Source organism: Chionomys nivalis, chromosome 17 (genome assembly GCF_950005125.1).
Source record: "Chionomys nivalis chromosome 17, mChiNiv1.1, whole genome shotgun sequence".
NCBI classification, from domain to species: Eukaryota; Metazoa; Chordata; class Mammalia; order Rodentia; family Cricetidae; genus Chionomys; species Chionomys nivalis.
Window position 1 is genome coordinate 4,655,590 of NC_080102.1, and position 72,089 is coordinate 4,727,678.

The window sequence follows — 72,089 nt, forward strand, 5'->3', positions numbered from 1 at the left end:
CCCACAGAACTGCTGGACAGCATTTCTTTTCTGTGAGCCAGCTGGACAGAGAACTGGTGAGGCCCACGGTAGCAAACCAGTACGGGAGGAATCACATCTTTTCAAAGGTGAGCCCCAGAGAGCTGGCTGTCAAGGGTTTCGTTTACTGGGCCATAGCTGGAGCCCAAGAAAGGTCCGTACTGGGGCTGGGGCAGTGGCTCAGCAGGCTGCTCTTCTGGAGGCCTTGCATCCACACGGCAGTTCACAACCATCTGTAACTCCAGTGCCAGTGAATCTGATGCCCTCTTCTGGCTTCTGCAGGCACAGGGCACACACATGGCATAGACATACATGCAGGCAAAACACCCATACACATAAAAGTAAATAATTTTTTTAAAAAAATAAAGGTTTGTTCAATAACTGTCTCTTCTGTAGTTCAAGCAGTCAAACGTGCAGGATAGACGGAGACCACAGGGGTCAGACATCCTGCCCCACTAGCAGTCCGGGGAGGAACGGCACCAGCCACTCCCGAGGTGCGTGCTGCTGGCCTCAGAGATAATGGAACTGTGTGGCACCAGGTTCTGGTGGATGACTGTCGCGGCTCTGAGGTGAGAACTGAGACCTGAGCTGTCTTGTTCCAACTCTTTCACCTGGAAACAAAACATCATAAGGTCCACAGAGGGTCAAGCAACCTCCTGAGCAGTCCGTTCCCACGGGCATCCAGAGGAACCTTAGATGCTGAGACATGCGTCTGTGAACATAGCCCACTTTCTTTGAGTCCTAGCTTAATTCTCTGCGACAATGGCTTAGAGTAGGAGAGGAGACCAGGTGTAGTTTGATAGTCTCTCATGTGGATCCTGAGCAGACACAGATAGATAATGAGAGCGAAAGACAGACAGACAGACAGACACTGGGGAGATGTCGGGGGTGTAGACACTAGAAGGCTCTCTCCAGAGGCAAGTAGAACTAACTACCCATGCCCTTCAAGAGAAGATATCTACTTGGCCTCTCCCCATTTTCCTGCTCTCAGGAAGAACAGACACCATCCAGATGGGTCACTGGGAGTCCACAAGCCCCGCCCACCACGAGTCAAACCACAGACCACACCCAGGCCTGGCTGGGAATGGGCATCTTTTATGTTAAGAAATATGAGCCTCCAGGATTCCACATGAGTCTGGGAGTGTCCTCACAGAGAGCCCTTTGTGCCTGGGAGAGGGGTGGCCTGTTTATTCTGGCAGGTGTCCAGGCATTGCCTACTTCCTACCACTACGTCCTGGGGCTCCCCACCTTTCCTCTCCTTTGCACCTCCCTTCCTCCCAGGGCACAGCCACCCTGCCGAGGGCAGGAACTCAGGAGGAAACCTAGCTCTGATGGAACCAGGAGAGAGTCCCAGGCTGGAGGCTCAGACGACTCGAAGGACCGCTGTCGTAAAGAGAACAGGGCTCAGGGGACAGCCAGGCTGAGGGAGCTCGGAGTAGAAGAGAGGCCGTGGCTGGGTCAGGTCAGAGCTGGAGTGGAGTGGAGCTGCTCTATGGCAGGCAACACCTTCCAGTTCGTTCTGCCTGGGAAGAGAGTGGGATAGAGAGAGATGCGGCTTGTTGCTGGGAGACACCATCACTAAAGGTCCACAATTATAATTGCAACTGTTCTTGTTTCTTTTAAAAATTAAATTAAAAAGCCCACAAGAATCCCAGGCTTGTCAGTCTTCCTCCCCCACGGTCGGCTCCTATTATGAATCCGCAGCATCTTCTGCCGAGAGTTAATTACACATTGTGTGAAAGATGCAGACCTTCCTTTAACAAATTTTCCTTCTGGGTGAGCTCTAACCTCTCTGCTCCTTCCACTGCTCCCCATCCCCCAATGCGGAAAGGATGGACTTGCCTGACCTCAGGCCCTCTGCCACTTGGAGCCTGCCTCTCCCTGCTGGATGCCTGGGGCTGCCTGCTGCTGAGCAGAGCTTTTCTCCCAGGCCAGACCTCACTTCCCACCCCTAGGAGGTTCCACCCCTGCCTTGGCTCACAACCAAGCACAGACAGTAACTGTCACCTGCATCGACTCAGCACTAGGCCCCTCCACAGCCTGATCCTCAGGTTCTCAAGGAGAGAAAGGGGTACCAGTCACCTCCTGAAGGCCCAGGGATGGAATGTGACCCCTTCTTCCAGGAGGTTCTAGGCAGAGCTTGTTCTTGTGCCTTGTTTTCATTCCCCACCCCCTGAATTGCTCCATATGTATACAGACATTGTCGTTCCCAGGATGGCTCAGTTTTTCTCCTAAGAAGCTATGAGCAACTCTGGAAACAGGAAGTAGTGTGGGCTAATGCCTTGAACCCCTGCCCTCAGTGGTATTGAATTTCACCTACTTAGGAGACAGCTAATTGCGTGACTGTTGGGACATCTCCTAGCTTGTTACAGCTGTTCTGGGGCTTGACAAGTCACAGCATCTCAGAGCTGGAAGGTCCTTCTAGGCCACCCCTTTCCTGAGTCAGGGTGCAGCTGAAAATGAAGAATCCCATGTCCCAGATATCACTTCCCTGGGCCCCTCAATAAAGGTGGACTAAAATCATGTTGTAGCTTAATCTAAGCACTTGGATGGCCAAGACAGTGAGGTCACAAATTTGATGACAACTTGGGCAGTTTAGCAATCTCTTGTTTGGAGAGAAAAAAGAAAAAAAGAGAAGAAAGCCAGGTACCAGGGAGGTGGCTCAGCATTTGTGTGGGAGGCCCTTCTATGCATTGCTTTTATTGGTTAATGAATAAAGAAACTGTCTTGGCCTGTGATAGGGCAAAAGAACAGAGCTAGGCGGGGAAAACTAAGCTGAATGCTGGGAGAAAAGAGGCAGGATCAGTGGACAGAACTTTTCCTGTCATTGCCACATGGCAATACACAGATTAATAGAAATGGGTTAGATTAATATGTAAGAGTTAGCCAATAAGAAGCTAGAGCTAATGGGCCAAGCCATGATTTAATTAATACAGTTCCTATGTGATTATTTCAGGGCTGAGCAGCCAGGAACTAACAAGTGGCTCTCTCCCTCCAACACAGTGTCATCAGCATCAAGTAAGGGTGCTTGCCATGCCAGCCTGGGACCTGAGTTCTATTCCTGAATCCACACAAAGGTAGAAGGAAAGAAGCAACCCCACAATCACACACACAATAACAATAATAATAATTATTATTATTGTTATTATTATTATAAAGAAGTTTTAATAATGTTAAAATTTAGCAAAGGGATGAATGTGCATGCCTATAATCTTAGTGTTCAGAGGCTGTGGAAAGAAAATTGCCATGAGTTTGGGGCCAGCCTAAGCTAACTAATGAGTCCCAAGCCAAACAGGAGTATGTATCATGATCCCATCTAAAGAAAGAAATGTCTGTGTCTATAACTGTCAGCCACCTGTGTACAGAATGCTCACCTTTTTATAGACCTCACCAAGAACTGACTTTATAAAAAGAGTAATTTCTCTGATTATTTGCTCTCTCTCTTCAAAGTCAGTGCAGGGTGTTGGAAGAATTCGAGGATGAACTGGAGCGGAGCTCAGTGGTAGAGCGAGTGACCAGCCAACATGTACAAGCCTTGGGCTTGATACCCAGCATGGAGGAGGGAGGTTGGGCACTGTGAATGAGACACAGGACTCTCACCCCAGCATCTGGAAAGGACTGGAGGGTCTAAATAGTGGTGGGGGCACACCGGAGGGCTGGCGAGTGTGTTGTCTATAGCTCTCCTTATTGAGCCAACTATTCTCTGTGTGGGTGTATGTTCCTTTGCATATACACAGAGGCCAGAGAAAGATGTCAGGTGTCCTGCACTATCCCTTTCTGTCATAGTCCCTTGTGAAGGGTCTCTCCCTGGATCTGCAGTGACAGGCTGGCAGTCAGAGATCCCCAACTCCTAGCTCTACTTCTGGAAAACCTGGAGTTACTGGTGCATGCAACCACACCCTGTTTTCCTTCCCTCCCTTCCTCCCTTCCTCCCTTCCTCCCTTCCTCCCTTCCTCCCTTCCTCCCTTCCTCCCTCCCTCCCTCCCTCCCTCCCTCCCTCCCTCCCTCTCTCTCTCTCTCTCTCTCTCTCTCTCTTTCTTTCTTTCTTTCTTTCTTTCTTTCCTGAGACAGAGTTCCTTTGTGTAGCCCTGAACTCACTTTGTAGATCAGGCTAGTCTCAAACTCACAGAGATCTGCCTGGCTCTGCTTCCAGAGTGCTAGGATTAAAGGTGTGCACCACCACTGCCTGACTGACACCCTGCTTTTTACATGGGTCATGGGGTACAAATTCCACTCCTCATGACTGCAAAGCAAGTCCTGTAACCCATTGAACCGTCACCTCTCCGGTCTCCTTTTTTTTTTAATTTTGGAGACAAAATCTTACTATGTAATGCATGCTGAGTGGCCTGAACATTACTCACTAATTAGGCCAGGTTCACTAAGTGATCAAGAACTTACAGTGATCCTCCTGACTCTGCCTCCCAAGCTCTAAGATTACAGGTGTGCACCATCACACTGATTATTGATGGTGTGGGGAGGTGGGAGCTCCAATTCAAATATACAAAACCTGTTGAAATGTTAAACCCTGCGCCTAGAGCGATGGCACTGACCTGTAATCCCAGCCCGTGGTTGGTGACAGTAAGAGGATCAGGAGTTCTAGGCTTGTCTCGGCTTGCAGTAAGTCTCAAAATAAATGAACACATAAGAGAGGGACAGAAGAGAGTTGTAAAGTCCTGAGCCCCGGGGCGGAGATTCTGATTTAACCAATATGCGGAGTTCTGCGGTATGCATTTTTTAAGAGGCATCCTGGGTAATTCTGAACAAGTGGCCACACTATTTCACATGGGTCCAAACTGCAGCTAAAACAGGAATCAGCTAGACCAACCACAGTTGCTTTCCTCCTCCTAGCCAGAGCTTTCCCGGAATGTATGTTCTAAGAAATTATTTATATTTCTATTTTTAAAATAGCACTAATTTCTTCTGCCTTCATTATAATTAATGTAGCAAGCTTAGAAGGTGCCATAATAAAACACTTGTGATGCTTCACCGAGGGAGGGAAAGATGGTTGGTAACATTATGCTGTTTCTTCCTTATGTGTTTTTATAATAAAGTTGACCACACAACTAAATAAGTGATTTGATAGCAATGTCTCCATTAAGTGGATATGCCTTACTTTTATAATCCTTCCCTTGTAGGACATCAAAGTTACTCCCAACAACTAAACAATATTGAGATGAAACATCTTTAGGCATAACATGTTATCAACTTTTTGTTAGGTTATTTGCTTTGTTTTTTGAGACATGGTCCCAAGTAGCCCAGGTTAGCCTAGAACTTGCTGAAGATGTCCTGACAGGCCTGCCTTTACATCCCAAGTGGTACAAGGCTATGCCTAGTTTTTACAGTGTTGGGGGTTGAAACCAATGTTTTATATACATTAGGCAAGTACTCCACTGACTGAGATATAGTTCTAGCCCTGTTTGCTCATCCTTTGAGACAGTTTCAAGTAGACCAAGCTAGCCTTGAACTCACTATATAACTGAGGTTAACACTGAACTCCTGATCCTCTTCCTCTGCCTCCTGAGTCCTGACATTACAGGTCACATGCCATCATGCCTGCTGTTTTATCAACTTACTTTGTAAAGTTAACTTTTTCTTTTTCTACAAGAATAAAAAAAATCAAATCTAGGGCATTGAAAATGCCAGGCAAGTATCCTACCATTGGATCATATCCTTGGTCATTATTAATGTTTCTTTTTTCTTTTTCCTTTTTTGCTTCATTTAGATGCAAATGTGTTGACCGAGGTTTCTGTCCTGTCCAGTCTTGCAGTCATTCAGTCCCAAAGAAACACACAGAGGTCTTCATTAATCATAAACTGGTTGGCCTAGTAGCTCTGGCTTCTTATTAACTCTTACATCCTACATTAATCCATAATTCTTGTCTGTGCTAGCCACATGGCTTGGTACCTTTAATCAGCAAGGCATTCTCATCTTGCTTCCTCTGTGTCTGGGTGACAACTGCAGACTGCCTTTCCTCTTCCCAGAATTCTCCTGTTCTTGTCATCCCATCTCTATTTCCTGCCTGGTCGCCCTGCCTTTACTTCCTGCCTGGCTACTGGCCAATCAACATTTTATTAAAGCAACACAACTGATAAATCTTTACAGGGCACAAGACCATTGTCCCAGAGTAGAAATGGATCACTGAATTCAAAGATGTGACTGTGGGCTGGGGACATAACTTAGCAGTTGAATACTTACCAAGTATGTGCAAGGTCCTAGGCTCACTTCCCCAGCGCTAAAGAAAAGGGGGGTAGGGGATGTTTTAGAGGCTCCTGGTAGACATACCACCAACTTCCTGCTCCATTTTGCAGGTTACCCCCATGTCAGCATGTAGTGTAATGAGTAACCTTGTCTGCCACACTCAGTCCACAACCTGTTTAAGGTCTGATAAAGGATTTCACTTTAGTCGGTAGCTGAGTGAATGTGTTGTCGACAAAGCACAATCTTGCCAAGGACCCCACAGCCTCTGCCTCAGAAGGACGACGAAGTCCAAGTGCTGACAGTGTGCACAGAAAATGGCCACCATGCCCCACCCCCATATCTGGCCTGAAGATTGCTCTCTTACAGAGACTTCTCCTACCAAGAATAGCCAACCCTGCCTCCTTGAGCCAGCTATGAACCACAAATCATCCCTCCTCCCTTATCTATTGCAACACCCCTGCCTTCTGGTCCTGCTGTAGGCAGTGACTCTGCCTCCCAGGCAGCTATATATCATAAACATGTTGAGGCCAGACCACATGATCTCTGTGTGTGTGTGTGTGTGTGTGTGTGTGTCTTTTCTTCCTTCCTTGCTGTCCCAGTCAGGTCTGTCCCTGGAACAGGAACATCACCAGGCTCCAGATCCCACTATTCACTACATGTGGCTATATCTCACAGGACAAAAAGACACACAAGACCATAAATTCAGTATTTTTTGCTTTGAACTCTTGCATTAAACACAATAGGATATCAGGCTCTTACAGCCCTCGTACATTAACGCCTTCTTTTAGTGGTTCTTGTATAACTTGTGCCTGTCAGGGCCACAGCCACCTTTGTCATTGGGTGTTAGTCTGGTGGGTCTAGTCTCTGGGTTAGTTAGCCTGGGAACATTGAGTGGAACAGGCTGTGCATTCTTAAATGGCTCACTTCTCAAATGCTGGTCTCCTAATGATGGCTTCACAAAGGTCATTCCATGTGGTCAGCCTTCTCCATCCTGAGCAGACTTAAAGCTGAAGGCAACCCTCCCTCGTGGTGAGTAGTAGAGCCCTTTCTTGGCATGCATGGGGCTCTGAGTTTGATCTCTGGAACCCCAAATTTAAAAAAGAACCAGTAAGTGGGAAGATCCAGCCTAAAAGTGGGTGGTACCAGTCCCTAGGTTTTGGTCTTGAACTGAATACCAAGAGAGACAGTCAAACTCGAGCAGGGACTATGGATACAATGTGACAATCTGCTTTCAGACTATGGATACTATGTAACAATCTGCCTCCATACCATGGACACTAAGTAGCAATTTGCCCCTATACTATGGATACTATGTAACAATCTGCCCACTATACCATGGATACTATGTAGCAATTTGCCCCTCCATACTATGTAACAAAATGCCTCCATACTATGGATACAATGTGATAACCTGTTATCAGACTATAGATACAATATGTCAACCTGCTTCCAGACTATGGATACAATGTAGCAAACTGCTTCCAGACTATTGATACAATGTAGCAAACTGCTTCCAGATCGATACAATGTGACCCAGCTGCTTCACACTCCCACTGTCATGCCTTTCCCACCAGGGTGGACTGCACTCTAGACTTGCAAGCCAAAATAAGGCTTTGCTCCCTTAAATCGCTCTTGTCATTTGGCGGTTTTTGTTGTTTGGGTTTTTGATACTTTGTTTTATTTTTTGAGACAGCATTTCTCTCCATAGCCATGACTGTCCTGGAACTCACTTTGTAAACCAGGCTGGCCTCAAACTCACAGAGATCTGCCTGCCTCTGCCTCCATAGTGTTGGAATTAAAGTTGTGTACCACCACCATCTAGCTTGTCAGGATATTTTTAACAGCAATGAGGCAAACAATGAATAAAGACACTGAAGACCATCTTGAATTCCTGTACCTCCTCTTCTGTAAACAGAGATTCCTCTGTCCTGCTTTGCTCCATAGCTACTACCAAATAATCACTCAGAAGCTTATATTAATTATTAATGCTCAACCAATAGCTCAGGCTTATCACTAGCTAATCTTACATTTAAATTAACACATTTCTATTACCCCATTTCCATTAATCTATGTTTTGCCATGTGTCTCATGGCTTTACCTGTGCTTTAACACATCTTGCTCCTCCAGAGACTGGCTGGCATCTCTCCCTCTCTGTCCTTCTTTCTCCCTGTATTCAGTTTGACTTTTTTGCCTCACTATATTCTGCACCACTATAAGTCAAAGCAGCTTGTATTATCAACCAATAAGAGCAATGTATATTCACAACATACAGAAGGGCTAGCCCATAGCACTCTTCCAAGTGCTGAGATGATAGGCATGTATATAGCACCAAACCTGGTTTATGTGGTGCTGGGGATCAAATCTAGAGATTCATGCACGTAGCAAACATTTTACCAACTGAGCTAAACCCAGCCACATGGGTAGTTTTTAAGCAATTCTTAACTAAGTTGTCCACTTGGTCTCACTGACCTTTTCTTTTTTTTTAAATATTTATTTATTATGTATACAATATTCTGTTTGTGTGTATGCCTAAAGGCAGAAGAGGGCGCCAGACCTCTTTACAGATGGTTGTGAGCCACCATGTGGTTGCTGGGAATTGAACTCAGGACCTTTGGAAGCGCAGGCAATGCTCTTAACCACTGAGCCACCTCTCCAGCCCCCCCTCACTGACCTTTTCTGGTCTCACTAGAGTTTTTTTTTGACAGTTTCTCTGTGTAACAGCCCCAGCTGCGGCACCTGCACCATGCAGAACCATGACCAGGCAAGGGTCTGGGGATTAAAGAACACAGAGACATGGGTCACTCTTGAAGCAATGATGCCAATTTTATTGTGTTCCAGGGCAGCTTATATAGTGCTCTCCTTGATTCGTGGCCATGCCCTCGCTCTCAGGATTTTCTACTGCAAGCCCACCAGAAACCACTCCCTTGTTATCGGGAACTCACGAGGGTTTTGTGCTCAGAGCAGCTGTAAGCATAGGAAAACAAGTTGTTTACTCCAGCAGGTAAGAGGTCATAGAAAGTTCAGGGTCTAAGAGTCTACAGCCCCTAACACCCAGCTGTGTAGACCAGGCTGGCTTCAAATTCACAGAGATCTGCTTGCCTCTGCCTCTCGAGTGCTGGGATTAAAGGTGTGTGCTGCCACCACCTGGTTCTCACTAGAGCTCTTACAAGGTAGATGACGGGATAATACATACTTGGGGGTTGGAAAGATGGCTCAGTGGTTAAAAGCACTGGCTGTTCTTCCAGAGAACCCAGGAATTGATTCCCAACACCCACGTGGCATTTAATAATCATCAGCAACTCCTGTCCCAGGGAATCTAATGCCCTCTTCTGGCCTCAGCAGGCACCAAGCACAAATGTGGTATATAGAGATAGGCCAGAAAAACACCCATAAATATGACAAATATTTCTTTAAATATATATGTGTGTGTATATATATACATACATACATACACCACACACATACATATATATATGGCCAGGCATTGGCTCCCTGCCCTGGTTTCGACCATGAAAAGGTGCCAAGGCTCTTCAATCTGACTGACCATTGGGGCTGCCAAGAAGTGGAGCTGGGCTATTTGGTCAGACAAGGAAGAGCTGGTGTCAAAAGTCAAGATAAGGCTGCCTTGGAAGTGGTCACAGCAAACAGGAAGCCCTGTCAGACACAAAGGCTGCTCCGGAGGCCAGATGTGGAGCTGAGGTGCAAGAAGTGAGCCGAGCTAGCAGCTCACTCACTTCCTCCAGGACCAGCAGGAATAACTGCTCAGATTAAGTTCTCGCTTCTTAGGGTCTCTGGGTAGAAGGAACAAGCAGGGCAAGCTTAGGCACACTAGCAGTCAAGGTGACGCTGCCAGAGGAGCAAATTGCTCTACACAGAGGAGACAGGTATGCCCTGGGCTGGGACCATGACAGAAGTGGGAGAAACCCTTCTGAAGAGAGCGTGGATTCGGGGCCTGGATAACGCGGAAGCTACGAGCTGTGGAGTCTGTGGTATAAGCAACAGCTGCAGTCCTCTTGCACCTGCCTTCTGCTCCAGAGCCAACACACGCTGCTCCAGCCCACAACACTTCCTGAAGGGCAACCACACAGACCTGGGGCCTCAACCACGGACCACTTTCAAGTCCCACATCCTTGGCCACTATTTCGTCCTCTAATGTCACAGGGTTCTGTGTCTTGCCCCCAGATCAGCAAATTAGGCCCTGTGGTTTCCCAAGAGCCGCCATTCTTAACTCTTCTGCAGAAAAATTAAAAAAAAAAAAAAAAAAAGCACAGGGCTTCCCAGAATGCTTCAGTGCTCTTCCCAGCTGGAGTGGATTGGCAGAAATGAGCTGAGTCTAGATGAGTGTCACGTGGGGCAAGGAGAAACCCACATGGTCCCTCTCAAAGGCTACCTACCGACAGGATCTTTCTGAAAGCCCAGCCATTAAGGCGAGACACAGACACCTCCCTCCCCGGCTGGCATCATTTGCTAAGTGGTGGCTCTGGGAAGAACAGCCAAATCCAGGAAAGAGGCCCAGGATGAACTCCGGCTGGAGGCCCAGTCTTACTCATCCTGGGGTCATAAACGGGTCAAAGAGGTGCCTGTGTGCGAAGGAGAAAAACCAAACCTGTAACATCTGCTGCCTTCGTGTCCTCCTGGCTCCTCCATAGCCTGCCTCCCAGAGCCAAAGAAGCTTCCAAAGGCCACGAAGTTCACTGACGGTAGATGTTTCTTATGTTGATTTTTTTTTTAACTGTTACATCCGTGGCTGGAGAACAGAGCTAGCCGCTGTAGCCTGATGAAGCCAGCTAGGGAGGTGTCCTACCACCAGTTCTTCAGTCCCCAGAACTCCAGCTTCGCTCTCCTTGGGCCTCCTGGAAACAGCGCCTCTCGGACTGGTTGCTGAGGCAGTTCGAAGCACCCAGACGCCTAGCCTTGTAGAAGGCTAGATTATTCTACAGTACGTGGGGCTTGGTAAGAAATTCAGTCTCCCCCACCTTACCCCCAACATGCAACGCCTGAGAACCAGACCTGCCTGCGTAGGCAAACGCTCAATCACCAAGCCGCACCCCCAGCTTCTGGAAGCCTGCTTAGGGATGAAGAATCATGCCCTCCAATGATATTTTTTTTAAAAAAAAAATTCTCAGAATTATTTTTTATGCCTTTCTTTATACCATTACCGCCCAGTTTCATAGGATGTCATCTGCTAACCATTTACTAGGGCTCTGTTAACTCTTAACTTTGACTACACCTCTTTAGCTAAACAAGGGTGCTTCCTCACTTCCCCATCCCAAGTTGACTACAGGGTCTGCCGCTGACTGAGAGTAAGGTTAGGGGCTTAATCAAAGCTGCCCCCATCAAAAGCCTGATTGGAGGCCAGGTCTCAGCCCCAAAGCCTGTCCCCGCCCAGGTCGGTACCCTAAGTCTGAGAGAGGTCTCTAGGGAGGTGCAAGTCCTGCTTCTAGAAACTTGGCCTGGGGCCTTTCCCAGTAAGGGCCTTGCCTTTCCTCTCCTCCCGCCCTTGGGGCGGTTCCAACCTTGCCACCCAGCGCGGGCTGCAGCACGTGGCTGGGGATGGCGGGCTTCCACGGCGCCCAACTACCCCGCAGGGTGGCGACGGCCCTCCCTTCTCTCTCGCCCTCGTGACTTCTGGTAAAGGCCCCCGCTCGTCACCACCCACCTCCGCCCTCCACCGCAGGCCGAGTGGTGCGGGCCGCGCCTCCCCGGGAGGCTGCGCTTTCTCCCGCCCCTGGCAGCAGGCTGCGCTTCGGAAACTGTTGACTCAGAGGGTGGCCTGGCGGCCAGCGTCTGATGTCAGCCTGGAGCCCGGCCGGCCGCGGCGGGGAGGCGAAGGAGAGGCCCGGCGGGCGCGGGAGGCGGTGCGGGTGAGCGGCCCGGCGGGCGCCGTGGGGGCGGCGCTGCAGCGAAGCTGCTCGGCTGCGGCTGCCCGGGCGCCCGTGACTCACGGTGTGTCACTGAGCATATGCCCGAGGCGGCCGGAGGCTCCCGGCTGCTGCTGACTCATCAGAAAGCTGTACACGGCCGGGGTGGCTTTGGGGCGCCCGGACAGGAAAACCCCCCAAGAAGAGGCTGGGGCGCGGGCGGGCACTGCAGCGGGAAGCCGCATGGCTGGCAGCTGCTCGAACCACCTGCAGCGAGGCCGCCTGCGAGCGACCGTAGGCTGGACCATCCCCCACCCCTGCCCACACTCCGTGGTTTCCTGTGCCCAGAGGCGGGCAGCGAGTTCCCTCCCAGATGCCGCAGAGCTGTTCCTAGGTGTCCACAACGACTAGAGTGTTACCCGAGGTCACTCGTGTTGCCCCCCCCCCCCCCGTCTTAAGACTTGGAGGTCTGTCTGGGAAGAGCAGGGCATGCATCAGTACCAGGGACTGGATTCTTTCCTTCCTGACCTTAATCTTACCCTAGCCCTCTCTAGGGAACTACACTGCGGCGGTGGACGCCACTCGCTGGCTCAAAGCCTGGCTCCAGATCTTTCCTGTCACTGAAGGCTGACCGCAAGGCCCTGTGCCACTCAGGAAATGCAGCCGGGGTCAGAGAATTCTCAGAAAGGGGTGTGGATCTGGGGGAGGTGTCTGCGTTGTGTTCACCCTGTCCTAACAGGGACAAATTCTCTAGCATTAAAGATGTGTGAGGCTCCTCGTGCAAGGCTTTCCACCCAGGTAGGACAATACTGCAAGATATGATAAGACCCCACAGGCTTGCAGTTACAGTGTAACGCGTGCACCTGAGGCAGGCATGGGAAGGGGTGGGGTGGTTACGAGGGTCGGGTGTTAGGGTGGGGACATTGGGTAGGAATGATTTGGACAGGTGGGAAAAGGCATTCCAGACGCCCGGGGAAGTCTCCAAACAGCAAGCAGTTCCACTTTGCTTGGGAAAGCCCAAAGTATTAGGTGCTCAGCACAGCTGTGGCACAGGAGCAGGCTCAGTGGCCCAGAGGGACCAGGAGGAGATGGTTCTGCTCACTGCTCCGGGCATGGACACATGGGTCCCTTCCAAGCATCCCACAGTCCTGCTCGGTCACATCTGCAGGAGCTTCGCTTGGCCTTGGGTGGCTTTTGATGATTTTGTGCCCGATGCAGAGCCTTTTTAGTCCAGATTTCACATTCTTTTCCTGTTCCGTCCTTCGGTCACTGTACTGGCCTACACCAACACTTTTCGGTTCACGGTGGGGTTTCCTAGAGTTGCTTTAGAAAACAGTGAAAGAGGAGCTGTAGGAGAGGCGCCCGCTCCCCCCTGCTCGGAAATGTGGTTTCACAGAACCGCTGATCGAGACGGTCACCAGCAAGACTGTCTGGATCAGCCCTCCACTCAGCCTTCAGATTCCTCATCTCTGACAGGCTGCTAAGGATGCTGCAGGCCAACGGGAGCAACTATGTCTTCCCAGGCATCCACCCACCCGGCAGCTGAGGTCAAAGGTTCTAGCAGGAAGCAGAGCAAGAACCAGATGCCCTTTCTTCCTGGTGATACCTACCATGGACCTCCGTGTGTGTGTGTGTGTGTGTGTGTGTGTGTGTGTGTGAGAGAGAGAGAGAGAGAGAGAGAGAGAGAGAGAGAGAGAGAGAGAGAGAGAAATGGAGGGAGGGAGGCAGTGGAGGCAGTAAATCCCCCAAGGCAATGGCAGCCCATGTCACAGCATACCCCCCCACACACATACCTGGCGGGATACCAAGGTGTAGTTATGGACAGGTGGGGGCTTTGGGTGATAACTGGGAATCTTGAGGTAAATTCCCCAGTGGTGTTCATTTTCCCCTTGATCCTGGTTTACTTGTAACTTTGAAAATTTATCCAGACTCCCAATCTGGGCAAGATTCCTCCCTGAATTTATTTACCACCATCACCACCCACTTCCTGATCCACGGGGTTTAAGAAAGGCCCTGAAGTCCCATCTAAGGCCTTATATAGCCAGGCTTCTGCAAGGAAAAGGACACTAGGTGACCAGATGTTTTCTCGAAAAAGTGATGTGGCCCGGAGCCTGAGGAGCACTGTAGGAATCATTTATTGACACATAACATTAAGGGACTCATGGGGGTCTGCCAGAGGATTTCTCATGAGCCCCAGATCTGGCACTGCCAAGCAGTATAGTTCGTCAGCTGAGGAAACAGACTGAGACACTGTACCCCACTGGGGCAGCACGTGGCGGAGCTGGGACTGGAATATGAAATACCAGCATTAAAAGGAACTCGACAACTCCTCCGTGACCTTTGCCTTTAAGGTCTTAGGACTTTGTTCTGCTGTGTGTGCACGTCCGGCTACAGATCCCTAATTATAGGCGTTTGGGTGTTAAACCCAAGAAAACTTGTGGTTGAAAAGCAGCTAACCCATAGCAAAGTGTTTCCTGAGGGTGGGGTAGGGAAGGTAGCGGGCAAGCAGATTTGTTAAGGTCCTTGGGGGAATGCAGAAGTGGCACCGAATGTCCAGTCAGAGGTGGGACTGACTTCCTTGGAAACTGATAGCAGACACTCTGGTAATTTTGTCATTGGGATTGCCTCCCGGGCCCCTCCCATGTAGCATTAAAAGCTTCTCAGTCTTTAGATCTGCAGGTCATGGTGGAAGAGCGGGTGGGGTGATCCAGGTTCTCATTTTGTAGATTAGGAAATTGAGGAGGGAGTGAGCCTCCGCCGTCACTAACTTGTGTGTGAACCTACTGCAATGCATGAAGTCTATCTACTCCAATGCAAGAATCCTTACTCGTCCGGTGACTGCGGGCTGGACCGGTGGTGGCCTGGTCCCCATCCCAGGCCAGGCTCTGGAGCGGGAAGAGGAACCGAAGGATTGGTCTTGGCGCGCGCACCCGGGGACGCACATTGCCGGAGCTGGGGCGCCCGTTTCCCTTTCCCCTCCCCGGGGACCGCGAACTGCCCCAGGTGCCCCAAAGCCCAGCCTCCCCCTCGCACCCCCGCCCGTTCCTGGCGCGCCCGAGTCTCGGCGGTCACGTCTCCCCATCCGGCTCCAAAGTGCGAGCCAGCTGCGGCCGGGCCAGCCAGCCCGTGGGAAGGCTGCGCCGGGGGCGGGCACGGGAGTGGTCCCCAGCCCTGCCGCGCCCGGGTCGGTAGGGGAGAGGTCCCCACTAGGCAGGCTACGCCCCAGCTCGGCGCTCTCAGGGCAGGAGGGCGGGGAGAGCCTCCAGGCCGCGCCCCGGAGCGCCGCGCAGGGCCCCTGTTGCCGGGGAGAAAAGCGCGCCCGGCCCCGCCCCGAGCCCGTGGGCGGCAGCGCCCTCTGCTGGTGACGCCTCGGAGCTACGCAGAGACCCCGCCCGGACCTAAGCGGAGAACTGCTGCGGAGGAAGTCCTTAATATTGCCATCCTCACAAGGAAAAAAAAAAAGAAGCTATCCGAATTGAAAAACGAGCCGTGTGCGTTGCAAGACATTCTGAAATGTGAAGAAAAAAAGTCTTAATGCCTTTTTCTAGAAAAATTTGCATATATATGCTTTTGTTTTTTATACAGGGTCTTGTTATTGAATTGAGGGACTGTGATTACAGTATTTGCCATCACAAACTCCTAGATAATTTCTTTAGAAAGAATGCAGACAGTTTGTTTTGGTGATATGGATACTCAAAACATTTAGTTTCTGTAGAAATGGGTCTGTCTTACCCAGCTAACTCCACCGTTTTTACCATTCTTATGTTTCCTACGGGGTTTCCGCGTCCCTGGTTGTGAGTACCCACAAAACTAACCGTGGAATAGCCCACTATGCAGGTTAATTAGAATTCGGAGGCCAAATGGATTTGGGACGGAGGACCGCTCACAGTGACGTCAGACGGCCTGTCCCCTAACGGGGTATGGGACGACACCCTGAAATCAAACACGCCCAGTTTCTGTAGCAGAATGAATGACTGTTCACATGGAGTGGACAAGTGGGTGCTGCAGCAGGCTGCATGTCTGGTCAGGGCAAATGAGTTTTCCAGAGTGTTTCTGCAGCCTGAAGCGGTGGTCGGGTGGATCAGCACTAGCCCCTGTGCCCACCGACAGGCTGCCGTGAGCAAGTCTGTTGGATTTGCCTCTTTTGTATTCTAGTTCTGCCTGCTGGTGAGATGCTACCGAAGGGCAGGGTTTGGTTCCTTTGGAAGTATGGCCAGATGCCTTCTATACCCCCCGTGGTGGTTTTCCTGTCATCTCAGCTCCACTGCTAGGACTAACCTTGTTCCTGGAGAGCCTACCTGGGGCTTCCAAAGGAGAGCAGCAGTGTGACTTTCCCTTTGACTGCTAGCTTGGGAGCAGGGACTTCCAGCTGAGTCCCAATTTGAGTTCTCCAAGTCCTGAATTTTCCATCAGCCATTTGCACATCCTGGGGAGGGTCCTGCCATGAATCTTCCAACCTCTGAGGAGCTGGGGGCAGGAAGTTGGTTCTAGACATCCTGCCAAGCCCAGATCTGACAGACTCAGGACCGGGGTACTACAGCCAGCCCCTGCCTCTCCATCGGCCATACTGGCTGCTGAAAGGGCCCTGGGCTGGGACACCGAACCCTACCCCAGAATATTTACTTGCAGGAGAGAAATGTACACGGCCCTCTCTTGGAGGTCAATCCCCCTTTCCCAACAACACACAGATTTAATCTTCCCCACTTGCACGGGTTTCTCATATTTAAAACCCATTGAACTCAGGTGGTAAAGACCCAAGTGCCGGATGTGGTTGTCACCATTTTTCTTTAGGAATTCTGACTCAACACAAATCTTGCTACAATGGCTTTTGAGTGCCTTTTCTTTTCCTTTCCGTTACATTAGCTCTGTAAAAACCAAGTTTGCAGACCAGCCTGGTCTCCAAGAGCTAGTTCCAGGACAAGCTCCAAAACCACAGAGAAACCCTGTCTCAAAACAAAAACAAAAACAAAACAAAACAAAAAAAAACAAGTTTGCGTGTCAAGTCTACATCATTCGAGCCTGTTCTGCCTTGTAAAGCTCACGACCCACCTTGGGACTCCGCTAATGCCTCCATGCCAGTCCCAAAGGCCCCTGCTGAATTTACTTCCTTTTTAAGATCACATTCATTTCTTTACGCATGTGTGTCTATGTGAATAGGCACACCCGGGCATGTGTGGAGGTCAGAGGGTAATTTACTAGTTAGTTCTCTCCTTCACCATGTGAGTCAAAGGGACCAAATTCAGATCGCCGAGAGTGGTGGCTAGTGCCTTTACCTGCTGAGCCATCTCACCCGTCAATTCTTTAGGGACAACAGTCCTAGCAGGCTCAGTGACTGGGCATCAAATACCACAGCCACTATTCAGTGCAGGTCTGGTGTGTGTGTGTGGTATGTGTAGTGTGTGTGTGGTGTGTGTGTAGTGTGAATGTAATGTGTGTGTATGCGTGTGGTGTTTAGTGTGTGGTATGTGGTTGTGTGGTGTATGTAGTGTGTATATAGTGTGTATGTAATGTGTGTGTGGTGTGTAGTGTGTGTGGTGTGTGGTTGTGTGATGTGTGTAGTGTGTGTGTGTGTGTATGTGTGTGGTGTGTGTGTGTGGATGTGGAGGCCTACATGCTGCAGCACTCCTGAGGAGATCAGAGGATATCTTGCGTCTTCTCCTTCCACCATAAAGTCCTGGTCATAAAACTCAGGTCATCAGACTTGGTGGCACTGATCCTGTCCTTCCTCTGGTGTCTCCAGTCCCTACTATGGATGGGGACCTCAGTCCGGGATAATCCAGTGCCTGTAACTGCTTGTGTCTCAGACACTCTCTGTGGCTGTGAGGAAACACTATGAAGGCGGCGTCAAGAGGAGAGTTTATTTGGGCCTCATGGTGTCTGGAGCAGGAAGCTGAGAGCTCACATCCTCAACAGCAAGCACAGAGCAGAGAGTGAACCGGAAGTGGTCTAAAGCTACAGACTCGCACAGCCCGCCCCCGTGCCAGACACACTTTGGCCAGCAAGGACAAACTGTGAACTCCCCAAACCGCGCCACCAACTGGGGATACCTGTTTCGAATGCCTCAGCCTGGGGGGCAGTGGAGGCATTTCTAACCTCCTCAGACTGCCTCAGCTTACACAGCCTTAGATAATTCTCGTTTCTTCACTCCTGCAGCCCTCACAGGGGTCCCACCACCCGCCTGTCCTACAGACTCCTGTGCCCATCTGCCGGTCCAGCCCCGGCGGCGCACGGAGTCCCCTTTCTTCTCTATGAACGCAATGTCTTCTATCACTCTGAGCATGTTCTCCCCTCACTGTCCAGTTCTTCTTGGGCTCCGAGAGTCTGGCTATCAGGAAGGGTCACTTAACACGACTCTCATCTGTGTCTCTGCACTCCTCTACCCACAGAAACGGCAAACTGACCCCCCCCCCCATCTCGGCCTCTGTTGTTCCATCTTTCTTCCCAGTGCGGAGGCTAGTGCAGAGAACAGCATCTACATGGCGTGTATGTTCCCTGCACAGGCAAGTTCTTCCAGGGCAAACAGCCGCAGTCGCGCGTCTTACCTCTCCGCCACACCGATGCCACACCTGCTTATAATCTGCTCTGGCTACGTGGGGGCACACTGTGCTCATGGGGCGGACCCCTATTGATGGAGATGTAGCCCTCTGTACCACATAAAGGTGGGGGTCACTCTGGGTGACCCCCCCAGAAATCCCATCCTTGGATTGCTGCACTTCATTCGCCTGTTTTATGGCTGGATCCTCAAAGCATCTTTGGCTCCATTACATCCTTGTTTGGTGCCAGCTGTTGGCATGAACTTGCCTAGGCACACAACAGGTGTGACACTAACAACAGATCAATAATCCTAAATCTAGCTTGGTGACCCAGTGGGTTTGCCTGGGATCACACAGGAGCACAGGTGAGTGCTTACTAATAAACCATATTCAGCATGCTTATTATATGAAGTAGGGCTTGTTATTTTATACAGATACGCAAGGAGGCAGTGGGAGTGGTCTCTGTGGGGGAGCGGTTCTTCAGGCTGTAAACATGGCAGGGATGGGATGGGAGGGCAGAGGCTACAATGACTACTTTCTGCCCACAGTCATTTTGCACTTGGACCAGGGAAGACTTTGCCATCCCCTGAGCCTCACCTGGGGAAGGCTTTGTCATTCCTATGGGGCTGAGGCATGGGTCCTCAGGCCAAGCGGTATAGTCCTTCACCAGGGCTTCACAGACTCCCTACAGAGAAAGGTGCACACACACCCCTTTGAGAGGCCCCATTCTTCCCTGTCTCATGCGCCTGGCCTTGTGAGGGCCTTGTGCACAAGCCCAGCTGCTCTCATTTCAAGAGGCCAAAAACCACGTGGGACATGAAGATCTCTACAGCGAGCATGCTTCCCCCTACATATGGCACCGCAGTGGCCAAAGGCTGCAATTTCTCACAGAGTATGAGAAGCAAACACGTCAGGCTTACCAAAGTCATGTGTGGTGCAGTTCCTCCAGACGATGTCATGTGCCGCCCTGGCCATCTCCTAGCCCTCCACTCGACTTCAACAGCCTTCACTCCACAATGCCCAAGGCCACATATCTCCCCTGGAAGCCTGTCCTCTTGCTATCTGTGGAAGTGACTGAGGCCATCAGTCACCCGTCCAGCTACACAAACTAGAGACTCCACCCTTTTACCGCCTGCTTCACCTTTCCCACTTAGCCCTGAAGCAGTCCTTTCTCTCTAACTCCCACCTGGTCCCAACGTAAGCGCCTAGTCAGGCTCCCCACTGCCAACGCAGGCAGCCCTGATGCTGCCCATCCTTCCTTCTACGATGAGGCTGGATAAACCTCTGTGAAATGAGGCTCTCACACGCACACACACAAACCTCTGTGAAATGAGGCTCTCTCTCACACGCACACACACAGCACATGTGCATGTGTACTCCCCAGACTCAGTCTGCAGAATCACTAGACAGCTCTGAAACACAGCACACACACAGTTATCAAAACAATAATGCAACCCCATTTCTCTTAAAACTGGATCTCTGGAAGCCTTTGTGGTGGCTTGACTGGCTCCTGTATTTGAAGACTTGGTCCCCAGTTCGTGGAACTGTTTGGGGAGGATTAGGAGGTGTGACCTTGTTGGAGAAGGCGTGTCACTGGTGGGTGAGCTCTGAGGTTTCAAAAGCCCACACCATTCCCAGTTAGCTCTTTCTGCCTCATGCTTGTTGGATCAAAATGAGTTTTCAGCTTCAATGACACACCTGCCTGTCTGCTGTCATGCTCCCCACCATGATGGGCTATGGAGTCTGATCCTCTGGAAAGGTGAGTCCCAGATTAAAAGCTTTTATAAAGTGCCTTGGTCATGGCATTTTGTCACAGCAATGGAACTGTGTCTGCAACAGGCTTGCAGAGCCCTCAATGGTCTGCATGCTGCTTGCAGTCTCTATGCACCACTGTTGACTTTCTTGGGTTTTAGCACACTGAGCGTGCTAAATTCTCCCTCCACCCTGTCACTTAAACTATTTATTCATTCACATCTGTCTGTGCAACTGCCAATTCCCTAGGAAAAGCTCCCAACCAGGTCAGTGGGCCCAGCCTATGTTGCTTTTCAAAGACAGGTCGGCCTTATCTGTCTGGTGTAGGATGTCCAATTCTCCACCTCCCAGCGTTCCAAGTATGCATCACACCACATGACTTAGGTGGCACTGGATGCTGAGCACGGGGCCTTGCACATGCTAGTTGAGTACTCTCCCACGAAGCGAGCATATCTTTAGTCCCTCTTAAAAACATTTTTTTGCCGGGCGGTGGTGGCGCACGCCTTTAATCCCAGCACTTGGGAGGCAGAGGCAGGCGGATCTCTGAGTTCGAGACCAGCCTGGTCTACAGAGCTAGTTCCAGGACAGGCTCCAAAACCACAGAGAAACCCTGTCTCGAAAAACCAAAAAAAAAAAAAAAACAAAACATTTTTTTTGGGGGGGCAGGGTCCCCTGTTGCCTAGGTTGGCCCTGAACCAGCAAAAGACAGATTAAAGGCAGTTCCACCTCACTCAGCCTTTCAAAATGGGTTGGGGATATGGTCCATCAGTATACTTGGCCCAGCATGCATAACCCCTGGGATATTAAGAAGCTTTGTTCTCAAGAACTCTAAAAAGGTGGTGGATTACAAGAATCTTATCAGAGACTAAGCAGGGAGAAGGTGGCAGTAAGACTGGGCAATTTCAGCTGGGCAGTGGTGGCACACACCTTCAATTTCAGCACTCAGGAGGCAGAGGCAGGCAGATCTCTGTGAGTTTAAGGCCAGCCTGGTCTACAGAGTGAGTTCCAGGACAGCCAGAGCTGTCTGGGGGAGTGGGGTGGAGACTGGGCAGTTTCATGAGGAATAGTTGCAAGGGAGTAGGCAGGGCAAATCTGGGGGTGGGAAGGAGGGGTCAGAAGTGGGCTCAGCTGTGCCATAGGACAACTGGAAGGGGTACTCTTAGTTTTTTGAGACAAGGTTTTTGCATATCCCTGGCTGTCCTGGAATTCTTTTCAGACATAGGATACCTTCCCATATTTTTGCTATGGTTTAATACAGCTCTGAGTTACCAGCAGTATTTGCTACTTGGGGTGTGCATTTGGGATAGGGTGGGGAGAGACTGAAATTGTCTTCCTCTTGGCTTCCTGACACTTCACAACATGGAGCCGTACAAATGGAAGGTAGCCAGGCAATAGTGGCACATACCCAAGTCCAGCACTTGGGAGGCAGCAGCAGGTGACATGTTAGTATGAGAACCTTAGGAAACAGTGTTACTCAGCCAGCACTGTACCAAACATGGTCCGGGAGCGCCATCTAGTGTGAGTATCTGCTGCTGCAGTACAGTGTCTCTACCCCAAGGGCAGTCTATACACTATTTAGAGGGCCTTAGAAATGATCTTTGCGCATACCTGCTTTTGCATGTAACTTTTGTTTTTGGCGCAGAGGTGGTGGTGGTGGTGGTGGAGCGGGGCAGACAGTGTTTCTCTATGTAGCTTGGATGGTCCTGGAACTTGTGATCCACCTGCCTCTGCTTCATGAATGCTGTAATCAAGGCATGCACTACCAGTGTCCCGCATGTTTTGTGTACCATTTAAGCCCTGCCCCCTTTTATTTACGACTTGAGTCCCCTTTTTGCTGTGTCTCACTAAGCTAAGACTGGGTTGGAACTGGCCACAGCTCAGGCTGGTCGCCTATGTAAGTGCTTACCTAGTTTTACCTTACATGATTCTGAATTCAAAGAAGCTCCAACTAGGTATTAGCTACTTCTCCTCAATGTGATGAGCCCCACCCAGCACTAATTAACCCTTCCTTGCTTCCTTTTTTATGGTAAGCTGCTACCACTGAGTATTTCTATATTTAAAAAACTGTGTGTATGTGCCTGTATGGAGTCAGATGTTGGCACAGGGTAGATACACACCTGGACCTTGCTGTTTTAGCTAGGATGGCCAGGCAGGGATCGCCCCCTGGTATCTATTTTTCCTATCCAAATACCTGAGCTGGATTTCTCGGTCTACAAAGTGAAGCACAACTCCTTCGAGGTGTCCTGCCCTCCACAGGTAGGCCACGCCACATGGACACACACAGTAAACATTCCCTTTAAAAATTGCAGTGACTGAAGCAGTCTGACCCGCAGAGGTGGGCACACAACACATAGCTGGCACTGCCCCGCCATCCGGCAAGCCCATCAGTCCGACAGCTTTCATAGTAGGGTGCTTTACTGACAGGGACAAGCTTTCAGCCCAACCAACCCTCTTACCCTGCTGGGCTTCAACAATGTTGCCAGATGGCCCATTATCCTCCAGGCAGGCAAGATATAAGGAGGGCTGATAACTAGCAGACTTCACAGTAATGACACATTGTTCACCAATTAATTTGCCAGAGCAGATTTTTTTAGTTTATAAACTATACTTATGCTTTAATTCTTTAAAACCCACTCAGATTCTCAATATTTGAGATACCAGAGAAACACCCTCTAACAGGAAAGGTACCAATTACTTCTAATACTGCTTCCAGGCCTGAGCCAAGAGTTCATGGTCAGCCTGGGAAACTTACTGAGATCAGGTGTTTTTGTTTTTAAGGATAAAAAGGCTTGAAATTTAGAGTTGAGAAAATATCCCAGAAACTGGGAAAACAATACCACTCCTTGGATTAGCTGAACATCGACTATATGCATCTACTGTTTCTGTAGCCTGGGAGTTATGTCAGTCATCACATCACACACAGGCACTGTCTTCTTATAAATGGGTGGTTTGGTTATACCACAAGCAGGATGCCTTCTAGCCTGGTTTTTACAGTAATTTCTTCAAAGACAACTAGTTCAATCAGAGGAAAACAGCCGTAGTTAAAGCTACTTAGCGTTAAGACTTTTAAAACAAACAAGCAAACCAAAACATAGAACACTGGCCTCTAGCAAATGTGGTCCCCTGTGTCCCCCGCCCCCGGGGGCAGTGCACACCTTCTGCCAGCCCATCACTCAGGAGGCCAAGGCAGAACTGAGTTTGAAGCTACATAGTGGTTTTTAAGGCCAGATTGGGCTACAATGTCAAACAGTTTTAATTCCTGGATAGGTTCATCCTCACTACGAAGCTGCACTGCACAAACTCCTGCAGCTTCCTAACTGGCTGCCAGACAACTCCCGGCTAGATGGTTTTAGGTAACACTGTAACTTAATGCTAGTTCATTTAATCTAAATACAAGGCAGCAATGTACGGTATTCCGAAACAAACAGGAAGAGTTAGACTTCTCTACAACGACTTCTGTCATTTGCAACCATTGGCCAGACAAAACAAGTATAATCCCCAGTGACCAGGCTCCCTAACTACTCTGAGACCCGCCAGCTCCTGTGCACAGTACTATCCATACAGAGAAGTAAGGTGTCTAACCTCTGCTGGAAGAGCAAATGCAGAAGCAGGGTTGGAATCAGGCAGGATGAAGCCAGTCTACCTCTTTTAATGCTCAGCCTATTACCTAAACAAAACTGTTTAAACCTAATGTATCCTCTTGGTTTCTCTATCAGGCTACACAACAACAAGCAACTGAAGTGTTGATTTTAATTTCAGCAGGTCAACACAGTTTAATAATTATGGTTTCTTAAATCTAAATTTATACTGAACAATGAGTGATTCACCTCCCAGTCTAAAAAGGTGGTCCCATGAATACCCAACTCATCAAAACCTTCACTGTGCTAGGCAATTCCAAGATCACTTTACTTTTAATAGATTCTTAAAGAACGTGGGCAATGTACACAAAATTAATTCATAAAATTTCACGTCTATTTCATGATAGAAGCCATCAAAGTAAAGCATGAGGAATAAAAACATTTTATCTGTGTATTCAGAATCACACACAAGTCACCTTTACAGTTCAATTTACTATATATAGAAATCATTTGGGTTTTATATTTTCAATTAAATTTTGAACTGATTACAATATCATATAAAAAAGATTTTACATTAATTATTTGTAAGCATTCCAAATTGAAATACATAGGTTAACTTTAGATTTATGGCAAACAGTCTTCAAATACAATACAGACACTCTTAAGCTTACCTATCATTCACATGTGAGATTTGCAACTTTGGGCTGTTTTACATACAACCGCTCTCCTATGCAGATGGCAAACTGATAGGCCACAAAGCTTAAGCCTGTACAGTCAAGCCAAGGACTCCAGCTGCACCATCCTTTCCAAGTTTTGGCATTTCTGGACCACAACAATGCATAATACAAATGAGGTAAGAAACAATTTCCCCTCCTTGTTAGTTCAAAGTTACATGGTAGCTTGGAATTTTGAATAAAACCCCTTATTACACCTTGGAAAAAAGTCCAAGGGCATGGATGACAATGGACTGGGATTCTCAGTTCTTTGTATAATTAATAAATAGAACCCATGATATCCAAGTGGGCAATTGTCAAATCAAAAACATTAAGCACCTACTGGTTTGAGATTGAAATTAGAGATTCATGATCAATTTCTTTCCACCTTGAAATCAAGGTGTGAAAACCAGCTATTTAAGGGCATCCCAAACCACCCCTATGTAGCACAGGTGGAATTTTCTGTCCTTGGCACCAAAGTGAAGTCACATTTCCTCTTGGGGACAGGAATTCCACTTGTGAGCAGAGTGAGGTAAGGGACCCTTGTAAGTTGTCTCATTGCTACTGTGATTCTGAGACCTAGGACTAACACCAGCAGTGAACAGTGTCAGGTTAGTGATGCTAGCTCCCTCCCCACCACCACCAAGCTTTAGTACGAAAACAATCACTAAGCTAAACAAATGGGAAATAACAAACTAAAGGGTTAGGTTCAAACCAACAACAACAACAAAAATAACCCCAAAACAATAACCCCTCCATTACAAGTGAGAAATTGAAGAAAGTGTGCTTCACCACCCCAAAGCCCTCTGCATTTAAATGTCTGTGCGAAAGGGCCTCAGGATTCTGGAAATAAGACATAGCCCTTCTGTAAGGTTAGGGTCCTGCAGTCCTCTGCAGTCTCATTCCCCTCCCCACCAAGTTTTCAGTGTTTAATAAAATCTTCTCTATCAGCTGAAAGATCTGTAACTCCAAGGTTTACTAAAGTACGCTAAGTATCCTATCTGTACAGAAACAACGATCGTGACAATTGGTTTATGCAGGACTAACATTTTTTGGTGTTAAATTGTTAAACATCATGCTTACCGCACATCAACTCTCCATAATCTCAGCTCTACAATGACTTATCAAACACTTTACTTAAATTACTAATTAAATAACTAAAAGTGTATTGAGCTAAACCAAACTTAAATGGGCATAAAGAAAACCAACCCTTAGACCACACACACGACTACTTCAAAACTACCTTTCTAGCTAGCCCCTTCCCAAAGTTTTAGCCTGAAAAACAGTAAAATCTACACAAAGTTTTATTGCAATCATACAAGGGTTACATTAGGTCAAATACAACAAACACTATGATGCAATTTTACATTTATTAAACTACAGTTCAAAGCACAAATTTACACATTCTAAATACACTAAACGTATCTAATGAAGTCACACTGGTCTTCCACTCACATGTGATATATCTGGGTGAAAGACATCAACTTTACAAGACTTTTTAACAGGAATCCTTATTATAAAACTGTGTACTTGTATGTAAACGATGTGATGGGGACCCACAATGGGCTTCCATCTCCACCAAGTCATCCATTTTGTTGCATATTTTATTTTAAACGCTTAAGGGGTGGGTCAAACTGATATGTTTAAATCTGGATACATTATCTAACTCCCTCTTACCCCCAATGAATTATAGATGAAAGCTGATTTTGTCTGGTCCCAAATAGCTATTACTATGAATTTGTTTCCAAGATAATTAACAGAATGAAGATTGATTGAATTTTCCCCACACTGGAATGTAGACCAGACAAGCTTAACCTGCGACTTCAGATCTAAAGAAGCGTTAATGCCTGTTTAAGCTTCAGTGGAAAAGCTGTCTTCTTGGCTCAGCTGAATGCAAGAGGGTGCAAAGAAGAAGTTTTTCATCATTGCATCTGAAGTAATTCCAGCGTCTTGCATCTCATACCTGTTAAGAAAAATGCAAAAATTGGGCTTTAAATATTTAGAAAACCATACAACACGTAACAACTAGTCTTCCAGTTCCCCCTAAAAGACTATGTTTTGGGGCCAGGGAGATGGTAAAGGGGCTTGCCATGTAAGCCTAATAAGTTTAGTTTCTGAAACCCGTGTTAGACAGAAAGGGGGTTTGGATGCTGAAAGAAATGGAGTCTGAGCCAGGCGGTGGTGGCGCACGCCTTTAATCCCAGCACTTGGGAGGCAGGCAGATCTCTGTGAGTTTGAGGCCAGCCTGGTCTACAAGAGTTAGTTTCAGGACAGGTTCTAAAACTACAGCAAAACCCTGTCTCGAAAAACAAAAACAATTAAAAGAGACAAAGAAAGGGAGCCTGACCTGCATACACTCTCATGAGGTAGTGCAGCAGATCCAGGCATACATGGACAGACAAGAAGGGGGAGTAGGAGGTGTTTGTGTATGCAGGCCAGCCATTATCCTCTGCTGTCTTCAATGGCTCTCTCCCTCATTTTATTTTTTGAGACAGGGTTTCATACTGAGCCCCAAACTCAACAACTGGCTAGAATGGCTGTCCAGCCAGCTCCATGGCTCTATTCCTTTCTGCCTCTTTCTTACCCCTCTATTTCCCAACTCAGCTGTTCGAGCTTATGTGGCAGCCATCTCCACAGCCCCAAGATTTTTCTACTTTTAATGCAAGGGCTGAATACACTATAGCCAGGCGGTGGTGATGGACACCTTTAATCCCAGCACTAGGGAGGCAGAGGCTGGTGGATCTCTGTGAGTTCAAGGCCAGCCTGGTCTACAGAGTGAGTTCCAGAATAGCCAGAGCTGTCTTGAAAAACAAAAACAAAAAAAGAAAAACTATCACTAGTGATCTAACTCTGGCAGAGGCAACAGTGAGTTCAAGGCCAGTCTAGTGTAAAATCGACAGCCAGGGTTATGTAAGGGACCCTGTCTCAAACAAAAAGGAAACTATCACCTTTATCTATCACAGTGTGAAATTTCATGAAATGTTCTTCTGAAGGTATTAGCAAATCTAAAATACCACTCCAATATCCCATCTGTTTTTAGATAAAATAAAATCACCTTACCAATCACTGAATGACATCATATAATAAATAGCTGGCCTTTGAAAATCATTAAAAGCAGATGGTTCGTGGAAAGAATCTGCTCCCATGTTATCAAAGATAAGCCAGTCTCCCACATTCAGCTCAGGAAGAAGACAGCTCTCCACAATCTGATCGAGCTCATCACAGGACGGACCCCAAAGGCTGCTTGTAAACAGAGGCTCATCTTCCTTGTGTTTCTGCAGGGAAAGAAAAGTTACCAAATTCTTTCAGGTACTTAATCTTAAGAAAAATAAAAGGCAATTTCAGTTTCTCAGATCTCATATACCTACGGGAGATTGAGGATCAGGCATAAGCCTCAACTGTTACTATGAACTGCATAGTTAGGAAATAAATTGAAGAGGAGATCAGAATATGAATCTTAGAAAAACAGTTCAAAAGGTATGATAAATATAATAATCAAGATTTAAGGAGGCAGGATTCTTGCCGACTGAATCCAAGACATGCAAATGAATGAGCTGTACCAATACACTGCACTAAAAACTTTAAAAAAATTACAATTTGGAGCTGGAGAGATGGCTCAGCGGTTAAGAGCACTGACTGCTCTTCCAGAGGTCCTGAGTTCAATTCCCAGCAACCACATGGTGGCTCACAACCACATATAATGAGATTTGGTCATTCTTCTGGCCTACAGGCAGGATACTGTATAAATAAATAAATTGTAGGGTGTGTTTGTGTGCGTGCGTGGTCAGAGGACAACCTGCATGACCAGTTCTCTTTTGTTGCCATGTGGGTCCAATGCCTTAATGCCTTTACCCACTAAGTCATCTTTGCACGCTAGTTTTTGTATTTTTTTTTTTACACTGTCAAAGACATTTTGGAAAAACAAACAAACAAACAAACTTGCCTTGTGAACCTCTGGAATGGTATTTAAGTCCTCAGAAAGTTTACTCGCAAAAGAACCATAAACACCATCATTCATGTAATACACGAAGGCTGGCTCATTACTCCCATTTTTTTCGACTGAAATTAAATAGCAAAGAGGAAGGTTAATTTAAACCAACACGAGTGCACCTTACTCAGCACATAGCAATTCTACTCTCTATACACCTTCCTTAGGAAAACAAACCAGGGAGGGTTCCGTGGAGAAAATGACTGGATAGTCTTGAAACTGGAAAGACAATGGGCCCAGAATATAGATGCACCAGAACCGAAAACGTACTAGGTCAATTGCTGGGGTTCATGTCAGCAATCCCAGCATCTCACACGGGCGAATTCTTAGCTACACAGACTTCCTAGCCAGCCTGTGCTTCAAGAGTAAGTACTGGTTTCTAAAAGAATAAAAGCAAAACCCAGAGGGCTGGAGAGAATTGGCTCAGCAGTTGAGCGCATATGCTGTTTGCTCTTCCAGAGGACCCAAAATTGAACTCCTATGACCCTTGAAAGGCAGTTCACAGCTGACTATGACTCCAGCGTCATCCAGGGGATTCCACACCTCTAGCCTCTTAGGCACACACACATATGGGTAAAAATCTTAAAACAAATAAATACCACTAAACAAAAGCCAGTCATGTACCTGCCACCAAGCCCAAACATAACAGCACCATATTAGAAGAAACCATTAGCATACGCTTCCTAATGAGACAGACTATCCCAAAACTCTGGAATGAAGCCCACACCAAGATAAAGCATCAAAAAAACCAAAAAGACCTACCCTTCAAAAGTTATCAGTAAAGAAATAAAAGAGAAAAAGCACATACAAAGCAGTCCTGAACTGAAATCTAACAAAGACACACACACACACACACACACACACACACACACAAAGATTAATAGTGTGTGCGTGGGGGGGGGGGGCTGGAGAGATGGCTCAGAGGTTAAGAGCATTGCCTGCTCTTCCAAAGGTCCTGAGTTCAATTCCCAGCAACCACATGGTGGCTCACAACCATCTGTAATGGGGTCTGGTGCCCTCTTCTGGCCTGCAGGCATACATGCCGGCAAAATACTGTATACATAACAAATAAATAAATACTTAAAAGCAAAAAATAAATAATAGTGGGGAAATCAATTTTTCTATGGACTAAAGATTATTCCATAGTGGAAAAAAATGGTCTTATTAATGCAAACTGTATTCTACAATGACACAGGACAATTTTGTTGGTTTGACTTAAAGATGGATTTAAAGAACACTTTGGCCCTGTATCAAAATACAAGGCAGATTCTCCTTCTGAGACAGGAGGAGTGCACTGGAAATCACAACAAAACACTGGCTTTTAGGGTAAAAAATCACATGGTGGAAGTTTTATTTAAAACATCAGATATAAACTTTGTAACTTACCTCCAGAGGAAAGTTTATCATTTTCAACAACTTTCTTAGCAATAATATTAACTGCAAGTGTAAACGCAGAAGACACATAGTAGCTTCCAGGCTCTGAAATTATCTGAATGCCAGATCCTTCCGGGAAGTAAACATCCAGCAGAGGACTGATAACATGATTAACCTATGGGTTTTAAATTACAGGCTTAAATTTCAATACTGGATCACAGAAGTCTAGCTCTTAACTAAGAAAACTAAGCAATTCCAATCGCAGAGCAAGCCTAGCCACTTAGCAGGTACCTTCAATTAGGCAAGCTTTTACATCAGCTTTTTTTTGGTAATAATTACAATAGCATTAATTAAGTAAAAAAAAAAAAACCATATCAATTCTAATACTGTGTCTGACTGCGGGTAGAGGAATAAATTTCAATTCAGTTTCCAGACACTGCAGAATAAAGGCAGGAGTGATATGCACCTTGCTATTGCAGTCACGAAGCTGGAAGCTCATGTGACATCTAACACACAAAACACAACTCAAACATTTTCTGTGGGCTACAGTGTAGCACAGTGGTGGCACACTTGCCTAGCTTATGAGACTGAATCTGATGTCTAGTACATCATAAATCCAACAAGTAGGAGTCTACTTCGAGATCTGATGGGGTTCACAGAATTCTAGATTTAGAGTAAGTAGCTCAGTTACAACAGGCTTTAGGTTATGCTATTATAAAAATTCTGGTCCACGTACCCACCAATCATATACAGCCAACCCCAGAAAGTTTACCTCTTCCAGCTGAATTTCAGTTCCTGTGAAGCCTCCACCAATGTCTAGCATGTTCATTGTAAAGCCAAATTCTCCCTAGAGACAAAAAACTTTCATGTTTCCAAATTATAATGCAAACAAATAAAAAATAACAACAACAAAAAAAAAACCTCTTCTTCCTAGGTAGGTAAATATTTCTGACCTCTACAGCGATACCAATCGCTCCTGCTTTCTTATCGTTTTGTTTCTCTTTATGGTCGCACACTGATGGTCTTGCCTCAGTCTCCTGAGTACTCAAGCTACCAGCAGATTTCTGCTGTCAAACTCGGGAACAGATAAACGCTATCTGTATTTTGTCTTCTCATCCTTGCCTGTGCTCGCTTTATTCTTCAATCTTTTGCCCACTTAAACAATATGAAGTACGAATGTGTAGAACCTTTAATCTTTCCATTAATAAAATCAGGAAGCCAGATGTTGTAGTACACGCTTTTAATTTCAGAGGCAGGCAGATCTCTGAGTTCGAGGCCAGCCTGGTCTAAAGAGGACAGCCAGAGAAACCCTGTCTCAACCAAAATTATAATAACATTCAAGTATGCAATCCTGAAGAAATGGTTCAATAAATAAGAGCACCTGTCATTATTTTAGAGAACCTGGGTTCAGTTCCCAGCTTAAAGCATCCTTAACACTAGTTCCAGGAGCTCCAACACCCTGTTCTGACCTCCATGGGCACCAGGCATGAACATGGTGCACATATATACATACAAGCAACATAAAACTTAAAAATTTAAAAAAAAAACCATGTGAGCTGGGTGGTGGTGGCGCTCCCAGCACTCGGGAGGCAGAGGCAGTAGATCTCTGAGAGTTCAAAGCCAGCCTGGTCTACAAGAGCTAGTTCCAGCACAGGCTCCAAAACTACAGAGAGACCCTGTCTTGAAAAAAAAAAAACAGGGAAAAAAAATCATGTGTATGCTGTACTAATTTTAAACAGTAACTAATTCATACTAATTGAAAATGATTCTGAAATAACACCCTGGTTTAAAGATAATAATTCGAGAACTTACAGCCATGTCAAACACACACCGAGCATCAGAGAGAGCATGTACATATACTTGATATTCTTTGCAAGCACTTGAAACATGGAATCTGAAAGAAAAAAGGTAGTCATTTAAAGCAGCGTGGCTCTGAAGCAGTTCCTGCAATCCCTTTCAGCTATCACTAGGTAACGACACTGCTGAGTACATTTTATCTTTACCAAGTATCTGACACCAGAGACTCTAATTATTCCATGCTATGACACTATGTTTGGACAATATTATTTATACTATCTGTCTACAAGCAAAAGCATATTCTAATAAGTCAAGCATCACTCAGTGACCACTGGCTAGTTGTTTTTATTTGCTTTAATCTGACACATGGCACAAACTAGAGTTACCTAGGAAAGGAGAAACTCAAGTGAGGAACTAACTGCCTCTACCAGACTGGCATACATTGCCTCTGGGTACAATTGTAAGCCCACTATGAATAATGACACTTCTATGGATAGTATAAGGCAGGCTGAGCAAGTCAAGGAGAGTGAGCCTGGTCTCTGCTTCAGTTCCTGCATCCAGGTTCCTACCTTAAGTTCCTACCTTGGCTTTCCATGATGGACCTGTATGGCAAATACACACGTTTTCTTCAAGTTTTTATTATAGCAACAGAAAGCTAACACAGAACAATCATACTTTGCTGTGGAATAAATAATCCTTTGTGTACTGTAAAGATATGTTGCTCTCATTAGGCTAATAAAGAGCTAGGTTGTCCAAAGGCCCGGTAGGAAGAAGTTCAGCAGGAAAACCCGACTGAGAATACTGGGGTGATGGGTGGCGTCCCCAGGAGGCACAGAGAGAAGAGGAACATGCCATAATGAAAAATGTACCACCACGTGGTAGGGTGTAAGTAAGAAATACAGGTTAACTTAAGATGTAAGAGCTAGTTAATAAGCCCAAGCTATCGGCCAAGCATTCATATCATAATAAGTCTCTGTATGGTTATTTGGAAGCCATGGATCTAAAGCATGGCTTCCTTTATGTATACAGAAAGTAACAAGCACCAATCAACTGACATTACAAACCTCCTTCATTGAATACTGAGCCACCTGACTTCAGAGTTCTAGACCAGCACGGATAGAGACTGTCCTAAACAAAGCAAAACCCAAAGAACAACCGACTTAAGTCTTGGTTTCCTCATACAGAAAAATAAAAAAAGATAAAGCTCTTTTTTTCCCGTTTTTGGTTTTTAAAGACAAGGTCTCTTATAGACACGGCTGGCCTTAAACCTATAAGCCTTCTTCCACTCTCTCTAATTCCTGAATGCTGGGATTGTAGGTACCACTATACCCGATTTCAAAGTCTGACTTACTTAAGTGCCAGTGAGGAATTGAGAGAAAAATAAATCATTAGAAACAGAAACAAAATGAAACCTACAACTTATAAGCTGAATGCCATTTTAACAAGCATTAGAATCAGGAGTAAATTCTTCCCATTCAAATTAAAAGGCGATTTAGCTGGTGCACATACATCAACGATCCTGACACTTGAGAAATTACAGCAGAATCTCATGTGCAGTCCAAACAGAGCTACATAGTAAGACTGCCTCAAAAAAAAAAAAAAAAAAAAAAAAAAAAAAAAAAAAAAACTAAAAAGAAAATCAGTAAAAGACAGTGTAGAGATGGGATGTAGCGCAGTGACAAAGCCAAGGCTTGAGTCCAACACCTGGCACAGCAAAACCCAAACCAACAGAAGTCATTACCCTGTGCTAGCTTGTCACTTCACCAGGAGGAAGGAGATGTAACCTTACTAAACAGAATAGAAAAGACATGTTTAGCTGGTCAGTGGTAGTGCATGCCTTTCATCTCGGCACTCAAGGGGCAAAGGCAGGCAGATCTTTTTGAGCTGAGGACAGCTGGGTCTCCACAGCTGCATAGTTAGCTCCAAGACTACACAGAAGACCTTGTCTAAAAGAAGAATCAAAGAAAAGACATGCTTATTCTTTTCTGTACTGAAACAAAACAAAGACATAAATACTCACTTAACCCCAATTATTTGGACATCAAGTTCCTTGGCACATTCCAAAAGATGCCTACAATTCTTCAGTGTAGTGCCAAACTTCATGTTACTATCTTCACCTCCAATATCATCCTCTGTTGCAATATGTAGTAAGACCCTAAGAGAAGGGGAAGATGATTGGGGCAGAGTTGGTTTACATCATCATCAGCATATGTGAAGCCTGAAGATTGTAGGAAGTGTGTTGATTATGTTGCCAGTGTTCCCAAATCCAGCGATGGATGGATGAATCAAGTGAACCTAATGAAAAACAATCCTGTATAGAGAAAAAACTAGCAATTAGGGCCTACAGCATGACGCTTGCACGGATGGGATTTTGGAAAATGCAGCAAGTTAAAACTCTGTTGTAGCGGCAAGATTGTCAGTTGGGCTCTGTAATGAAAGATGACATTACTTCCAAATGAAGTCATTCAGTTCATGAATCCACCAAAATAGACTAAATTGAACAGCAATGCCATCAAGGTCTTTCAATAAAAATAGCAGGATGTTTTTTGTTTTTTTGTTTTAATTATCAAAGTTTCCAGATTTTTCTAGCTAGCTAATCCTTAAACAAATCTCTCAAATCCTAGGTTTCTAATGGAAAAAGCTAGGACATTTTAGTCACTGAATGCATATCCCAACACCATCCCTGATTCATATCTAGTGATTTCTTTTCAACCACTAACTACTAACAACTAAGACTTAGACTGACTAAATATTATCAGGAGTTAAATAATGATCAGATGCTAAAAAAGCTACAAATGCATAAATACTATATGTAAAACTCTTCCCAAGGAGTTCTGATGAATGACTCCTGATCAGAAAGCAAGACTTGATAGAAGTTAATTATTTTCCTTACAGTTAGAATCAGCTGTCAAACAATGCATACACTAAGCCAAAGTCGTCTCCTGGAGATCACAGGGCATACCTTTTTCAGAAAAACAGGGTTTCTCTATAATTTTCCCCAAGGCCTTTATCCAGAGGTTTTCAAGGTAATAAATGCCTGAACACCACTAAAGTCACCAAGTTAGACCAGTGGTTAAGCTTCCTAATGCTGTGACCCTTTAATACAGTTTCATGTTGTAGCGATCCCCAAGTATAAAATTAATTTCATTGGCTCTTCATAACTGTAACTTTATTACTATTATGAATTATAATGCACCCCTGTGAAAGGCTGTTTGACAACGCACTCCCACAGTCTGAGAACCACTGAGTTAGACAAACGATATATAAACTTTCAGGAACACACATAGCTATGGCCTTAATTTGATGACAACACCAAATTTTCTTCCATGAGCTAATATGTCATATCCCAGAATGCTTCACTGTTTCTCAAGTCCATAAAAAAGGATCAAAAGTAGGCAGAACATAAAATGCTGTTAGCATTTTTCATAGATTCTAAATAAGGTGAAGTTACAATAGATAGCACTGGCTCTGCCATTAACGCCCCCTCTCTGGGGGACGAGCTCTAATACTAGTCAGTGACAACATTTAAGCACTTAGGTACACACTTACTTGGCATTTGGGTGATTCCTTGCAATTTTCTTTAATTCAATTTCATTGTCACATGTCATGATATTTATTCCAACTTTTGCTGCATACTTTATCTGAGACACTTGCTTACAAGGACTTGTGTAAATGATGTTTTCCGGAGATACACCCAATTCTTGCACTAGAGCCATTTCATTCTGTAAAAGATTTAACGCTATCATTTATATAACAGTAAATTTTAAATTACTTTTTTAAAAAAATATTTATTTATTTATTTATTTATTTATTTATTTATTTATTTATTATGTATACAATATTCTGTCTGTGTGTATACCTGCAGGCCAGAAGAGGGTACTAGACCCCATTACAGATGGTTGTGAGCCACCATGTGGTTGCTGGGAAATGAACTCAGGACCTTTGGAAGAGTAGGTAATGCTCTTAACCTCTGAGCCATCTCTCCAGCCCCCTTAAATTACTTTTAAGTACCGTATCCTGCCAATGCTGAGGACTGAAACCAGGACTACATGCCTTCTATACAGTTGGTTAAACCAATACGTCACAGAATTCACATTTTGGTAATGCTTCCCTACCCTGTGTTTTTTAAAAAAACAAACAGGGCCAGATGGTGGTGCCACATGCCTTTAATCGCAGCTCTTGGGAGGCAGAGGCAGGCGATCTGTGAGTTTGAGGCCAGACACGTCTACAAGAGATAGTTCCAGGACAGGCTCCAAAGCAACAGAGAAACCTCCAAAGCTACCAAGAAACCGTGTCTCAAAAAAACAAAAAACAAAACAACAACAACAAAACCCAAACGAAAACAGGACCAGTGAGATAGCTCAGAATACACGGGCACCTGTCACCAAGTCTGATTACCCAAGTTAAATCCCCTGAACCCACATAGAGAACAAAAGAACCTATCCCAAGAGTTGTCCTGACTCCCACGGGTGCACTGCGGGACTTGCAAACTCCCATACATAAACACAATCAAATCTAAAAACACAATGATTTAGTGTATGTGTGCTTGTGGTGAGTAGAAGTGTCCACAGTAGCCAGATCCATGGATTTCCCAGAACTAGGTAATTGTGGGCTGCTGGGTGTTGGGGATCAAACTCAGGTTTCTCTGCAAAAGAACCTATTAACCGCCATCTCCAGCCCCACAAAAATCTTTTAACAAGAACAATCTCATAGTTTACAAATATTTACTATCGTCAGAAGTATCTTAGAACAGGACTGGGTATGTAGCTCAGGTGTTATAGAGTGTTTGGTTAATTAACATGTATGAAGTCCTGGGTCTGATCCACAGAACCATATAAATTGAATGTGGCAGCCTATACCTGTCCCTAGAACCTGGGAGGTTGAAGCAAGAGAACAGAAATTCAAAGCCATCATCAGTGACATAGGGAGTTTTAAGCAAGCTTGAACTACAGATCTTGTTTCAAAAGGAAAGTACAAAAAGACAAAGAGAAGACAGCCTAAGAATGAAGAAATTTTGTTTTGAAAAACAGCACCTCCTCCCCCCCCCCCGTTGGCTCAAACTGCTGCTAAGACCAGCCCTGAGAGTGATCTGTCTCAAAAATGCTGGGATTAAAGGAATCAAACATCACAGTCAGCTATAAAAACACTGCTATTCTTGAAGAGGACCTAGGTGTGAGTCCCAGCATTCACTATATGGAAGCTTACACTCTTCTAGAACTCTACTTCTAGGGACTCTAACACCCACTTCTAGCCTCTATCGGTACCAGGCAAGCAATGTGACACATACATAAGTAATAAAAAATGTCCATGATGGTTTGAAAATAAAAGGAGTAGCACTATTAGGAGGTGTCATTGTGAAGGAGAGCGAGCTTTGAGGTCTCAAACATGCCCAAGCCACACCCAGTGACAGCCTGCTTCCTACTGCATTCTGACCAAGAAATAGCAAGCACTGCCATGGCCACCATGGATTACATCTCTGGACTCTAAGTAAGCCATAATCAAATGTTCTCCTAAGAGCTGCCGTGCTCATGGTGTCTCTTCACTCCAACAGCAAACTTCTTACATTTGATCTACTGGTGAATGTAGCTAGCAGTCAGCAATTTTAAAATGCTGCTATTGGTGGAAAGGAGAAACACTTACTTTGCTGGAACAAGCAAATCCAGTTCCAAGAGCTGCCAAGATCTCAAGTACAGCTGGAGCGGAGTTGCACTTCACTGTGTAAAATGGCTTTATCTGAGCCACCACATTTTGCCACTGACTGTGCTTCTTCACGATCTTCCCAAGATCCCCCACAAAAAAAGCATTTTTTCCTGTCTGTTAAGGATAAAGAGAAAAGGTTAAAAAAAAACAAAACAAAAAAACACTGAAAAGATACCTACTGCATTTAATTAAGTGGTTAAGGGTACTTCATTAACTATTCCACGACAATAAATGTCAAACAGAACGGAAGTGGTGTTTCTTTCTACCTGACCTGAGAAAAGCAAGTAACGAATGTCATCGAGATTTGATTAAGAGTCCCTAACAATAGGGTGAGAATGAATGGCCTTTGTTTTCAGGAGTTCCTAGCATCATCAAGTGCCACTTCCCCTCAAGCACCCCATGACAAAGACAAACAAGTGAATATTGGTCATATTTGTGAAGGTTCTCTCTCCCTCTCCCCACAGGGTTTCTCTGTGTTAACAGTCCTAGCTGTCCTGGAACTCACTCCATAGACCAGGCCAGCCTTGAGCTCAGAAATTTGCCTGCCTCGGAAGTGCTGAGATTACAGGCGTGTGCCACCATTGCCTGGCTGGTACTTTTACTGAAAACTAGAGCACTTTAAAACTCTGTGTTCTCCAAGTTTGCTGAAATCTATCTTTCACAAAGGAACAAAATCCTGCTGGGTAGCAATGGCACATGACTTTAATCCCAGCACTCAGGAAGAAGCAGCAGGTGAGTTCCAGGATAGCCAGAACTATCCCACAGAGAAACCCTGTCTTGAAAAACCAAAATAAAACAAACAAACAAACAAAAAAAGGTAACAAAACTTTGCCACACTATTCACATAAATAAATGGAAACAATCAAATGAAAACAAATGACTTCATGTGTTAATAAACAGGGTTGTGTAGCAGTGTGCTGAAATAGTAGATCATAAACCACAGTAAGTGATCAAATTCTATCAACATACGTAGGCAAAAACGTATAAAAATAAAGCTGCAAAAATTAACTGGACCAAGTCATTTTATTAGACCAATGTCTGAGAAACACAATCAATAATCTGTTTTCAAGTTTGGAAACATGATCACACACTTACCAGGGTATGTTCATAAACATAGTTATCAATAACATCTCCAAGGTTTGTTCCTTCATCCAACAGGCCAACGGAGTAGTTTGCATCGTCAATAAATCCTTTCATCTCAGCCGTATTCCACAAAGCCGAAAGTCATAAACCAGGAAAAACAAGAGACGGGCCACGAAGCCTATGTCGGGTCCTTAGAATATGCAACAAACTGTCAAAATAGAAGTTAGATCGAATTCCGCATTACTTCCATAATTAAGACATGGTGTATTAAGAGTGAGTCACCAAAACTGCCAAGGGTTTAATTTTGTGAGGAGTCTGTGACCTTTAATACTATTTTAAAAGTAAATTAAATGAAATACAGTGCCTGCTGGGTAAGCATCAGAGCCTGAAGCCTCATCTCCAGCACCCATTGCAACGCCCACTGCAATAACAGATGCAAGCAATCCTAAAGCTGGGGCAGTAGTCAATCTAATAAGGGGTAAGCTCTGCGTTTAGAAAGAGAGCTTATCTCAGACGAAAACGGGTAATGACTAAGATACCCAGTGTTGATATCTGCTCCACACAACCACACATGTCTACACACACAAAAAGGCCAGACATACAGGCATATAAACCCAGCACTGTGAGGAGGAGACAGTAAAGATCAGGAGTTCAAGAGTAGCGTTGGCTACTTAAATTCTTATCTCCTATTACCACAAAAATGCAGATAAAACATTTAAAGTAAGTTCAATACAATTTACTAAAAAGGCAGTCCCATAACATGTTATATGACCTAACACTGTAAAGTAAGTGTGGATACTTGTAGCCATCACGAGTTCCAGTACAGTCAAAGCTATGTAGAGACCCTGTCTCAAACAAACAAAGTACAGATGCTTGTATTCTAATAAAATTCTACACACTTGGGCTTGGTAGCTCATGTTAGTAAAATTCCAGCACTTGGGCACTGGGAAGGCCAAGGTAAGAATGATTACCATGAGTTTCAGGCTAGCCTAGACTGTACAAACAATGAGACACTTTCACAAAAACTTGCACACGTAGGCAAAAGGAACAATTACAGGTAAGGGACACCCTGAAGCTATCTAAGTGGCACCTTCAAGTTAAATGGTACTCTTACAGCTATGTAGGTCACTTATAAGGTGCATGTGACTTGGTGAAATTATTTAACAGGCACCAAATCCCCTGGTTTTGAGTGATGTCATTTAGTAACTTCTCAAACAGTAGTTGTGACAAGCCCCAGCATTTGAGAGGTAACAGTAGCAGGATCCTAAAGTTCTTCCTCAACCACTTAAGTGAAGCCAGCCTAAGAGACCCTTGTCTAAATAATAAAACACACAACATATGTGTGTGTTTGTGTGTGCACGTACAATTGCTCTCTAAAACTGAACTGTCTAAAACGCAAAACTAACTCTAGGTCATAGCTGTGAGGCGGCATCCACCTATATTCTCAGCTCTTGGGAACGTGCTAGTCTGAGGCCAGGAAGGAGTACACGGTAGCTAGCAGAGATACATTAGATGCTGCTTCTTATTTTCATAAAACAGTCATAGTTGGTATACGCCAGGTACTGTATATGAACCTTGCCATATTATACAGCCTAGGTTAGCCTCAATTTTAAGAAGGGTTTTCAGGATAAATCCTCTTCTGACTCAAACAAAAATAAACCTTTACTCTTTTTCTGGGTTCAGGAAAACAATTCTCCGGGGCTGCATACCCCTGACAAGAGCTGGGACTTGTGTCCTTAGGTTACCACAGGAAATGACAGCACCAACATGGCACACTAATTATGGACAATGAGCTGCCTCTCCCTGCTCTTGTCCCCCCTGCCTACCTTCTACAGATGCACTTCCATACACGCAGGCCCTTTCTACTGAGAAGGAATCAATCTTAGGCAGAATACCTGGACACCTTTGTTGATTTAAGGGTGATGACCTGCTTCCTGCTGGCACTGAAAACGGTAACTATTTAAGAATTCAACAGAAAAACAGCACAAAGACCAAAGTCCAAAGGATCACTAATTACAATAACTAATGACAGTGTTTAAGAGATCTGCCTACCTGCAATTTAGCATCAAGAATATGGAGAATTCAGTTAGGTGGCGGCGCACGCCTTTAATCCCAGAACTTGGGAGACAGAGATGTAGGTGGATCTATGTGAGTTTGAGGCCAGCCTGGTCTACAGAGCCAGTTCCAGGACAGCCAGGGCTACACAACAGAAGAGAAACCCTATCTCGAAAAACAAAGAACAAACAAACAAAAACAACAAAAAACCCCGAAAAACAAAAAACAAAAAAATCTGCTCTTCCAGAGGGCCCACATTCCCACTCACAAGTGTCTGTAACTCCAGCTCCAGGAGATCTGAAACCTTCACACCAATTCATATAAAATAAAATAAAAATAAAAAGTTAATAATAAAAAAAGCTGGGTGGTAGCAGTGCATGCATGCCTTTAATCCCAGCTCTTGGGAGACAGAGGTAGGAGGATCTCTGTGAGTTTGAGGCCAGCCTGGTCTACAAGAGTTAGTTCTAGGACAGGCTCCAAAGCTACAGAGAGACCCTGTCTCGGGAAAGGGAAAAAAAAAAAAAAAAAAACCCAACAACCTGAGACAAAACAAGAGAGACTTGGACAGTCTTTCTCGGGTACTTGGTTCCTTCTGCTATTCCTCCACCCCCACCCCAGCGCCCCATTTTAGAGACCACCTTGCCCATTAACCTGAACAGTTTCAGCAGTATCAGCTTTTTTTTTTTTTTTTACAATAAAACCAACTACTCACATTAATAAGCTGTACTATTAGTGAAATTTCATGACACAAATAACACTCAGTTCAAAGTTGGAAGGCACTAACATTCATTTTCAAGACAACAACACTCCGTTCAATAAACAAACCTCCTGTGCTACGACAGAATTTATCTGTATAAGATGCGTGTTTCACAGTAGAGAGAGACCACAGCCTAAACATTCTCTAAAGGATGTTATACTAGGACTGGAATAAATCTGTTCATTGAGACTAGATATTTAGGCTAAGCACGGACTCTGTTTTAAACAGCGTAACTCCAGCTAGAAGATCAATTTTAGAGATCTCATCAACCAAACACCAAAAGCAATGAAAAAGATGAGTGCCAAGGTAAATGTTAGAAAGAGTAAGGTAAGGAACTTCCAATGAAGTTTACATTATTTGGCTGTCAAACAGCCAGCTTCATATACTAGCCTCTCTCTCACACACACACATCTTGGACATAGGCTGCCTAAAACTGTTAGAAAGAAGGCATGCTGACACCCCCTTAATCCTGACACTCAGGAGGCAGAGGCAACCTGATCTTATGAGTTCAAGGACAGCCCAATTACCCAGGGAAACCTTGTCTCAATAAAGTTTAAAAAAAAAAAATTCTGATTACCGTATACCCAAAACCATAAAAACAAATGTAAATGTGGCACTAATGTTATTTGATTTCCTTACGCTGGAATCACAATAAAATCAATACTATAAAAAAGCTTTATCTTCATTTTTGAGATTCCCACAAATTACGAGCCCAGACCAGAGTCTCAGGGACATAGTTCTAGCTAGGGAGTGATTGTGCATGCCTTTAATCATGTTACTTGGGAGGCAGAGGCAGGGAGATCTCTGGGTTCAAAGCCAGTCTGCTCTGAAGAGCAAGTTCTAGGACAGCCAGGGCTCCAGAGAAACTTTGTCACAAAACAAAAAGATACTAAGTAAATTAATAAATAAAGGTTCTGATTTTTTGTTTTTGCAGCCTGGGATTAAACTCGGCGCCTTGCACATCCCTAGCCACACTGGAAGGTCTTAAGCTTAAGAGACGGTAATACAGCAAATTCCCTGTCCAATATCAAGTCCTTCTCCCAGGAGTTTGCAGTGTAGCTCAGCTGAGGAAGCCCCAGGCCTTGGTTTAATTTCCCAGCACAAAACAAACTGGGTGTGCTGAAGCACCTATAGGCCTAGCAGTGGTGGGGCCAAGGCAGGAGGACCAGAAGCTTAAGATCTTCCTCAGTTACATGAGTTTAAGACCAGACTTGGCTACATGAAACCAGTCACAACAAAAATATTAACAAAACAAATCTATCTTCTCCAATCTTAAAACTGTTAGAAGCCCTTATCACACAAGCAGGTAACTGACAAACTCAGCTATCATTACTGTTAAGTTACATGTTAGGTCCAGAAAAACTGAAAGAATATGCTACACATAAATACCTCAGGAGACCGGAAAAAGTCCTTGAACTAGAGAGTGGGGGTGGGGTATGTGTGGGACCAGGATAGAGGACTTCTAGCATGTCTGAGGCTGGACAATCCCTGGCCCGGCACAAACAGGGCATGGCAGCACACATCCATAATCTAGTACTGAGGAGAGACAAGGCTGGGAGTTTGAGATCATTGCTGGCTACATAGTTAAGTTGGACAACAGCCTGGGCAGTTAAAAAGGGACTAAAGAGAGTCTTGATACCCTCATCTTGTCTCTCCTATTTCTCCTCTACAGTATTTCACTGGAGCCCTAAATAGAGACTCCAGGAATGCTTTCAGTTTTGAATTTTAAGAAACACCTGCAAGCATGCAAACCTAAGTCCATGTGGAGGTCCCAGGACAACTCGAGGAGTCAGTTCTCTCTCCACTACATGAATTTGGGAAATGAATTCAGGCTGTGAGGCTTGACTGCAGCAAGCAACTTTAGTTGCTAAGCAATTTTCTTTATTTTAGTAGAAATACTTTTAAACTCTACTCTCATAAAAGACAAATTTTTTTAAGTGTTTTTGTTTTTAAGAGGCATTAACAATGTTAAAGCCAGGTATGATAGACCACACCTTTAATCCCAGCACTCAGCAGAGGCAGGCAGATCTGTAAATTCAAGGCCAGCCTGAGGCTGTCTAGAAAACCAAAGACAAAAACAAGCAAAAAAAAAAAGAAAAAGAAAAAGAAAAAAAATAAATGTTCATGTGGTGATGGGAAGCGGGAATAGTTCATACCACGGGTCGGAAAGTACAAGTTAATCCTCCCCAAAAAGCTGTTTTCTAAACCTTCCCATTCTTTTCACAAGAATAAACTTGCTGGGTGTGCTGGTCTGAGACAGGAAGGTTAAATTGAGTGAGCAGAGGGCACATACAGCAGGACCCAGAAGCCCAGAGCAGTGACTAGGAAACATTCTCTAGTCACTACCACGCTGAAAGCTACCTAGCAACTAAAACCTTTATTAAAGTCTGATTGAATAAAAGCTCATTTAGTGTTGCTGAAATCACAGTACTACTTTTGTAAATAATTTCCTTTGGACTCACTGCTGAAAAAAAAATATGTAATATGTCTTATTTCCACCTGTGTGTTGGTGTTTTGAGAATACTTTCCACGAAGAAGCTGCCAAAAGAAACAATGGCTCCGAGAACCACACTGCTCCCTGGAGTCCGACATGAGGTGGCCGAGTCCTCATGCTCACTTTCAAAAGTGAAGGTTGTGGCAGCTGGGCACTTGCCGTGTTACACACCTGCTACAAAGGCTTCTATGGTTGATTGCACTTCAGAAGAAACTGATACATCTTTCATATAATCACAAGATAATTCTGGCAGCAACAGCCCACTTGACACCAGGCTGGATGAATATGAGTCTTGGGTTTCTGAAGTGAAGACCTCCCTGGAAGTAGAACAGGGAGAGCTGAAAGGTTGAGAGTATTGTTTTGCAGACACCTAATCAGGAAGCTTGACCTTACTAAAGGCCAACCACTTCTCAGCAGGACCTTTACTCACTCAAATGGAAACAATGTATCTGAAATGTAAACTGCTACAGTTGCTGTACAGTGCCTAACTGCAGCCATTTCTATTTTTCTTCACATAAGCACTAGTCGGCTCAACTTTAAAAATACCAAGGGTGTCTAAGCCCCTCCCTGCATTCCACCTGCAACAGAGCATGTTACTTACCACACAAGGTAACTTTCGAAGAAACCCTCTTAAAACTACTAGGGAGAGGCCTCTACAGGATGACTGGCACTATAACCTTCAGGAGGAGAAAAAGCACCAGGAAGCTACATACTAAAGAAGGCAGCCAAGAAGCTCCCGTGGGAGATAAAAGTTCACAGTACTTTTGTGATTGATAGACCGAAAACAACCTGCATGGGGTACTCATGAGATCCAGAACAGGGTTTGCCCTCAACACACAGTAACTGGAAAGCTAATAATGACAATAAAAACAATTTTCCAGGGATGAAACAATTCACTATGCCTAGACAGAAAACATTTCCACAAAGAGTTATATTAAAAGAGAACAAGAAAGAGCAGGAGATATGAGGGCAGAAAGGACTAAGGAAATGAGACCAACTTACTTCAAACTCTAAGATAACTCACAATAAACATTAAAAAATCTTTGTTAAAAGATTTATATTTTGCCAGGACTGGCAGTGAACACCTTGATCTCAATACTTGGAGAACAGGGGAAGGCAGGATCTCTTCAAGGTCAATCGGGTCTTCATCTTTTTTTAAAACTGTGTGTCCATGTTTGTATTTGTATGCACACATGAGCATATGCCTATGAAAACCATTGGACCCTGGAGCTGGAGACGCACACTGATATAAAAGCTATCTCACACAGTTGCTGGAATCTAATTCACATTCCCTGAAAACAGCACTAAGTGCTGTAACCACAGAGCAATACCTCCAGTTGCCCTCGTCCCCCTTTTTTGGATTTATTTTAAGCTATGTATATATGCGTCTGTGCATATGAACAATGGTGTCTAGGAAGGCTAGAGAGAACTGGAATGCCCCGGAGCTGGAGTTACAGGTAGTTGTGAACTACCAGTCACAGGTGCTTTCTGGAAACCGAAATTGGGTTTTCTGCAAAAGCTCTAAACTGCTGAGCCATCTCCCAAGCTTCAAATAATAAAATACCTTAATGACAAAATAATGGATTTTTAGAGTCATGTTATACTTATACATGTAGAATTGCTGCTTAAATGTATGTTACTTTATAGTATGGTACAAGTGACACTATCCTGAGTGTGGTAAACTAGACAAGACGTTCATCAGTCTAGGGGCACATAACTACAACTATTAAGATTTTGAGTGGCAAGTAGTTTAAATCTTTTACTTGTTTTCCCATTATGTACTAACATATACATAAGGGATATGTCCAACTCAGAGCTCTTCAGGAGTTATTAGGACAAAACTGTTCATTCAGAAGACTATCTCAGGACTATTATGGCGTTCATGTCCAACATAGCAGGAAATACCAACCTACTTTTGTTCACACCAAATTTAACATGTTAATTATGCTGCACTAGACTACAAGCTAAGAAAATACAGAGAACCAGACATAGTGGCACACAACTTTAATCCAGTACCAGGAAGCAGAAGCAGGTGGATCTCTGAGAGTTTGAGGCCAGCTTATCTACACAGGACACCCACGTTACATACAGAGACGTCTCAAACGGCAAACAAACAAAAAGGAAAACACCCATTTTAATTCTACTCATCACTGAGTGTGCACATGTCACCATGGACGCTGGAGAGCCAGTTTGTTTCCTCCACCTTATATGGCTTCCAGGGATTGAACTCACACTACCAGGCTTGCTTTGCTTCTCAGTGGCAAGGACCCTTGTCAACTAAGCCATTCAGTGCACCAGCCCAAAATTATACTTATTATAACACTTTTATTTATTTGTTTAGTATATACAATTCTGCCTGCATGTATGCCTGCAAGCCAGAAGAGGGCACCAGATCTCATTACAAATGGTTGTGAGCCACCATGTGGTTGCCAGGAATTGAACTCAGGACCTTTGGAAGAGCAGGCAATGCTCTTAACTGCTGAGCCATCTCTCCAGCCCCTCTTATTATAATTCTTTACAAACTGAGTGAGATCTCTGCAATAATCATTACATCTTGCTCAGCAAGAACTAAAAATTTAATTTACAACATACAGTCAATACTAGTTTCAGTCTACATGACCACAGTCATACGATGCCGCATCTTAAAAATGTTTAACTAAAAAACCCAACTAGAATATACAAGAATATACAACCTCACACCCTTACAAGCCAGAAAAACCTGAGGGAGTATGAGGGAGTAACCATAGCTGCATTGAGTCTGAGTGTGATAATCACATCTATGTTAGCAGTCGGTTAAGTCTATTAATGGTGCTCCATTCATAGTAATTATCCTGGAGTTCTAGAACAGCAGGCAATACAGAGTGTTCCAAAAACTAAAAAGTAATACCATTCCACAGCACGTCCTCAATAGACACGTAACATACTGTTACTTTACTGCCATAAAGTAACACTATTTATTATCAGAGAAAAGCCAAAATTCTGCTTCTGGCTCGATCTGGTGGCACATGCCTACAGGTGGATCTCTAAGAGTTTGGGACCAGTTTGGTCTATATAGCAAGTTCCAGGCTAGTCAGGATTACATATAGAAACTCTCAAAGACAAAACAAAAGAAACCTGCTTCAATTAGCATGCTAACAAATTGCAAACATTAGCATGGATGACCCTGAAATATTATTCCTATAAGGTTAACTGGAAAATGGTCATCTCAAAACAGCCAATTTACCTAGCCTTTACATTTTCAAAGCTTTTCAAACATTTTCAAATCTTTCTTCAAACATAATGCCTTATTTTTTTTTTTATAATTTTTAATCACTGATTAATCGCTCAAATAAGTTTTTGGTAGAGGTAATCAGGAGAAAACCCCCAAACCCCAAAACAACATCAGCTCAGTAAAAAGTCTGGTGACGCACTGGTAGTCATCATTAATTCCTCCATCCCAACTAACCTCCTCTGAGAACCGCTAAACCCCCTGAAAGGAGTCTGATAGATTATGAGGTGCATGCCTGTCATTCCAGCACTTAGGCTATAATCTGAAGTTCAAAAATCAGCCTTTTGGGGGGCTGCAGGCTAGGGAGACTGACATACTGTGTGAGAATATCTAGTTTTCAGATACTTAATGAAATAAACTAGCTTAAAATTAATGGCTGACTCAAAACCTTATCATGAAGCCAGGTATGATGATATAGGCCTATAATTCCAATACTTGGAGGAGTCTGAAGCAGGAGCCAGTGATTTCCAGGCAAGCCTTGGGTATAATAGCGGTACACCCTCTCCCTCTCAAACACACACACCACAAACACACTAAAGGTCAGGGAGAAGAGAAAACCCATCCTGATGCCTAATCATGGCGTCTATAATACCTGCACAAAAGATCCCAATGGAGACAGCTCAGATACATTTCTTACAGTCACATATTTAGCAATGTTATGAGGTATTTCCAGGAAACCAGTGTTTTAAGTTCTCCCAATAGTTTCCTGATATTCTGTGTCTCCCCAGAAGATTCATCCTAGGATCCCAATGTCCAGTGACACAAATTATCATACACAAAGATACTGTACTTCTGAGAGGTACCATATTTGTTATTCTAGTGAAACCCTTGAAACAATGTCTTTCCGAACTTATTAACTTGTCAAATTTCAGCAGTCATGTAGTACATGCTAGATATTATGTATCAGCTTGCAAGAGAGCAACTCTCTGTATTTCTAGTAAAATTCACGAACATTAACACTAAATAAACAATAAAAATTGCTTCAAGCCAGCACAAATTCAGGTCAAGTTTTTCTCCTAAATTAGTTGGCTCTCCAGATGGCTTGGCACTTGCAGTAAGCCTGACACCTATGTTCACTTCTCAGGACCACATGGGGGAAGGTGAGAATCAGCCCCTACAGGTTCTTCTGTCTGTGGCACATGTCCAGATATATACATATGCACATACCTCAATAAACAAATTTAAGTATTTTTAAAAGGATAAAGAACAGACGCTATACAGTGCCCTCTAACTTTCACACATACCTTCTGCAATCCTATTCTACAGTCTGTTAAATCTTCTAATAGGTTGGCAATATGATTTCTCAAGAACAGGTACTTGCCAGGCAAGCCTGGAAACCTGAGTGATTCCCAGGGTGGAGAGAAGAGTGAGGTCAGTTGTCCACTGACTGTAAATGTGCAACAGCACGTGCACCCCCCCAACTCCCACCACAAAATGTAAAAATGAATAAACGATCTTTTAAAATTCCAACTGATCAAAAGGAAAATTTAAAACTCCATTTTAAAATCTATTAATGATTACAACGGCAATCAGACCCACTTCAAAAGACATATATTTTCTACTGTTGAGATAAGCTCTTACTGTTACGGAAGACCTTGAGCCTCCAAACATTCTGCACCAAGTATCTTGGTGCCAAAAGATACTTAAAAATAAACCAATTTAAGCCAGGTGTGGTGGCACATGCCATTAATCTCAGCACTCAGGAGGCAGAGGTTAAGTGGATTTCTGTGAGTTGGAGACCAACCTGGTCTCCAGGATACCCAGGGATGTTAAAGAAATCCTGTCTCAAAAAAACACGAAGCAAAATAACATTGGGAGAACATTTTGATAATATCATTTGATAATAAATCAAAAGCAGACCAGATTAAAATTAATAGAAATTAAAAATGTGGCTTGGAAACAATTTGGTAGCAAGCATGCTATTAAGTAGCAAACAAACCACTAAACAATGCAGACTGTTGCTTCAGGTTGTTGAATTTTCACAATTATTATTACCCATACCAATATAAGGAATACATAAATAAAAAAAAATTAATGTGCTTACTTAGAACCAAAAGAACTAGTCTAAGCAAGGTTTGGTGACACAGGCCTGTAATCCTAACAGTTGGGAGGTTGAAGCAAATGAGTCTAAAATTCTTATGAACGAGTCAGGGTCTTATGTAGTCCAGAACTCTCTACCTTCCAAATTCTCAGACTGTAGGTGTGTTCTAGAGCTAAATATAGCTCTAGAACATTTTCATTCAATCTATTTTCCCAAATTTATTTTATAATGAAAATAAAAAAGCAATGCTTTAAGCTGGGCAGTGGAGGTGCATGCCTTTAATCCCAGCACTTTGGAGGAAGACAGGCGAATCTCTGCGTTCGAGGCCAACCTGATCTACAGGGAGAAGTCGCAGGACAGGCTCCAAAGCTACAGAGAAATCCTGACTCCAAAAAGTCAAAAGAGAAACACTGCTTTGACCTTAGTTTTCCTGAAATTTTTCTCTTTTTTCAAAGAAATACTTTATTGACTACACTGCAAGGAGTAATGAGCTAGGCACTAGCTTGAAAACTGCCCCTCCTGAGATCTTTCCAGTGCTGTTTCTGCCCATGTAAAACCTATTTCAGTTTCAAAAACCAAATTTCAATTCCATAAAATCTAGGGCATTAATTATCTGTATGTGCGGGTCACTGTGTATACACAATTTACCAAAGGTAAACGTCAAGTGTTATTCCAACAGAACCTCTCATGGAACCTGGTGTTATTCCAACAGAACCTCTCATGGAACCTGGGGCTTATCAACTAGGCCTGTCCTGTCTGGCTGACTGGTCAGTGAGCCCCAGTACTAGATTACAGGTGTAGACCAGCTGGGTATATTGGGGTATACCCTCAATCAGAGCACTCAGGAAGCAGAGGCAGGTGGATTTCTGTGAGCACAAATCCAGCTTGGTCTATTTAGTGAGCTGTAGGCCAGTCAGGGCTACACAGTGAAAAAACACCTTAAAAAAAAAGACAGATAAATGAATTTCTCAAATTTAAGCCACAGTTTACTGAGGAATTACATTTTATACAATGGCTCAAGTCTTAAAATAATTCACACATACAAAATTAAGTAGCCAAAAAATAACCTTGGCTATCTCATATGAGGCATGCGGGGACTCTCAGGCATCATCTTTTAGAAAAGACTCCTATACCATTAGTTTTCTACAAACTTAGAAGAAACCATCTTATGAATAAAAAACTCTTCAAAAAACAAAACAACTTTGACTGGCAGAATGATCATTACTAGGAAGACATGAACTAAAACTGCTTTCATACCCATCTCAAGCTCTAAGACACAGCTTTCCCATGGGGGACGGCAGCAGAATCCTGACAAGACGGCCCAGGTAAATCTGAGCCCTGGAATACACCTGGTAGAAGGAGAACACTAAATCCTACAAGCTGTCCCCTAGTGTCTCATACACTCTTCTGGCTCACGTGCTGGCTGGCATGCATGCACACACGCATGCACGCACACACACACACTAAAGGGAGTACTTTACTAACATGTCTTTGATACCAGCAACTGTTAACTCAGAGCAGCACGTGTGTACAGGAAGCCCTGGATTCAGTTAAGTCTTCTGACTCTTTTTGGATTCAGCCAATACTCATACTTGCTAAGAAAATGATTGAATATGATAAATCCTAAGGTCAAAATCCACTTTGCAAATTATAGTAAAACCCAGACTAGTACAATTCCAAAAAATATTTTTAACTTTTTACTTGTGTGGATGTATAGGTATGTACATGTGCATCTCTATGTATGAGTACGTGCACAGGTATGAATCTATGTATGAGTACGTGCACACAGGTATGATGGGGCCAGGAGGCCAAAATGGGAAGACAGACCCTCTAAAGCTGGAGTTACAGGCCGCTGTGAGCATCCTAACCACTCCAGACCCCAGCACAATTTCCTAATATACTAAATATAGTTGTATTATTATTATTATTCAAGAAAACGTTACAATGATCCTATCATTGGTAAACAATGCACACAGCCTTACCAGCCACACCTGGAAGTAATCTCTAACTTAAGTTTGTAAAGTCCCAAGAAGTAGAGATAATTTCAAATTCTGTAAAATACTGAAGCAATATTTCAATTTTATTAAGGTCTCCTCAGGTGTGAAGATACTCACATGGACAAGTTAGGAGATGGAACCCCCCTATCATCAGCTAGGTTCCCAAGGTGGCTCAGCGTTGAAGTCGAACTGCTCTCTATACAGCACTTCTCCTAGGCCTTCTGGGTAGTTGTATACTCGGTCAGAAAGTTCGCCCTAAAGAAATAAAGAAAAGTAGAAAGTTCTGTGTTTTAAAAATTAGGTTGCGCTTCAAACAGGTTAATTTAAATGACTTAACAGATGAAGTTTTAGTTTATTTAGTAGTGTTCTATTAAAGTGGCATTCCAGCTGTGCATGATACCGTGTAATTGTGATTCCCAAACTCAGCAGGCTAAACAGGATGACAACTTTGAGTTCAAGGACATCCTAGGTTACATACAACAAGGTCTGTCTAAATGACTTTAAATGCATAATTTTCTAGCACACAGTATTGGAACTATCTGGAACACCTTTTAGGTTAAATTCAAATTATCCTTTGCTACAAATCCCCACTACAATACTAAAAAGCTTTATGAATGGAGGAGGACATGGTGGTATACACCTGTGATCCAGGCGTTCAAGGTCATCCATTATTAAAAACAAGAGCCTGTTTCAAAAAAAAAAAGAAAGAAAGAAAGAAATAACTTGAAAAGCCCTGGGCAAGTTTTCCTCCTCATATCTAATCCCTCTAGATCCATTTTATTATCCCCAGAAGTAAATGAATGTGAAGCTTGGCACACTAGCTTTAGAAAGTCACCCCAATAACTGACTGGATGGTGTTAAGATTTAGAGGTGCCATACACACCTAAAATCAGAAACATTCTGATTCTTCAAACACCTAATCTTAAAACAACTAAATCATGCTGAGAATCAGGTAATTCTTAGCTACCCTAAGGAATGGAACCCTGGATGAGACGTTGTTGTCTTCATATCTTATTCACAGCTATGCTGAGGCTCATGGCAATCCAAGTCAAACACTCAGAGACACTGGACAGTGAACCTCAGCCTTCGCGACTTCTACACTCTCTCACTTAACAGAGCTACTGCGGGGAATAAGCTCCAAAGACATTTTAATAGATAACAAAAGTGGCTGGGCTGTGGTGGCGCACGCCTTTAATCCCAGCACTTGGGAGGCAGAGGCAGACAGAGCTCTGTAAGTTTGAGGCCAGCCTGGTCTATAAGAGCTAGTTCCAGGACAGGCTCCAAAGCTACAGAAACCATGTCTTAAAAAACCAAAAATAAAATAAAATGAAATAAAAGACACCAAGAATGGAACCCAGGGTAAGATGAACATTACATACAGGGTAAATGCACATGCTTATCTGGAAGGAGAAGGCATAAAGAATGGTGAAGTGAAATGCGGATGAAAGGCCGGACTGGAAAACAAATTACTAGCCAGGCAGTGGTGGCTCATGCCTTTAATCTCAGCACTCAAAAGACAGAGGCAGGCTAAGTTCCACCTAACCCTGAGTTCTAGGACAGCTGGGGCAACGCAGAGAAACCCTGTCTTGGAAAGCCAAAATGGAGGAGGAAAGAAAAACCTGACTATCATTTATAATGATTTGTGTAAATTAGGGAGGCAGAAATGAGCTGAGGCCACGTCGCCTTAGGCTGGCCCTGGAACTCTTGTGGACCCAAAGATGACACTGAATCCTCACCCTCTGCCTCCTTTCCCAAGCACTGAGACTAAAAATGAATGGACAGCAGGCAGGATCACAGGTGTGCACCTACTCACTGGGGTACAGGCTGACCGGACACCAAGAGCTTTTGAGTCTAGGCAAGCACTTGACCAACTAAGATACAAATCTAGGCCCGCCTTGGTTTTGTTTGTTTTTTGTTTTTTTTTTTTTTTTTTTTTTTTTTTGACACAGAGTTTCTCTGTGTGTAATAACCCTGGCTGTCCTGGAACTCACTTTGTAGACCAGGCTGGCCTCAAACTCAAGAGATCCGCCTTCCTCTGCCTCCCAAGTGCTGGGATTAAAGTTGTCAGCCTACCTTGTCCTTTTTGACATTACTCAAAATTGTTTTTCTCTTGGCATCTTTACAAATGTTACTATTATCTTTGCAACTTTTCCAAAAATTGGTTTATTTTTAATTTACACAATTCAGGAACAACCTATTGATTAGTATACAAAAACATGCTAATTAAAAGTCTTTTACACAAAAGAATGTGTTTCAATTGATTCCATATAAGTTCTTTGATTTAAAAACAAAATAACAACAAAATGGAAGACCAGATAGGCCTCCACAGAAACAGATATGGAAAAAGCTTTGTGGAGAGTTAGCAATGTTCTATATTTTGACAGTTTAGATTATAGAGCTTTCTCCCCTCTTTGGACACAGGATTTTGCTATTATGCGGCCAAGGGTGGCTTCAAAAACTTCCTGGATCTGCAGGTACAACCCTCTGTATCACTTCTTTGTTAAAACTCAAACAAGAGGCCAGACTTACTTAAACCTGTAATCCCAGCACCAGGCTGAGGGGGGAGAGGTAAATTCAAGCTCAGTCTGCTCTACAAAGTGAACCCTGTCTCAAAGAACAAAAAATTACACAGAACAAGATATGAAAATTTTACTGCCAATTTTTAAAAATCAGAGCTGTATTTAATATATGAAAATACTAAAGCTGCAACAGATCAGTAAAACTGTTGGATAGTAAGACAAACACTGCCCAATGTTAGCTGGGGGTCTAAGTTGAACTTGCCACTCTGATTTCTTTGTTAAGAATCCTATTAAAACCCTGGAAGAGAAATAAATTGATTATTTGATTATAAATTGATTATTATCTACAATTTTATTTCAACATTCTTTCCTACTTAATGCGAACGCCTCAGGCCTTATTGGCATGGCCAGTACAAGCATGTTCTCGTGTGTCAGATCTATTTCTGCCAGGCTAGTTCACAGTCCACATAATCCTTAGCTGAGCACTCAGGAAGGGGAAAGAGTTAATCAGCTCCCACCCAGACTGAGCAGTAAAACACAGCAGAACACGGAACAACCTAACATCTCCACCACAAGATTCAAACACCCCGAGGCTGGAAAGGTGTCCCCGGCTGCTTCGTTTCTTAGGCAGAGGACACGCGTTCAAGATAAATGACACGGTTAAAACCCATCTTCGTCATCACTAACTGCTGGCAGCCAACGTTGTACTTGATAAGCCACATCCACCTACCCTTCGCCCTCTTTCTGCCCCGCGATCACGGCGAGGACCCGAAAACGAAGCCATGGTGACTAATCTCCAGGCTCCAGGAGGTGACTGGGGTAAGTGAAAGCCACCGGACCCAATCAGGAGAGCCGCAGGGGCGGGGCAGCCGCGCCGAGGTTTCCAGAAGGGGCCAAAGGCCTACCCGCTCGCTACTTGACACCCGGGCTTCCCCGCCGCCGGGCCCCGAGTGAGGTCAACTTTCCTCCAGCAGAGGGGGACCGCGCTCTCCGCAACCCCCCCCACCTCACCCTCCGCCCTCAAGAATCCAGCCTCCTCCCAGCTGTCACCAGATGCCGGCTCGAGGCCCGCCCCGCTCCATTCATAACCCGGCGCCCCGGCCGCCGCAGCCCATCGCCTAGCCGGGCCACTCGGCGTCACGGCCCCCCGAGACCCGGACGGGGAGGTGGGGAAGCGGCGGGACCCTGACCCCTCGGGGCTTCGCCGCTGGGCCCCCTCCCCGGAAACAGCAATGCACGACGGGAGTGGGGTGGGGGCCCGCATGCCGCCGGGCGGGGACGGCGACCCCTCCCCGAGCGCAGGCCCCACGCGCACACGCCCCCTCGCCCAACCGCGGCGGCCGCCCAGATAGCCAGGTGCCCAGCCCCACCGCCGGAGCTCTACCCGGGCCGCCGCCACACACGCCGGCGGCCGCCATGTTCGAGGCCGCCGGCTACGGGGCGGGTACGGGGGGGGGGGAACGACGACGGGACAGCCGGGGGGCGGCGTAGCCCGACCCTCCCGACCTCCCTCCCTCCCTCGGTCCGGTACTCACGTGAGATAACGGCCCAAAGAGTCGGGTAAAGCGTCTTCTCTTTTTCGGCGGAATTTTTAAAGAGGGATGTGGTTACCTTGAGCAGAAATACCCAAGGCGGCCTGGGCCATAGGCTGCGGGGACGACGTGGGGGGAAACGCGCGGCACCGACACCAGCTGAGCAGCAGCGGCGGCGGCAGCCGAACGGGAGAAAAGGGAGCGGCGCGAGAAGGGGAAAGAAAAAAGGAGGAAAGGCGCGAACTGCGTGGGGCGGGGAGAGAGGATTCAGCCTCGTCACACCGCAGAGCAGCAGAGCGAGAAGGATGAGGAGAGCGGAGCAGGCGACAACCCGAGGAAGAGAGACAGAGAGAGACGGAAGCACCGCAGCCGAGAGTTCAGCCAGAGAGTGTGGGAAGGCGGCGCCGGAGACGCCAGTATTTATAGTCAGGGGCGGGGCCTGCTACGTCACAGACGGCCGGGCCGCCGCGCGCGCGGGGCAGGACCAGCGGCCGCCGGGGACTGTGGGAGGGGCGGAAGAGGAAGGCTCGCCTGGCTCAGTTTACGGGACCGAAGGGCGGGGACCGCCGGGGCCTGGCAGGTGCTGGCCCGCCGGTCGCTTCCCGCCCTCGCGCGGCCCTCCGCCCCCCTCTTCCCCCGAGCGGGCTCGGAGACGCGTGGGCGGAGCCGAAGGCGAACAGCCCGCCCGACGGCCGAGCGCGCCACCGCCCTGGCGGCGCCTGCGCTCCACGCGAGCGGAGCGAGCTGGCGGGCGAGAGATCCGCTTTGTGAGCCCCGCGGTTAGTCTGCGCTGGCCGCTGCCTCGGGGAGTGTACGGGGGCCTCGGCTGGGCCACACCTGCCTTTCAGGGGAGGGAGGCCGGTGAGCGCCATCACTGCGCTTTCTCCGTGCCGTGCGGCTCCCTAGGTTGTGTGGGAACCGGGGACGGTGCCCGGGGACTGTATTCCGAGGGAGAGGTTCCCGCCTCTCCGCGGGATGCGGAGCTCCTTTATGGAAGCGAGTTTCCCGTGGCCAGCAAGGACCAGTCCGGTGTGGTTACAGAGGCTTTGGTCGCGCCACAGTGCTCCTCAGGGGTTCTCGTGTTGCAATATGGTGCAGTAGAATTTTTTTTAAAGTGTAGCTGTTCTTTGTCTTCATTTTCAAAAGGGTTGTTGCAGTCAGACCCAGCCCTTTTAAAGCGGGACGAGCGTTGAAGACATTGCGGAAGTTACACGACTTTAAGGCACACCTCTTTAACCTCCTGTATTTCCCTTTTGCAGTCATTTTTATTTTTTCATTCTTTTGTTTCTCAAGAAAGGGTTTCTCTGTAGCTCTTGCTGTCCTGGAACGCTCTGTAGACGAGATTAGGCTTGAAGTCGATTTCCCACTGCCTCTACCTCCCAAATGCTGGGACTAAAGGCATGTGCCACACCTGGCTTTTCTATTCTTTAATAAATCTTATTACCAAATCATGATGCCCTATGTGGCTTTTAAGTTGATTTTTTTTTAATTTTTTTTTCTCGTGCGTACGTTTGAAAGCCATTTCTTAGGGTTAAGGGTTAGCTCAGTGGTAGTAGGCAAGCACAAGGCCCCGGGTTCAGTCCCCGTGCGGGAGGTTGGAAGTGTGGAGTGAATCCCCGCCCTTGGAAAGCAGAAGATGGTGGATCTCTGAGTTCAAGTCCAGCCTGGTCTAAAGAGCAAGTTCCAGGACAGCCTGAACTACATAGTGAGACCCTGTCTCAAAAAAGCAAAACAAAGGCCATTTTAGCCCTAGCTGTCAGTCAGTCTCCTGCTAAAGCTTCGCAACTCCATACTCAGCACAAATGAATGGGAGCGGATGGGCAGGCAGGGTTGTAGCATGTAGCTGAAGCTGACCTCCAGTTTAACCAGTCTCTTTCCTTGACTCTAGGGCTGAGATTACGGGCCTGTGCCATGTCTGTGATGCCACTCCAAGGTTAAGATCTGTTAGAGCCTTTCTTTCCCTCCATTTATCGGCACAGTGATTAGCCGATCATCAGAGTGGAAAGGAAGAGGCAGATCTGCTAAAGCCAGAGCGTTTCAGAGGTGGAGAGCGTTTTAGGTGGGCGTTGGGAGCTGTGGGCTCAGTTCCTGAGTTTGTTTTTCCCTATTTTTCTTGACATAGCTTTCTCTGTCCTCCTCCCCTCCCTTTTTCCTTTTTTTCAGACTGGGTGCTAATATGTAGCCCATGCTGGCCTTGAATTCATGTCAATTCTGACTTAACCTCTAGAGTACTGGGATTCGAGGTGATGAACCACCATGCTCAGGCTCCTGCACTTTTGGTAACTTCTGATCCTTTCAGAACACAGCAACTTACCAAGGAGGCTCCTCCCCCTGAACACACCATTTGATACTTTCTTACAATCGAGCAGAAGTAGAACACGTATAAAACAACCAAATAGTTGGCAGATACCAAGGCAAGTGTTGCAAGGACCTAAGTAGAAGGAAGAAATAACTGCAGCTAACTGAAAGAGTTTCCTAGGAAACAGTTCCGAGTGAATCCTAGGGCTTATGTTCCAGGGAAGCAGGATTCTGAGAGCCAGTGTTCTGGCAGAGGAAAGGGTGAGATGAGGTACAGAAACGGTAGGTTGAAGAACTAGGAGCAGCTCTTCTGCCTCCACTTTAGAGGCATGGTTATAGAGGAGGATGAAAAGTTCTATTAAGGTGAGATCAAGAAGGGATCAGAACCCGGCCTTCATTCTAGAAGCATTTTAAATAGGGGCAATATAGACTAACATACTCACAGTGTCATGGTCCTCAGCCTCCTTTTCCCCACTGATGGGATTACAGGAGCATACCACCACATCCAGGGAAAGAAATGTTTCTAAAGATTACTCAGTGGATTACAAATGATAGAAAGTTTGGCAGACCAGATGTGGGGGCACATGCCTGTAATCCTAGCACCAGGAGGGTAAAAAAACAAAGGTTGTCATAAATTTAAAATCAGCTCTAGTCCAGCCTGGATGATGGGCAATCCTCCTGCAAAGGAAAGAACCCCTAATTCAGGTAGTGTCCTGGAAATGGGGAGACAGAGCCTTTCACATGAGAGTTTGGAGGTCAGTATAGACACAACTGAAATGTTTCAGTGCTTAGTAGATGGAAGATAAACATACCACCTAGAGAAACACTAGCAGGAAGGGACGTGGCAGAGAAGGCCAAGAGGACTGGCCAAGGAACAGAATTAGAATTGTGAAAACTCAAGCCACTTAGGAGCAGGGTTTGCGCTCCCGTATGGAAGGAGTTGTCATATCCCTGAAACAGTGAAAAGGGGCTTCTAGTGTTAGCAAATGAAATAATATTGATAAGCTCCAACCTCATGTTGTTTGGATTTTTATCACATAGGCATTGGGAAAGACAATTTTGAGGCTGGAGAGATGACTTATCAGTTAAGAGCACTGACTGCTCTTCCAGAGGACCCAGGTTCAATTCCCAGCACCCACATGGCAGCTCAGAACTGTCTGTAACTCCAGTTCCAGGGGAATCCAACACCCTCACACAGACATACATGCAGGCAAACACCAATGCTCATGAAATAAAAATAAATCATAAAGTGAGCACAAAAGTGTTTTTAAAAAGTTATCCCCAAGCCGGGCCGTGGTGGCCCACGCCTTTAATCCCAGCACTTGGGTGGCAGAGGCAGGCGGATCTCTGGGAGTTCGAGGCCAGCCTGGTCTACAAGAGCTAGTTCTGGGACAGGCACCAAAGCTACAGAGAAACCCTGTCTCGAAAAACCAAAAAAAAAAAGTTATCCCCATTTTAAAAAATACTACAAAGGTGGGAAGAAAAAAGACTTTTGAGTCTTGACAGGGAGAGCATGTGAGAACCAATCACAGTCATTAGTGGAGAAAGGGTCTGAGAAGTTACTCGAGATTTTCCATTGCACAATTTCAGTGAAGTGGGAGGGCAGGAGGTTGCGGAGGTTCAAGGGATGAACAGCTGAAGTCGGGAAAGTTGACCTCTCCTGTGTAGGGTACTGAACTGTTGTAATAGGAGCGGCAGGGCTGCGTCCCCGGCACCCAGCCGCCCACATGGCTAGCTTATGCCCCGAAATAATTACACGGAAACTGTATTCTTTTAATCACTGCCTGGCCCATTAGTTCCAGCCTCTTATTGGCTAGCTCTTACATATTGATCTAACCCATTTTTAATATTTTGTGTAGTACCACGAGCTGGCTTACCAGGAAAGATCTTAACCTGCGTCTGTCTGGAGTGGGAGAATCATGGCGACTCCTGACTCGGTTTCTTTCTCCCAGCATCCTGTCTGTTTTCTCCACCCACCTAAGGGCTGGCCTATAAATGGGCCTAGGCAGTTTCTTTATTATTTAACCAATGACCTTCCTCCATCACTGAACTAGGGCCTAACCCAACATTTACACCAGGAAGGATTCAGCAACATTAACTGAAACCATGCAGCCATGTAATGAGTACATGTATATTCCAATTGAAAGAATAATGTTACCTTTTAATGAACACAATAGAAGCTTGAAAATTGTTCAACATTGGAATAGACAACATAGTAGAGAACTAATGGACTGATAGCTATCTAATGAGAACAGCATTCTTAATTATGTTTGAGGTTTGGGATTTGGGTTATTTTGCCAAGTCAGGTTACTCATACAGAAATCCAGAGGTAGTGCCAGAGAAAATATTATTAAATAGAAAGCCCTAAGGTTAAAATCATAATTACCTTCACACTTAGATCATTCTGATCCATTGATTCAAACCTACTTGCTTTTGTGCCAATAGAAAGGAGTAAAAATGAATTTATAGACAATGGTAAGTCACTCCGAAATAGTAATAGGTAAGCCTAAAATCACTGGCCTCTAATAGAAGTCTCTACATAAGTAAATGTGACCAATAGTAATTGAGAGAGGGGGAAAATCAGTTAATGAGAGCTGTGGTTTGAATACTTAAGCCCTGATGAAGCAGTAGGAGGAGGCGGGGCCTAATGAGAGGTGATTAGATCGTGCCGGCAAGTGACTGGACGAACCTCATTGTGGAGGGAACGGGTTCCTTCTAAATGAGCAAGTTCAGGTCCCCACCCCCTTCCTCTTATTCTCCAGACCTCCTTATTCTATTAGGAGATCTCATAGCAAGAGTGTCGTTATTAGATCCCAGCCCCTCCATCTCAGGCTTCCCAACCTCTAGAACTATGAGTCAGTAAATTTCTATTCATTTTGAATTATCAAGTCTTTGATATTTTTTGCTATAGCAACATAAAACAGGGCAGTCTCAGAAGTTAAGGCCAGCCTGGACTATATAGCAAGACCCTGTTGACGTGGTGGGGGGGGAGTGGTCTTAATGAAGATTTTTATTTCTAAAGAAATACTAGAGTATTCCCTATTCTATAGAAATGAAGAATGTACACATTTTGAGTAAAATGTTTACATTTGACACATGAGGACAGGATGTGCAACTGAGAGGTAAACATTGTTTAGTGTGGACAAGCCCCAAGTTGAAGCCTCAGCACTGCAAACAGCCATTCAACCAAAAACCAAACAAACAAACAAAGCCAGAAAATCTCTGACAGGTATAAAATTGCATGTGTAATCAGTACCTGGGAGATAGCAGCAGGAGAATCAGAGTTCAGGGGCATCCTCGGCTACGTAGTGAGCTGGAGACCAGTGTGGGCAACCGGAGCTGCAGAGATTGTGTGTGTGCACGCACATGCATGTGTATGTGTTACAGGTCACAGAACTGACTCCCACAAGTTGTCTTCTCCATACATGCACTATGATAAACACGTGTGTACACACACAAGCACAATGGTATACACACATGCATGTACACACACACAAACCACAAATACTGATAGTATTGATAGCAAATAAGTAATGGTAAATATTGTTAAAAATTACTTTGCCAGGTATAAATAAAGTTCAGCTTTTATACTGTATATTGTTCCTTCTGAAATGAATATGTAAAAAGAGTATCTTTTTTTTTTTTTTTTTGGTGTTTTGAGACAGGGTTTCTCTGTGTATCCCTGGCTGTCCTAGAACTCACTCTGTAGACCAGGCTGTCCTGGAACTTAGAGATCTGACTGCCTCTGCCTTCCAAGAGCTGGGATTAAAGGCATACACCAACAGTATTCCTTTATTTTATAAATGTAATTCCTTTTCTTGGATTGGTTTTCACCTTAAATAAGGAATACTTTTATTATGTATTTGTGTATACAGAATGTACGGCCAGATCAATAGGGTTGTATGGAATGCCAGTGTAGGAAGTTTCTGCAGCCCAGCACCAGCCGTCAGTCAGCTCCACATCTACCTATAGACAGCCTGCATGGCAAGCAGAGGAGACCAGAGCCTGGTTTCAGTGCCAAGTGTGGGAAATTGAAGCTGTCCTGTTTTCTTTCAGTGCTGTGTGTGTCACTGGATGTAGGTCAGCATTTTAACTTTCCTGAGTGACCTGGATGGTTTCTGTGATAAGCAAGTCATAAGCAACACTCTGACGTCTCTTGTTACTTCAAGGAACAACAGATTACTCACTGTTAATTTAAGAGGACTGATTTAGAAACCTACGTCAGAGGCCAAAGTGATAATCGAGTTCTACAAATTAAATGCATTTACATGACCCATAAGTCAGATGTTATGTCTCCCCATGCTCTTTGGAAGTTAGGAAACCCTTGGAAAATTAATTTCACTTGCATTCTGTTGCCAGGCATTGTCTGATAGCGGTAGATTGTTTGCTGAGCAGTACAATACACAGATAGGTTTGTAGTTCTCTTATCTTCCAGTTGCCTGGAAGAAAGCCTGACATTTGGGCTGGTGGCTTAGAAAATGGGAGCTCTGAAGTCAACTTCTCTGCTTGAACTGTGGCTTGCTCTATATTCTTTAATAAGTAGCTTAACTCAGATGAACTAATTCTGCTGCCTGCATGATTGTTAATAAATGGTATCAGGGCCATTGAAAAAGCTGAGCTGGTCCAGGCCTCTGCTGCCAAGGCTGCACCTGTGTTCAATCTCAGGGACCTACATGGTAGGAGAGAATCAACTCCAAGTTGTTCTCTGCTATTTTATTCACACAAACAAAATGAAACCCTGAGGGGCTGAAGGTGTATCTCAGTGGGTAGAATGTTTACCTGGGATATAGGTGGTCCTGAGTTTGATCACCAGCAATGTATAAAATAGGTCTCGAGGTACACACCTGTAATTCCAGCGCTTTCTGAGTGGGTATAGAGGTCAGAATTGAGTTTAAGGCCAACCTGGCCTATATGAAATTCTGACTCGGTTGGGCAGTGGTGGTGCATGCCTTTAATCCCAGAGATAGGTAGATGTCTGTGAGTTTGTGGCCAGTCTGGTCTACAAGAGCTAGTTCCAGGACAGGCTCCAAAGCTACAGAGAAACCCCGTCTTGAAAAGCAAAATCAAAAAAGAAAGAAAGAAGAAAAGAAAAAGAGAAACTCTGACTAAAACAAGTGTGTGTGTGTGTGTGTGTGTGTGTATGTGTGTGTGTGTGAACAAGACACTACCTGAGGTGGCAGACATGAGGCTAAAGTGATTTCTGTTAAGTCTTGAGTGAGCTTGTCACATAGCTCATTCTTTACTCATTTCACAAAAGAGAAAACAAACAGGAGGGCTGTGCAGCCTGCTCAAGACCATATGGTCGAACAGAGAGGATCAGGTTCATGTTCTGAAAGATGTCTGATGTGGCCTGTGACCCAGCACTTGGGAGGCTGAGGATGGAGGCTCCTGCATTGGTCCAGCCTGGACTACATGGTAAACTTCAGGCAAGCCTGAGCTACAAAGTGAAACACTGTTCCCACCCAAAGACAACTAATCCACAGAGTGAGCCAAGTTTAAAGCAAGCATTTCAGCTGTATCGACTCCTCGGGTCACTTTGGCCATGGAGTGTCAAGCTCCAGCAGGTAAATGGGAAATTACAGCGACAGTCAGAGCAAGATTAGTGAGATCTGTCAACCACACAGGCAACTCAGTCCCTCCGGAGTTTCTGCCAGGTTGGGTCTGTGCCTTTCTGTGGGCCTCTGATACTATCTTGTCTAATGTTGTAACATTATCGACTGACTTTTGTGAACAAGGTGTTTTCTTTAGGGTAAGAACATTTTTTAATCATTTTTTATTCCTTGAGAATTTTAAACACACATGCACACACACACACACATATACACATACATACAATGGAATATGATTGTATCAACCTCCGTTTCTTCCTCCAGTCACCATATTTGATTTTCTTTTCTGTTGTACAGAACACTCAGTACAGAAAGTCCTGTGCCCACTCTCTAATGGCTAACAGAGTTACTGGCAATGACATAAACTGTCTCAGGCAGCTATGTCAGAAAGCTGTCTTGTCACCAGACTTTACCAGGAGGGACCCCTTGGACTCTATCCTTCCTTAATCATGATGTATTTATTTCATATTTCAAAAAAATTTAGCAATATTTTAAATGCATACTAGTAACTGTAATGGTTTGAAAGAAAATGGCTTGCAAAGGGAGTGGCACTGTTAGGAGGTGTGGCTTCGTTGGAAGAAGTGTGTCACTGTGGGGGCGGGTATTGAGGTCTCTTTTGCTCAAGTTTCACTCAGTGTAACAGTCAGTCAAGTTCCTGCTGCCTTCTAGTCAAGATGTAGTCAGCATCACGTCTGCCTGCACGCACCATGCTCCCCATCATGATGATAATGGACTGAACCTCTGAAACTGTAAGCGAACCACCCTAAGTAAATGTTTTCCTTAGAGCTCAGAGATGCCATGGTCATGGTGTCTCTTCACAGTAACAGGAACCCTAACTAAGACACTAACATGTAAAGGACTTGTCTCTCTCTCTCTTTCTCTCTTTCTTTTTCTTTCTTATTTTTAAGACAGGGTTTCTCTGTAGCTTTGGAGACTGTCCTGAAACTCACTTTATAGACCAGGCTAGCCTCGAACTCACGGAGATCCACCTGTCTCTTCTTCCCGAGTGCTGGGATTAAAGGTGTGCACCACCACTGCCTGGCTAAGAACTTTTATTTCTTTGCTTATCCATATTAAAATCAGATGCTGTTGACCAGTGATTGATCATTTGATTGACTCCTCCTCTTTAGGAAAAATCACTACTTATTTGGGGGAGGGGAGGCTTTGTTGAACAATACATGAAGACATAGTTCATAGTTCATATGCTCCCAGCACTTGGGATACTGAGGCAGAAGCTGTGCACCTGAGGACAGGATTCCATGGTGAGTTCCAGGCCAGCCTGGGCTACAGCATGGGACTTATCTCAAAAAAAAAAAAAAAAAAAAAAAAAAAAAGCAGGCAAGCGCTGCTGAGATGGTTTAGCAGGCAAAGGTTCTTGTAGGACAAACCTGTCAAGTTTGACCCTTGGGACCCACGGAAGAAGCCGGATGCACAAGTGCGTGTCTGCACTCCTGCACTAAGTAGGAGGCCATGACAGGAGAGCGACTTGGAAGCTCACAAACTGGGTAGCAGGGCCACCAACTTAGGACTCTTCAAGTATCGGAAACTGTGGGGGACATTTATCATTCAAACCACCACATGCCCCTCCCTGGCCCCCATAGTGTGGTAGGCATATCATAACGTAAGAAATGTATTTAGTTCAACTTCTTTAGGAAGCCTTTAAGGTTTTCGCCTTTAGGACTCCCTTTCAGGGCTCAACTAAAAAGAGTTTAATTGAACCACGGATAGTTAAAAGGGGGCTAGATATCTGAGGGTAAGGATCTGAGGGTAAGAAATCTACTTACAGCAGGAATTGTCTGCCCAGGTGTCTTTATTCTCCTCCCTTCAATCCATCTTCACTCATTGTCCCGCCCGTTACTTGCTCTCCTCGTTCTCCACTGTTCTTAGCTCTACATTGTTCCTTAGTCTACATCCTTCCTCCTTGTCTTCAGTTCTGCCCATCACCAGTGTTCCCAGTCATACACACCCTAAAAACCAGCAATTCCTCCTTCCTCCTTGTCGTCTTCAGTTCTGCCCATCACCAGTGTTCCCAGTCATACACATCCTTAAAACCAGCAATCCCCCGCCCTAGCAGGATGCAGGGCTGGAATTCTTTTGCCCCATAGAAAGTCAGATAAGAGTTTTCACACACACACACACACACACACACACACACACACACACACACAGAGAGAGAGAGAGAGAGAGAGAGAGAGAGAGATCCGTGTGAGTGGCTAGTACACGTCCAGTGAGCTCTTTAATGGAGAAAGTTAAGACAGGGAATTAAATCATCAGGAAATTCTAGAGGGGAAGGTTGGTGCGCTCTGCTACATGTCTAGGTGGTAGTAAAGAGCTAAGGAGTTTATTTTCAGTAAAATTATGAATAGGGTACAGATTGTTTAAATCAGCATGCTGCTTTCCCCCAGTATGCATAGAGGCTATGGTATAACTAGGCAACCTAGGGAAGCTGATGGCTCTTGATCAGATAGCACATACACTGGACACTGTAGGAGTTAGACTTAATGCTCTAAGCGAAGAAGAGCCCCAGGCCTCTAAATTATCAGCTCCGGGCTAGGCTGTTATCAGCCATTCTGATCATGGGTGTTGTGGGGTAAAACCAGAGCAGCAGCTTGGGCAGGTAGTAACTCTATGTCCTCGGAGATCTGTGAGTACCTTAGATGGACGCTCTTTGCCTGGGCCCTAAACTCTTACCAAATGCCTGCTGATAAAGATATTGCAGGAAGGCAGATCTCTGTGCTTACCTAGGAGAGAGGATCAAGGCCTGGCAGTGGGAAGCTGTTCTCACGAAACAGTTCTGAGCTGTGGAATTAATCCCAAAATATGTAACAGAAGGGGAGTTAGCTACTGCAAAAAATCAAAGCAATAATGCCAAAAAGCCTTGCTCTTTGGTTTAGCCTTTACCAGATCCCTTGGTTCTGATAAGTCACTCATGAAAAGATGACAGAGCAATTACTGTATAGTGTTGCGGCTTGCAGCCAATTTCAAATGTCCCCATAGATTATCAGTTTCCACACTGTTTAAAAGTCCAAGTCTTGTCAGAAACTCAAGGACATCTCTAATTGGAGCCCCCTGTAAAAGGAAAAAAAAAAGCAAATTTCCCACATATATTGCATGGAAAAGACTCGCCATTCCAAAAGGAAAGAATAATGGCGTAGTGGGGAAATACTGGACCAAAGCAAGATCAAAGCCCTGCAGGGCAAACTCTGGAACTCCATGTTTTGTGTCAGAAGACGCAAAAGACGCAAATGGCTCCTAAGCTTTTACTTTTCCAGCTTTGCTGTCGGTAACATACTTTTTTTTTGAGTGGGGCATCTGAATGAGAAGGGCCCCTACAGGCTCCTAAGTTTGAACGCCCTGGTCCCCAGTTAGTGGGAAGAATTCAAAGGCGTGGCCTTGTTGAGTAGGTGTGACATTGTTAGAGGAGGTGTGTCACTGGGGTTGGGCTTTGACTTTTCACAAGCCAGACTCCTTCCCCTCCTCTCCCCTCCCCTCCTCATCTCTTTCCTGCCCTCTCCTCTCTCTCCTTGCAACTGGCAGGGCCATGTAAACTCCCAGCTTCTCCAGCACCATGCCTGCCTGCCTGCCGCCACACCCCCACCATGAAGATCCTGGATTCATTCTCTCAAACCGTAAGCAAGCCCCCAATTAAATGCTTTCTGGTGTAGGCCGCATGGCGACCATTGCTACTTGACAAAGCCCCAGCATCTGGGTATGACAGACCACACTTCTCCAGCAGCTTTTTACTTCCATGTTTGGCGATTCTCACTATCAATGCCCTTCCCTTTGGGAAATCTCGTGCGGGCTTTGGTAAAGGATAAAAATGTGTACAACGGTAGCCTCCCTAGACAAAATAATTCTTTGGAAAAAAAAAAAATCCCCGCCACCACAGAATCAGAAATTCCATTGTGCCCTCCTTATTACACCAAGAACAGGAAAGTTAGAGATTTATTAGACACATCTGATCCCAAGAATGAAACTCCTACAGTTCAGGTCCAGGGCCTGAGGCCATTAAGGGCAGGAGTTGAGTTAATACAGAGAAATCAGAATGGTGCGGTATAATGGGGAAAGAGTAGGATGAGGGGAACAGGCACATCGAGTAAGGCTAAGAAACTGGAGCAAAGCGTCTGGTCCCTAGAAGAAGACCTTTCCCAAGGCCAGGCCTTTGGATAAGGGTCTCCATTCCCTAGGGATTTAAGGAAACTTCGTGCTTGATAAAGTAGTCATTCTTCTTATCTCTAACAAGAAAAACTTGTGGTTCTGCCATAAACAGGTGGTTGGTACCTTTTGTCCAGGTCAATGCTCGATACCACTACCCTTGATCAAGTTCACGCGCCTCCTTTTCTCCCATTTAATCCTATATGCAACTACAGAGAATAAAAAGTGTATTCTTTCTTCAATCAAACGCTGCTAGCAGCCATCCCGATTCACCTGCAGATCTTGTCTTCTCTAAGCAGGTCCCCAGCAGCTTTCTCTTACAGGCTGTCTTGGTCATGGGGCGCCCTTACAGTAACAGGACAGTAGTGAAGACAGGGGAGAGGGTGCAGCTCTTGTTGGCCGACATCCAACAGCTCTGGCAACTCCAACATCTTGGGGTCTCCCTGGAGACTGCAAACCAGGCTTCACTTCCAGAGCTTCAAACACAATGGTTTCTCTGAGAGCACCATGCAGAGACTCAGCTGCCACACATTGCCTGGCCTCAGGGAGTCTCTGAAACCACAAGGGAAGATCCTACAACTGCTGTAAGATCCTACAACCCCTTTACTTGTGTGTCCTTCGGGACTCTAAAGTCAGAACCACAAGGACAGCATTGCCAGTTTCAGCTGCCAGCTTGGGCCAGATCCTTGGCCCTTAGAATGACATCTGCAGAAGTTCGTTGTTGTTTTTCAGGGGCAGACAATATCTCAAATCTTTTCACACATTGAACGCTTGACCGCCCTGAGGACACCCTTCCCTTTAGTCCAGCATTCTCAACCTGTGGGGTGAGACTCCTTTGACAAATCTCTGTTTCCAAAAATATTTACATTACGACTCATAACAGTAGCAAAATTATAATTATGAAGTAGCAAGGAAAATAATTTTATGGTTGGGGTCACCACGGGTCGTCACCCCATGAGGAACTGTGTTAAAGGGTTGCAGCATTAGGAAGGCTGAGAACCACCGCTTTATTCTGTTAACAACCTGGCTAATCCCTGATCTGCTTCTCTTTCAGCACAAGCCTCGGTTGCAGCATTAAATATCCTGGTACTTTTTTTCTTCAAACTACACAGTTTGTATTTCTTTCTGCACCATTGGCTCCTTTTCATTGAAGACCTTCACAGAGTGATTACTAATAAAAACACAGAAGAGTCAGTATTAGGCTGCTTTGAAATCTCTTCTGCCAAAGAAATTAAATACTTTTTTAATCTAGTTGCAGGCAAGTTCTTGGGACACAGGCAGGAAGCAGTACATTCTTTGCCAAGCTAACATAAGAATTGACTCTAACTCGTTCCCTTAAAAGGTTTTCTGTGCCACCGCCACCCTCCACCAATAATAGGTTTCTCTGGCAGTACAGTAAACTGGATCAAGTCGAATTGAAAAAAAAATATATAACAATACTGGGTGGTGGTGGCACATGCCTTTACTCCCAGCACACGGGAGGCAAAGGCAGGGCTCTCTGAGTTTGAAGCCAACAAACTACAGAGTGAGTTCCAGGACAGCCAGGGCCGTTACACATAAAAACCCTGTCTCAGAACCCCCCCCCCCCCCCCCCGCAAAAGAAAGATAACAACAGATTTATTTGATCAAAGCAACTCCTGGGTGGGTCCTCCAGTCCCAGAGACTGAGGCCAGAAAAGCCAAGTCTCCAACTAAAGCAGGGAGATTATATAGGTTGTAGATTGTGCCCAAGTATAGTAAAAAGCTCACTGCTTTAGGTGGGGACTTGGGTGGCTGGCAGTTTCAGGGGAGGAAGCTACCATAGCCACCAGGAATGCTAGATCAGGCTTTTTGGTGCCTTCCTTTTGTTCAGAGGTTCTCTGAGTGGGCAGGGTTTGGAGAGACAGAGACGGGAATGGGGCTTCCGAGACTACACAGGAGTGACCTGAAGGTTCGAACCGATCACCCTACGTGCTAATATTCTTTTGCTTTAACAGCTCTTGAGCTGGGCCTCCTCCACAGTCTGCATTGCTCTCAGCTCGGCTGTCTCTCCAGTTCCTACCAGGACAGACCATTAAGCTCTTCTTACAACAGTCAACCAGTTTTCCAGTCCAGAGTTTGAAAGTCTTCCACAGTCTCCGAAAAGAAAAGACACATGGTCATTTCCTTTACAGCAACAGCCCACTCCCCTGTAACTTCTGTCACTTTAATATTGCTGTGCTAAAACACCAGGACAAGGCAAGGCTTGGAAGGAAGGTTTTATTTGGGGTGCATTGCTTCAGAGAGATAGGTGTTCACGGTCACTATCACACCGGGGAAGTGTGGCAAGCAAGCACCAGGGACTGAGGGCAGCAGGTCACATCTCCAACCACAAACAGGAAGCAGAGTGAGCGAACTGGAAATAGCTGGCTTTGAAGCTTGAAGCCTGCCCTCCGTGATAGAGTTCCTCCAGCAAGGCCATGCCTCATAAGTCTCCCCAGACAGCCACCACCTGGGGGCCAGTATTCAGATGCCCAGACTGTGGGAGCCACCTCTGTCAAACCACCACAGAGACCTTGCGTCAGAAACAAGGTAGAGAGAGCACACCCTAAAAGTTCTCCGTTCATTGCCACATACAAGCCATGGCACAAGTGTGCCCACGCTTGCACACACAGTAGTAGTTCTGCTACTACTACTAAGAATAATAACAAAACAAATAGAAAAATAAAATAAATGTTTGGGTATAATTTGAGAAGAACAATTTTTTTTTTAAAGTAAATTTAAATTTTAGTCATAAAGTAGGAAAAACTGTTCAGAGTATAGCTGGGAGCATAGCTTGGAAGCTAAGGTCCGTGTTTAACATCAACAAGGCTTCAATCCCCAGTACCCTCCCCTCACACACACACACACACACACACACACACACACACACACACAAAACAAAACAGTGGGGTGTTTATCTTTGTCCCTAATTACTAAGAGTGTTTGCTATTCAAAGAAAGTAAATGAATAGAAAATGAGGGACATTCTAATAGTATAAAATCTAGAGTGCTTAGAAGAAAGAAAACAGCCTGGGTCATTGTTCTTTGTTCACAAAAACAGTGGGCCTTAACAGTAAATTGGGTCCTAGATCAAATTTCCAGCTGCCCTCACTCAGAGTGGGAGCCGATTTACTACGGGAGGGTCTGTGCTGTGGGATGTCTCTGCTTCCTCGGAGCTGTAGGCCACAGAAAGAAAGGTCACTGGTAGGAGGGTCACAGGGCCATGGAGCACCAGCATCCCACACGTGGTTGGTGTAAGCTCTGAATAATGAGCTCAGTTTCAATTGCTAAAGAACCATGGTCTAAAAGCAGATTCAGTACTTTTCCTGGAAATTGTCATTACAGCTTGGTCCTGCCCTCTGGGTGTTCAGATCTCAGGGAGCCAGGTTAGAGAGAGCAAACTCTGTGATCTGACAGATGCAGAGGGTAAACCAGATGGCAGAGAAGGCCGTGGGATTTTCTCGTGGGGAGAGAGGCTGTTGCTCCAGAAAATCTAAGTCCTATTCTGACCTTGTTGACACTTAGGCAAACTATAAAACTTGCCTGTTGGAAGTTCTTCTTGTCTCTTTATCCTAAGCATGCAGACTACTAAATGTATAGGTGAAGAAAGCAGGAAGATACTAGAATTTGGGGGAAACCCACGGAATTAGTAAAATCAACACTTAAAAAATGTGAACTCTGTGGAGGGTGAGGAACCTGTAGATGTGGCCTAGAGGACTGGAATTCAGCTCCTGTGACTCATGGCTCACACTACCAGTAAACCCAGCTCCCAGGCCACCTAATGCCTCTGGTTCCAGCGGCTCCATGGGCAACTACACTCACATGCACATACCCACACGGACATACCACAAATATATGCAATTAAAAATAAATCCTAGCTGGGTGGTGGTGGTGCACACTTTTAATCTCAGCATCTGGGAGACAGAGGCTGGTGATCTCTGAGTTGAAGGTCAGTCTGGTCTACAGAGAAAGTTCCAAGACAGCCAGGCTACACAGATAAATCCTGCCTCAAAAAAACCCCATAATAATAATAAAATGATAGTATAATAATATAATGGTAATAACAATAATAAATCCTAAAAACAATACAAGCTGGGCTGGGGAGACTGCTCAGTGGGTTATTAGACATGTTGCTTTAGTATGAGGAAATAAATTTGAATCTTCATCATCTACTTAAAAAGCCAGAGAAGTTGGAAATGGTGGCATGCACCTTTAATCTTAGCAGCAGGGAGGTAGAGGCAGAGGCAAAAACCTCCATAGCAAATTCCAGGCCAACCAGGGCTACAGAGTGAGACCCTGTCTTAAACAAACAAAAACAGAGAAGAGGAGGAAAAAGAAGCCAGGCATGACTGTGTAAGTGTCTGTAATTCTACTGCTCAGGGCTGTGTGAGACGGAGACAGGAGGATAGGTGGGGCCTATCAACCACCAGCTCCAGCTTCAGAGGAATAAGGCAGAAAGTCATAGAGTACCAGATTCTTCTTCTGGCCTTTGCAGTGCATCCATGAACACACAGCCATCCATATAAACACACACACACATACATACACCATATATATACATACACCATATATGTATATATATGACATAAACAAGCCATAATTCCCGAGTTTTAGAGGTGTCAGCAGGAGGATCAAGACTCATACTCACTTATCTATGAGTTCAGGGCTAGCCTTGGCCACATAAGGCAAGAGAGAGAGAGAGAGAGAGAGAGAGAGAGAGAGAGAGAGAGAGAGAGAGATGACTGACTAGTAATGTAAAATATAATTGTTA

The 72,089-nt window shown here is 45.1% G+C and overlaps 1 protein-coding gene across 2 annotated transcripts; it reads right to left on the reverse strand.

Moving 5' to 3' along the window:
• Nucleotides 1–24,150: 24,150 nt before the first annotated feature.
• On the reverse strand, nt 24,151–55,660 carry Azin1 (antizyme inhibitor 1). Of its 2 annotated transcripts, XM_057792046.1 has the most exons (13): nt 55,262–55,660; nt 51,325–51,462; nt 44,073–44,218; nt 38,608–38,803; nt 37,453–37,626; nt 35,362–35,534; nt 33,833–33,967; nt 31,828–31,909; nt 30,788–30,862; nt 30,028–30,190; nt 28,597–28,712; nt 27,714–27,928; nt 24,151–26,616 (listed from the first exon to the last, which is right to left on the reverse strand). In XM_057792046.1, the coding sequence occupies exons 4-13, from the start codon at nt 38,707–38,709 to the stop codon at nt 26,505–26,507; spliced, it is 1,347 nt and encodes a 448-aa protein (XP_057648029.1). In that variant the 5' UTR covers nt 38,710–38,803; nt 44,073–44,218; nt 51,325–51,462; nt 55,262–55,660; the 3' UTR covers nt 24,151–26,504. The 2 variants fall into 2 exon arrangements, with proteins under 2 accessions (XP_057648029.1, XP_057648028.1); XM_057792045.1 differs by lacking the exon at nt 44,073–44,218.
• Nucleotides 55,661–72,089: the final 16,429 nt, after the last annotated feature.

What these genes read in the sequence shown, in the direction of transcription:
- Azin1 (XM_057792045.1), bottom strand. Translation starts at nt 38,709, where the DNA reads ATGAAAGGATTTATTGACGATGCAAACTACTCCGTTGGCCTGTTGGAT. An exon ending in AGGAATCACCCAAATGCCAA is followed by an intron (nt 33,968 to 35,361) that starts GTAAGTGTGTAC and finishes CCCTTCTCTTAG; the next exon opens with GGTCTTACTACATATTGCAA. An exon ending in ATGATGTCATTCAGTGATTG is followed by an intron (nt 26,617 to 27,713) that starts GTAAGGTGATTT and finishes TTTTCTTAACAG; the next exon opens with GTATGAGATGCAAGACGCTG.